Source organism: Ammospiza caudacuta, chromosome 10 (genome assembly GCF_027887145.1).
Source record: "Ammospiza caudacuta isolate bAmmCau1 chromosome 10, bAmmCau1.pri, whole genome shotgun sequence".
NCBI lineage: Eukaryota > Metazoa > Chordata > Aves > Passeriformes > Passerellidae > Ammospiza > Ammospiza caudacuta.
In genome coordinates this window covers 1,259,466-1,329,718 of record NC_080602.1, presented here as the reverse complement: position 1 = coordinate 1,329,718, position 70,253 = coordinate 1,259,466, and the positions used below count along the sequence as shown (strand labels likewise).

Below are 70,253 nucleotides of genomic sequence, written 5' to 3'. Positions count from 1 at the left end.
AAGAAGGACATGGACTCTGAGGTGCATGAGGGTGCTCGGGTCCTTCTCCAGATGGTGTCCATCTCCCCAGAATTTGTTCAGAAAGCAACCAGTCAGACCCTGGGGATCCTGGTGGAGAATGTGACTCCTGCACGAGCAATGACTGCTCTCATGGACATGGGAGTCAAGTAGGTTCTTCTTCTTTTAGTGATATTCTTCACCTTTGTGTGTGTGGCAGGGAGAAGGGATGAGACAGAGAATGGGAATGGTTGGAGGGAAGGGTCCTGTATCCTGCATCTTCTATGAACTCAGTGACTTGATTCTCCAACCAACCTCACTTCTGTCCTCTCGTCACCTATTTCTGCCCTCCTGCAGCCCATCAGTTCTCAGAATCACAGAAGTGTAGAATATGGGGAGCTGGAAGGGGCCCATCAGGACCATGGAGTCCAGCTCCTGGCCTTGCCCAGAACAGCCCAAGGGTCACACCAAGTGCCTGAGATTGCTGTCCAAATGCTCCTTCAGCCCTGTCAGGCTTGGTGCTGTGACCACTGCCCTGGGGAGCCTGTTCCAGTGCCCAACCACCCTCTGGGTGAAAAACCCTTTTTCCTGATATCCAAACTAAAGCTCCTCTGACTCAGCTTCCTGCTGCTTCCTGCAGTTCTCCCAGTCTGTCAGATTTTCCTAGATGTGGTGACTGATGGGGAAGGGAAAGTGCCTGCAAAGGCCAAGGATAGAGCCTTGTGCTTTTGTGGGCAGAGGGGCAATTGCAATTGCAGCTGTGAGCAGTGTTTGGTATTTCACAGCAGGTGCAGCTCCTGCCAAAGGAGTCTTGTATGACTGTCCTGGCCTTAGAACTCTACTTTCTATGCAAACTGATGTTTCATGTTAGCCTTGAGAAGATGAATCACTTTACAGGCACCTCCACAGGCTGACAGCCATGGGACAGTTGAAGCAAATGCTGCCTTGAATGTTGGTGCTGGGCCTGATAGTTCCCAAGAGACACTCTCTAGAACAGGACAGCCTGGCTAAACTGCCTGCCACCCTTTCCTCAGCTTTGCAATAGGGTAAAACATTCAGATGGATCCATTGCCAAGCCCCACAGCAGAAACAGGCTGCATTGCTGGATATTCTGCAACTTCACAGCCCACACCGCATTTTCCCTGCATTTGTTGTTTTCCAGAGGTCTGCAGATTTGGGGATAAATGGGTGGAAAGAGCTTCAGTCCTGCTGTAGCTCTGTGTACTGGGTGCCCTCTGATGGGTCAGCATCAATTGTCCTTAATTGCTAAATTATTCATATGTCATCTATTACTTTAATCTTTCTCCGAGTAAATACTGTGAAAGAAACTGAGTATCAGACAGTGCAGGGAGACTGAATTCCTCCCTCTTCCGTGCAGGCAGGCCTAGTGTGCAATGCTACCTTTGTGTTTAGCTGAGGACAGAGCCTTGTGCAGGTGTCTGAAGGCGCAGGGAGAGCCCAGGCTCCTTCCCCCAGCAAGGGCAGGGAGCAGCTCTGGCCAAGGCCGGCGCTGCCGCTGCTCCTTGTCCCTGTGCCCAGGGTTTGCTCTCTCCTCCCCAGCAGCCGCCCCGCCCCGGTGCGCGAGTGTGCGGCCCAACTCCTCCTGTCCCTGGTGGAGAGAATTGGAGTCACCCAGCTCGCAGGCACCCCCAGGGCTGAGAGGCTGCCACACGTGGCAGGGAAGCTTGCTCAGGACTGCCACAAGGACACAAGTAATGATCTTCATTTCACCTCCCAAAACAGGAAAACCGTTTTCTGTCTGGCTGTAAAGGTGAAACCACGCAAGAGTGGAAACTAAAGGGAACATGAAGTTACCTCACGGTGTGAATAAGGGTCATAGAATCATGGAATATGCTGAGTTGGAAGGGCCCATCAGGGTCATCGAGTCCATCTCCTGGCCATGCGCAGTGACCCCAAGAGTCACTCCATGTGCTTGAGAGCATTGTCCAAACTCTTCTTGAGCTCTGTCAGCCTTGGCCCTGTGACCACTGCTCTGGGCTGCCTGGGCAAATGGCTGTACAGGGAAACCTTGGGTTGGCCAGCAAAAAGGAGCATTGCCACCTTTTTGCTGTGGCTTGAAGGATTCTTTACTGAGATCAAAAGAGCTCAGATCAGCCAGTCCAACACTTTTGTTTGGCCTCAGGTGCACAACACAAAGCCAAAGTGTTGGCTAATGTTCATCACTGAAGGATACCAACATCCATTTTTCATTAACTTCAGACTTTCTAGAAATATTTCAGGGGTCTTTAGCCAAAAAATTCAGTCTTTCTAAACCTGTTCTGCAGATTTCTAGAATGCTGTTATCTGTGGCTCAGTGAGTTCCAAACTTCTTCTTGAAGAAAACTGTGGTTTCCTACTGGCAAAATCGAAAAGGAATCTTGCGATTTCAATGGGGACCAATAGAGGAATCTTTGGTGCATATCCCTGCCCTTGATGGCATGCTATGCCATTTGATGGCTTTGACTGTGGGAAAGATTTTTTTTCTTTTTTTGGTTGCTTTCTGAAGTGTCCATGCCATGTCCCTCATATCTTGCCCCCTAAGTTGTGTCTTCCTCCTTGACTTTTTCCCCTGCTTTTGCAACATCTGTGAGCTTAGTTTTGGCATGTTTTGGTCTTTTGCAATGCATCTGATTTCCTCACAGCCTATTTTTTGAAGACACTAAAATTCCCGTGTTTCTGCTTTTTGCAATTGCATTTCATTTGAACCTATCTCCTTTCCGGAGTGTTTGTTAGCCTTTCTTTTGGGATTCGCAAGATTCCGTATCCCTTCCCGAAAAGAAAAGGAAATTTCCTTACGGGAATGGAAAAGGAATCTTGCGATTTCAATGGGAACCAAGAGAGGAAATCTTTGGTGCATGTCGCTGCCCTTGATGGCATGCCATTCCATTTGATGGCTTTGACTTTGGGAAAGATTTTTTTCTGTTTTTTGGTTGTTTTCTGAATTGTCCGTGCCATGTCCCTCATATCTTGCCCCCTAAGTTGTGTTTTCCTCCTTGACTTGTTCCCCTGCTTTTGCAACATCTGTTAGCTTAGTTTTGGCATGTTTTGGTCCTTTGCAATGCACCCGACATAATCCCTGGCCATTTTCTTAGAGTCACTAGATTTCCCAAGTTTTCTTTTTTTCTCCTCCCATTGCAATTCCTTTGATGGTGTCTCCATTCCAGCGTGTTTTAAGTCGTTCTTTTCTGTTTTGGCCTTCAGTGGGGATCAATTTTGGCAAGCTTTGCTGCATGTGCCTGCACTTGCTGATGTATGGCTTGCCTGCATTTTGGAGGGTTTGACTTTGGGAATGATTTTTTTTTGGTTTTTTTTGTTTTAATTATTCATGCCATGTCCCTCATATATTCCCCTCCAAGTTATGTCTTCCTACTTGACCTTTTCCCCTGCTTTTGCGACCTCTGTGAGCTTTGTTTTGGCATGTTTTGGTCCTTTGCAATGCACCTGATATAATCCCGGGCCATTTTCTTAGAGTCACTAAATTTCCCAAATTTTCTTTTTCTCTCCTCCAATTGCAATTTCTTTTGATGGTGTCTCCATTCCAGCGTGTTTGTAGGTCCTTCTTTTCTGTTTTGGCCTTCAGTGGGGATCAATTTTGGCAAGCTTTGCTGCATGTGCCTGCACTTGCTGGCGTATGGCCTGCCTGCATTTTGATGGCTTTGACTATGGGAAAGATTTTTTTCTTTTTTTGGTTGTTTTCTGAAGTGTCCATGCCATGTCCCTCATATCTTGCCCCCTAAGTTTTGTCTTCCTTCTTGACTTTTTCCCCTGCTTTTGCAACATCTGTGAGCTTAGTTTTGTCATGTCGGCCCCTGCCAGGCGTCTGAGCAGGGACGAGGAGGCAATGAGGCCCCAGGCCTGCAAGGGTCACTTGTCCCATCGTGGCCTCAGGCCCAGGCCCAGCAGCCATGGCCAAAGTGCTGCCCATGTTGGCTCTGGCAGGGCTGTCTCGCAGCTGCTGCCCATCCCTGTGCCCTGTGCAGCCCCGGCTGTCCCACGGTGTCCCTGCCCTGCGCCTCTGTCCCTGCAGGCTGTCGGCATCCCCCGGCTGCCCCACCTGGCTGGGCCCTTCCTTTGCTGACAGCTCTGCCTCCTGCCTGCCCCTGCCTGCCCACACAGAGCCTTGGGCTGCTCCAGGCTCCTGCTGGGGACGTGCTGCACCACAGCCCTGCCCTGCCAGGGAAATTCCTTTCTGCTGCTGCCCGGGCTGGGCCTCCCCAGCTGCCCTTGTGCGGGGTGCGGAGGTTCAGGGATATCACACCACAACCAATATGATCCAGTGAGGCCAAATTTATTATCCCTAAAAAGACTATATTTATAATAAATCTCTACTGTCCACGTGTCTCTAGCTAATACATGATTGGTTAATCCTAGCTGTTTACACATCTAAAAGAGAATGCTGATTGGATCACCTAATTTTTCATGCGTCTTGCTGTCGTCTTCTGGCCCACTCATGGTTCAATTTTTTCCTTCTTTCCCAAGCTTGCTGTCAAACTTGCTGAGTCCTGATGACTCTTCTTGTATTTTTCTCAAGGATATACCAACCCCATTTCTGAATATGTCCATTATCCATTGTTTGTGAATGTGTCCATTGTCCATTAGTACAAGCAGGTTGGATTGTGCATCGGCTGAATATGGCCCTTGTCTAGCAAGAACTCCTCAATGTGCAAAAAACTCTCAACAGTTCCCCAGTTTTGTTTTTGCACAAGCCAGACTGATTTAAAAGCACGCTCAATTATTTTCTTCACAGCAAGGCACTACAAGCAGAATTGAAAATGAAGACAAAGTATCATTATGCCAAAGGGTACTAAATCCTTGAGCCAGCCTGTTATTCCCTAGGATTTTAGCCACTCATTAAAAGAATTCTCAACCACTGTGAGCTTTTTCATATTCTCCTTAAGCAATGACAATTTCTTGTCAATAGATCCAGAGTGGTCAGAGAGATTCATGCAACACATCCCTTCAAAATCTTCACGCTCATCTCCTTGTGCTAGCAACAAAAAATTTATAGCAGTCCTATCCTGTAACACAGCGTGGTGTATGCTACCTACATCAGTGGTAAGCTCATTCCGGATTGCAGATGTAATGTTAATTTGTTTTCCTGTCCAACAAGCCAATCGTTTGAATGATGTAAGGGCCTGTGATGAAGCTAATCCTGGTGTAAAAAGTGATGCCAGGATAACCGAAGGCCAATTCCACAATTCTACATTATCCTTGCAGTCTGAGCCTAATAGATGCTCACTACATTTTGGACGTTGGAATTTGTGCCTGATGTCAAGCATCTGTTGAATGCTAGGGGCAAACAGTGTCAATTTCCCAAATTAGCATGGTCCTCCTAATACTTTCTGAGGAATTGCAGGCCAAGTTTTATCTCCACCAAAGAGAAACAAAAGTAGAAAAAAGTTATTGCAGAAGCTATTGTAGAAGGGACTCTTCTCTCCAATGATGTAGAAGCTTTGCTTGTAGTAACTAATGCTGCAAGTAGAGTTTGAGAACCTTTTGATTGGAAGATTTTAGAAAAGATGAGAGCTGCATTTTCACAATTTGGTTGAAAATGCCAACTTGCACAGTCACTTCTGCAGTATATTTTTCCATCTAACGCATTAATTCCAGCTGATGTGCATACCCTAATAAGACTTAGAATGCCACCCTATCAGCAGGTGATGTTTCATAAAAGCTGGGAGGAAAAGTGTGCTCAAGAAGCTGCAAGAGCTAGAGTGCAGGGTGATCCTCTGTATGGTTTAACAGCACAACAGTTACTTGGCAAAGGGCCCGGGGCTACTGCCACTGCCCAGGCTAGGAGCATTGATCAAGTCTTACAGATGAGCCAACAACTAGCATGTAATGCATTTCTTGCACTTCCAGATAAGTTACACACTATGTCTTTTACACAGATTTGTCAAAGAAAGAATGAAGACTTTGATAAATTTGTAGACAAATTGCATGAAGCTATCTATAATCATTCTGATTTCAATTCAGACACAAAGATACAATTGGATGGACTTTGGGATCATTTCTCCATTCCAAATGGCTTTCCCTTCAGTCACAAGAGCCTTCCATCTCTTCCAAAAATTGCCTGCTGAAACTCTTCTGCTCCCATCCAAATCAGTTCACTACTCCAGCATAACCCTTGAAGCACGGACAGATGACTCTTCAACTAATTATAGTAGAAAAGAAGGGTATTTATTGCAGCCCTGGTCACATGTGAACTAGTTTCCAGAGACATGTGCAAGGAGTTGCAGACTCCTGCTCTCTATTTCTACAGAAAAGGATTTACATTAGGTTTCTAAGGACCCAAAATACATAATTATTACCTGCCTGCTTCGCATTTTTATCAGCTGAATATCTATTACAGCTGCGCAATTGTATTCCCTTAAGTGGATTGGTGGGATTTTGAAATGAGGGAGTGGTTGTATGGGAGGAAGAAAGCAGTCTTCCTCATGGTGAACTCTCCTCCCATGGCCAGTTGGCAAGACCTTTTGACCTGCTGCTCATGGTCCAAGCCTCTCCTAACTGTTCAATTATTCTTAAGGCAAGGTCTTTCTATGGTCTCAGCTTCTTCACAATTGCTTCCTCTATCCCTGTCACTCCTAGCTTTATGTTCCTAATATATTTGGTACTCTTTAACTAAGGCACATGATTTCTGCTACCTGTATTACTAACTTAGCTTCTTACCTCATTTTAAAATCTTAACTAAAATATGCAATCTTCTACTATCCCAATTCTCTTCCCAGCTGGGCCCTCGACCCATCTGCACTTTTCAATTTTCCTCATTACATTTTCAGCTAAGCCCTTGACTCACCTCAGGCACATCCCCGACTGCCTCTCTCCCAGCAGCTCAGAGCTGCATTGCACAGCGCTTGCTGTGTACCACAGAGCACAAAGCAGGCTGGCCTGCTGGGCCTGAATATTTCTGCCAAACACTCTGCATCTCACACCTTTGCTCTGGCTCAGTGCAGAACTGCAGGGCTGCAGGCGCTTCCTCCCAGAGCTGCGTGAGGCGCTGGCTCCTGCAGATGGGCCCTGCCAAGCTGTCCCTGCCTCACGCTGGCCTCGCTTCCCTGGCACAAGTGCCGGGCCTGAAGGAGCTGCCCTGTGCTCCAGCCTGCCGAGCAGCCCGGCTCCCTGCCCCGGTGCCCAGAGTGCTGCACACACTGCTGGCCTTTGCCAGGAGTCGCAGGGCAGCCGGCAGAAGAGGAGGAATCCTCAGGCAGCCCAGCGGCCCGCGGCTGCCCTTGGCCTTTCTCTGCTCCTGGGCACGCTCCAGACGGCCATGGCCCCCAGGCCGGGCTGTGCCCAGCACGGCTGCGCTTCCCCTCGGCAGCAGCCAGCTGCCGCCTGGGCTCTGAGAGCGGAGGATTCGCCCGCTCCCAGCAAGAGGCACCCAGGGCCCGGCTGCTGCCTCTTGCAGCTCCAAGGGCCTCCTTCCAGCCTGCCTCTGCCGGGGCTCAGGCTGCTCCGGCCTCTGCCGGGGCTCTGCTGGGGCTCCAGCCCGGGCAAGGCCGGGCCCGCTCTCACCTCACAGGCGCTGACAGCTCTGCGCCACAGGAGACCTTCCCGAGCACCCTCTCTGATCTTTCTGCTTTCTCACTTGAGCAAGGCTCTCCTCCAGCCAAAGAGATTATTGCATTTAGGGATACAAATCCAAGTGGCAGGAACCCCATTGCTCTCCAGTCACAGCTGAAGGCCTGCATCTGCACAAGATGTTTGGGCTGCCTCATTCTTCCTTTGGTTTTGCCTTCAAATGCCATTGCCCTTTCTGCCTCAACTAGAAATACCACAGCTGTGCCATAACCAGCCAGTGGGTCATATTCCAAAGGCAGTGCGGTCTGGAGAGGATGAATGAAGAAGAGCCCTCCTCACTTATGAAACCATACAAAAAAAGCCATATGTGTGACTTAGTACCAATAAAAAACAATTGGTAATTCAGAAGGAAATGTTGAATTTTCGTAGGGGTCAGAAGGAGGAGAATCTTCCAAGTGAGTTGATGTTTCAGAAACTTTATTAATTACAACTCTAATCTATAATTCTATGCTACAAATCTCTTTAGCAACCCTACTCTACAATCCTACTCTAAATTGGTAACAGAGATAACATCTTGACATAATTGCTATGTTCTCGTCTCCTAGGGTTAGGGTTAGGTTTAGGCTTAGGCTTAGTCTTAGTCTTAGGCTTAGGCTTAGACTTAGGTTAAGGTTTGGGTTTAGGTTTAGGCTTTGGCTTAGGCTTAGGTTTGGGGATAGGGAAAGGGTAAGGGAAAGGGTAAGGGATAGAGATAGGGATAGGGTTAGGGTTTGGGTTTAGAGTTTAGGGTTAGGGTTATTCGTCTTCTTCACTGAGTTGATGACTTGTGCCAGGATGAATGGTGGCTTGGCTGAAGTTACAAATGGATGCTGTCCACCGGAAAAAAAAAAACAAACAAAAAACCAAAGAACAGTGAACCACTACTTTCCAAGCTCATTGCTTCAGGGACTCAATCAGGATACATCAAGTTCCTGGAAAGACCCAGAAAGAGGAGCAATGGGACCATCTGCTCCCCAGTCATCCCCAATGTTCAAGACCTTGCCATCACAGGCAAACCTGGCCCAGAATCCCACTCATCTGTTTATTGTGATGTCTTCATCATGCTGGGATTTTTGCCCTGCCAGCGCTCTAGAAATGGCGCTTTCTGTCCCTGGGTTTTCTTCCTTTCAGGAAACTCCAATGACTCACATAGGTCCGTGCCTTTGAAAGACAGGCACTGTGCTGATTCCCACAGGGACAGAAAGCAGTGTCTGCCTTTCCATGCCCTGCCCCTCGTGTGCTGGATGGCACCTTCCTTCCCAGCAGGGCCAGCCCAGTGGCACTGGGCCCTGCAGTTCCCTCTCTGCCACACAACCTGGCAGTAACCCTGGCACAGTTCCCGTCTGCTTGAGCGTGCCAGGCAGCAGATGGGGCTGGGACAAGTCCCTCCCAGCTGTCCCTGTTTGCGTGGCAGAAACCTCTGAGGGTGGGCTGGGGGGCACCAACCAGGGCCCCTCAGAGGCTCACAGTGAGCCCCCCACAGCCCCTCCTGCCCACAGCCAAATCTCTGACCCCTAGGCTGGGACTGGCTTCCTTGGGTTCCTCCACCACCATTTCATGTCTCTGTACCCTGCATTGCTCTACTTCAATTCTTTTGCCATTAGATAAAGCTGAACACTCCACCAAATCACAAAAGAGGGCAACAGACACAGTCAGAGGACAGAGCACCTCTCCTCACAGGAAATGCAGAGGGAGCTGGAGTTATACAGTTTTGTGAAGGACAGGCCCCGGGGAGACTTTATTGCCACTTTCCAAGACTTCAGAGTGGCTTTGAAGAAAGTGGGGGACATCTTTTTTAACAGGGCCAGTTACAATAGGATATGGACAAATATTTTTAAACACTAAGGGCATCTAATCAGAGTAGGTCTAAGGAAGAACTTGTGTACTCGGAGCATGGTGCCACACTGGCACAGCTTGCCCCAAGAGCTTGTAGGTGCCCCATTCCTGCAACCATTCCGGCTCCGGTGGCAACGGGCTCTGAGCAACCTGATCTCTTTAAAGATGTCCCTGCTCATTGCAGGACACTTGCACCAGAGGACATTTACAGGGCCCTGCCAGCCCAGCCCAGTCTAGGATTCCTCACCATTTTCATTTGAAGAGCAGCAAGAGTGGAGGTGAGGAGGAAGGGGGCTCATCTGCTGCCTTGGGCTTGAGTGGAGGAGGAGCCCATCCCTCAGAGCCTGTTTCACCTGCAGCCCCTTCACATTTTACCTGCAGGAGCTCCTTGGCAGACCAGCGCTGCTCCTCGTCTGTCTGCAGGCAGCAGCTCAGGAAGTCACGCAGCAAAGCTGAGAGGAGCTTGGGCTGCCGCAGCTGTGGAGTCCCTACTGTGGCTATCAGGTATGTAGCCTGGAGAGAAAGGAGACACCAGGCTCCACCTCCCGCTTTCACATCTCTAAGGCTCTCCCAGATCCCTTTGTTTAACCTCTGTTCTTCAGTGGCAGTTTCTGCCCTGGCACAGACCCAGAGATGACTTTCCTTTACCAACCAAAAACCCAAACCCCGATGCAGCCACAGCTTTTCCACCATCCTGCAGATCTTGCCTTGGCAGCTGATTTCATTGCCTGACCTAGTTAGTGGGAACTACATCAGCAAAAGGACATTTGCTTCTCTGAGGATTCATGCCAGCTTGAGATGGTTTTTGGAAGAGGGACTTTGCTACACTAACTAATTTCAAGGGTTAGTACATGAAAGGCATCTCTGCAGTGCTTGTTGGTCTTTTAAGCGCACGTGCCCTAGAACAAAACTCATCAAGCTTTTTGTGCTGTTCTTGAAAACAATGGGAATTGGAAGAAAAGAAAGGAAATCCATCAGTTAATACCCAGGTAGGGAAACAAACATTTACAATCTCCTCTTCAACACAGACACATTAAGATGCCTGCACAAACGTATTGGAATGAAAATGCCTGCTTGGGCACACAGGAGCCACTTGCAGCTCTGTCTCTCAGCAGTCTGAAAATTTCAGCTTCCCATTTTTGCAGCCAAAGAAAAATTGTCTAGGTCAGAAGAAGGAGAGGTTCCATCCCTATGGACACCCTCTAGTCATTTGGCTGCTCAAGTCAATGCATTAATGGTAGGCCCATGCCAGAAAGTGCCAGGAAACAAACAGGAGGTTTTGGCAGGCTCTCCACATCACCAGGCTCTGGCTTGGTGATGTGCAGAATGTTGCTTGGGCTAGGAGAGAAACACGGTCACTGAGTGTTTCAGCAGCACTGCACAAGAAGCAGAAGAGACTCTGTGCATTACACCCTCATGCCCATGTTTTCCAGTGAGAAGAAACTGCACACAGGGTTAGGTTCCTCTCTAAAGACCACGGTTTTAGAAACTTTGTTGGGTTTGGGTTTCCTTCCTTCATTTCTGGAAAGATAACAACACTTTTAAGATGCTTTTCCCCTGTTATTAAGGCCATCTACACAGACAAAAGAACTGGAACCACTAACCCAAAGGAAAGTGTTGAGTGAGAATGGAGTTTGTTTGGAGTTTGTTTGCATGTGGTAAGGCTTGAGTTCCCCCACTGATGCAAGCAAAAGTACAGCAGATGCTGATGTGTTGCAGGGACATTTGTAGGAGGGGACCTTGGTGGAAGTAGTTGCAGCAGATGGCAATGGGATTTTGTCCAGTGGCACACAGGACATGGGACAGGTGAGAAAGACAGTGGGATCAGTGAGTATTTGCTCCTTACCGTGCCAGAACTTTCGCCCAAGTAAGGAGGTTCTTGTTCTATCATTTCAATTCCCACAATTCCAAAAGACCATATGTCCACTTTGGGGCCATATGGTTGACCTGTCACCACTTCAGGCGCCATCCACCAAGGAGTCCCGGTTACCGAGCACCGTCTGCTCTGCTCAGGGCTGAGCTGAGTAGCGAGGCCAAAATCAGCTGAGGAGAAAACAAAATACTGGTTTTATCTGAATTCTGTGCAATTAGGAAAGCAAGCAAAAGAATTCCCCAGTAGAAGTTTGAAATTGCTCTGTTGAATCTCCTGGCATTGGCGACTTTAAAAATCCCCCCATGTTTTACACTGTCTCTAGCAGTGGCTTTTGTTCTTTGGAAACTTTAGACTCGTAACTCCCTCCCTCTGGAAGGGACCCACACAGAGCAAGGCCACTCTTGACTGCTTGTGGCTCCTTCTACCTCTGTGCACGTTGCAACTGTGCCCTCAGCTCGCAGCAGGGGTCCCTGCACTGCCACCAGCACCATTTTTGGGGAGCTGGCAGTCACGCCAAGCAGCCCCACAGCCACATCCCTGGAACGCTGCACCTGACCAAGAATATACTGACCCAGTTTGACAGAACCGTCCGTTCTGAGAAGGATGTTGTCACTCTTCACGTCTCGATGGATCACATCGTTTGCATGAAGAAAATCCAGTCCTTGCAGGCACTGAGCGAGAAAACAGAAACAGAAGGGCAAAAATGAGTGGTGTGATTTCATCACACAAGAAAGGAAACAAAGAATCTAAAAGATTCCCTCTCCAGGGGAATGGGGAGTAATGGCACAACAGTCATGGCCACTGAGAGGAAGAGCTTGCTGCTCCAACACTTGCAGAGCAGGACCTTTCTGAGGAAAGGCACGTCAGCTTTTGAAAGAGCAACAGCACCTGCTGTTGTAGGCTGTCCCCTGCCAACCAGCCAGGATGACTCCTGCTGCAGCGCATGTGCTCAGAAGCAAAGAGCATTCTGGCTGCACTCCTATCCTTTTTAGCTGAGCACTGAGAGAAACGAGTCTCTCTCTTCTTTCTTTGCTCTTTGTTTCAAATCCTGCCACCAGCACCTTTGCTTTTACAGGCAAGGAATGCAGTGAAGACAGACTCCAGGCAAACATTTAGAGAGGCAAGGAGGAGAACAGCAACTACAAATACAAGAGACAGAGCGAGAATACAACAGCAGGAGATAAGAGTACTGGCACTGAGTACAGGGAGTGCAGGGGCACTGGCAGGCCTTTCACTTGAGATGCTTTTACTTGCCCATAGCATAGCAGCAACACAGAAACAAAGCTCGGCACAGGAAACCTCTCCTGTTCTGAGCCCCTGTTTCCCAGACAATCCTGCCCAAGCCCTTGGAAACACAGATGGCATTGCTGACCTCCCGACTGATGGCTGCCATCTCATCTTCAGACAGGCAGGTCTGGCTGACGATGTCGCTCAGGACACCTCCATCCATGTACTCTATAACCAGCAAGAGTTCCTCGCCCAGAAGGTAGCTGAAAGAAGGAAACAAGGGGGTAGAGATGAACATGCATGGCTACGTTGATTTTTTGCTTCCAGGTTTCTTATTTCCAGATGCCTTTGTGACAAGGACAGAATCAAAGGAATAGACATTCCCTCTTGGCTGTGCATTATTTGCAATCTGTGCAGTCTCATAGAGAAAGACACATCTGTGAAAAAGAAGATGTCTTAGATGGGCAGCAAATGAAAAGTGCAGTTTAGAAACAGCCCAGATAAAAAACATGCCAGGCATGGTGTTTCTGGAAATAAGCACCTAGCCTTCCTGGCATGCATAGCAATGGCAAAGAGGGGCAACAATCCAAGGGAAATCCACTTTAGGATGGTTCATCTGCACTTAAGAAACTTTAAAAAATCAATCCCAAATAAATGTGGAGGCAGTGAACTTTGAGGCTATTGAGTTAGGAAGATACAGCTGATCCAGGTTTTGAATAATTGTGGAGTAATTATCAAACTAGGTGTGCCAGGGAAGACTCATGCAGACAAGATGCACTCTCTTCTCATCCATTGGAGATGAGTAGAGAAATATGAATAAATAAAAATTAACAGCTTTACTTGCTGCCACTGACCAAAGTGTGTTTTTAACCTCTCATGTTTGCTTTATGTAAACACACATCCATGGGATAAGACCATGACCTCTCACCTGTCTAAATAATTCACAACATTGGGACTCCTATACGTCTTCATGATCGTTATTTCATTAAAGGTTAGCTCCTTCCTCCTCACTCCTTGAAGATTTATTTTTTTTATTGCCACCTAAAATGACATTGAAAATCAGGAACTTGAGGGGTTGGTGGCACGAGACCACAAGGCACGTGGAGCGAGTGATTTTGCAATGACACAGCTGAGCTGTGCCAAACTGCCTTGTGATTAGGCACTGCAGTAATCAGGAACTGACATTCCAACAGCCCATTTCTCTGCTCCCTTGGGAGCCAGTTACAGGACACGTGGGGCCACTGACATTTTGCCTTGACCACTTGGTAACAACGGTGTCTCAGTTATCACCCACAAACCTCTGACCGCACTCTCTGCTGCTTTGTTTGGGACTCAGAAGAAGGAATCCATGCCTTAATACTCTGTGGATACATCTTGGGATATGGGCAGGGCTTAGGGCTTTCAAGGACGCCTTGCAGATCTCTCCCTACGTGCAGTTCCCTAGTGCAGCACTGCAGGTGGCTAAGGAACTGCCAGGAACTTTCAGATGGATTTGCTGGCAGCCAGAAATGAGAATTCAGGACTCTGAAGCTGTAGCCCCAAAGAGCAGTGAGGTGCTCGCAGGCACCACCTTTGTTTTAGCAATGGAGAGCGAGTGAGCGCGTCCTTCTCTGAAAGGAACCGCTGCCCTCCGTGCCTTCCTTCCGGCAGCTGAGGAGGACAGAGTCCCAAATGTGTTCTGTGGGCTGGCACCAGTCTGTGCTTCTTGTGCCTTTTCAGCACAGCTCTGCCCAAAGCTCCAGCCACAGCTCACACCAGAGGGGAAAGCCCTCGAGTGCAGCAGAGCCTGCAGGGGTTGTTGACATTTACCTCTCCTCCTGTGGCACTGTCGAGTGCTCTGTAAACATGCCCAAAAGTCCTAGAAAAAAAACAGAAGCAGAGAAAGGAGAAGCTGTTTAGATCTTGCAGTGAAAGCCAGCCCACACAGGAGATCTCTGCTGCAAGTGTCAAAACCTGCAGGATGCAGGAGGGCTCTGCCAGAAGGGAGATGATGCATTTTCCTCTCAAGTGCATGGGCACTGGGCCTGTTCCTGAAGCACTGCGGTCCAATTTCTAAAGGGAGTTTAGTCTTTCCTCTTGGGTTTCACTGTCTAAACAGTGTGGTTCCTATCCTGACCACAGAGTGTTTCCCTCTTCAAACCAGGGGAAAGAATTGTTCCTGGGAACTGTGGGAACTGTTATCTCACAGCTTTGATAGGGCATAAGTTGCTTTTTCAGGCAAGCAAGTTACTTCTCTTTTCATTAGTGTGCCAGTATGATTTTGAGACACACAAAAAATGCTAAAGAAATTAACACAGAGCTGTCTCACACTTGAGAGACAAGGAGACCTTCCAGGTCCTGTTGCTTGATGCAGGCAAGACCTCGGTAGCAAGGCATCTCTGACAATGCCTTCTGAGCGCACTCACAAATTCTGAGCAGCATTGAGAGATGGGACGATCTATCCCCAGTGTGTGATCATCTTTACAGCTGTCCTGACTTCACGCTGGATAGACATTCCACCCCAAACACACCTGGCCCACGGTTGTGCAGGAGTAACTGCTGTTGGACTCACCCGCTGCCAATATAATTCAGATGTGTGTATTTCATCAGGGGATTTTCAGTGGTGTTCACCATTCTCCCTGAGGGAAACAAAATGCAAGATGCTGACTTTAAAGCAGAGATCCCAGCTTCCAGGAGATACAAAAGGCAGCCCCAGCGCCTGGAGCTCTGAGCCCTTTGTGGTCGGCTGGGTAACAACAACCACAACCAGGCAGACAGCCCTGCAGCACAGGTGGCCAGCACAGAGACTGATTTGTACAGTCTTTTGAAGAGTTCTCTTGACAGGAAACAAAGCACAGGGACATACAATCCCAGGAGAGGAGGACATCTACCCCACCTTTCAGCAGTTTGCCAAAGGAATGCCTTCCCATTTGTAAACCAGAGCAGCTCCAGCTGTAACCGATCCTGACGGGGCTTTCAGCATCAGGACCCTGACCTGTTTGTGAGCAGGCTGAGCTCAAAGATGCCCCTCTCCCAGCTAAGGAAGGCTCCAGCCTCTGCAGTCCCTCCAGCCCTCAGGGACAGGGCAGCGACCACAACAAGGCTGGCAAAGCCCCAGCATGAGCACTGACAGGCACTGATGGGAAGAAGCCAGAGTGAGCCTGAGCCCCAGACAAGCTGTTGCCCCCATTCAGGACACAACAGGATGGGCTTTGAGATCAGCCACACCGAGGCACACATCAGTGCCCTTTTTGTCCCAACAGGTGATGGCAGACACAGAATCCACTGGGCTCTGGTCTCAGCCCCACCAGGTCTCTTATCTGAGAGCACAGCACTGGCAGCTGTTACGGGCAAGAAGCAGATTCATTGGGTTGTGCTGCAGAATCACAAAGGGCTTGATGTGTTTTCCTAGAGACTGATCTGAGCAGGGCCTGGGCCAATGGGTAGGATTCTAACAGTCATGGGAAAGAGTGGGAATCAGGTATGGAAAAGTGCCATGCATCTGAGGGATATACCATGGCTGGGCTGGAGGCTCTCTCCTGAGAAATGCCTGCAGTACAGTTTTATCTGATCACGCCACTTGGATGTGTCTCCTGGACACATCTTGATAAGCATAAAACTAGAAGATTAAATAAAGTTTGTTATCAAAGTCTCTGTTTTTCCTATGGCGGCACATGGAAAATACCTTGTGCTCTCTATTTGTCCTGTAACCTGATGTTCTTTCAAAGTAGTTCTTATTGACAAAAAGATAGCATTCTCATGAAAATAAACTGCAGGTGTAGTAGTGGTAACAGTAACAGTCATAAAATGACATCATTAAAACGTGGGGTAGAAGGCCTCCTTCGGGATGGAGAAAAACACAACAAAAAAGCCCCACCAAAAATGAACAACAGAAAAGCAATCCCACCCCACCCCCCCCCCCCCCCCTCAAAAAATGCCCAACCAAAAAGACAAAACTCCAAAGTCAGTCCATTTCTGTGAAGTTTTTTTGCTGTGATGACTGGTTGCAAGTCAGGAGTCAAAGGAGAATTTAGGAAGCTAAAAATTCTGTTCAGTTTGGCCACTAGCACACAGGACTTGCCTAGATCATTTGCTAGGTCACAGCCTTCTGCTGATCCAAGAACAATCCCTGCTTCAGCCTTTAGCAGAGAGGGAAGCTCAGGCAAACCCAAGCCAGTCCCAGGTGCCCTCAGAGGCAGCAGGAACACCCAGAGCTCTCTCGCTGCCTCGGAGCACAGCACTGCCTCTGGGGAGTCCTAAATGGCCCTGTGACACCGAGCTCAGGAGGAGCATTTGGTACAGCTCTGCTGACACCTGCACACAACACACTGTCCCTCAGATAAGAAACACCCCAGACGTACCCAGCAGCTGCAGGTACTCCTCCTCAATCTCCTGTTCCCAGGATGTGCCCCAGCCTGAGTTCCCAGGTTTCACAGAAGGGCTTCCTCGAGGTGATGCTGCTGCAGCAGCAGGTTCAGAGCCCATGATGTGCTGGACCTGGAGCATTTCTGGTGGGCACTGTTCCTGTGCCTCACTCCAAACTTGGGGTTCTTCATTGCCACACATTCCCTGCAAGTCTTCGCAGGCTGCCCGGTGAGATGTCAACACTTGCACCTCAAGTCAAACAGAACAAAGCAGTCAGACACTACAGCTTGTCCCTGTCAGCCAAGAGTCATCGACTGTGAGGAAAGGCAAAGAACAGACTGACAGGGGATACAACAGCTTGTTTCAATCCTCCATCTGGGTCACCAAGTTCCACTGTAAAAACACCTCAAGAAAAAAGGAGAGCAGGAACAGGCCAGCAGGAATCAATTTGGATGACTGCTGACCAAAAGGCCAAAGGACAAGTTTCACTGTCCAGGGCAGATGTTGAGATTCAGCACACCGGGAAATGTCCTTCAGAGTGACTGTGATACACACACTACAGCAGCATGGCACTCAGAGGCATAGCACCACTCCCTGCTGCTCTGCACTGGAAAGGCAAGAAGGGCAGAAACCACCAGATTGGTGACTGCAGTGGCTGCATGCCTCTTTCACTCACTTGGTTTTGCAGAGACTGACGGAAGCGATTAAGTTTCTCTCTGATGATTTTCATTTCTTCCTCCAGCTGCCTATGCCTTGCCTTGATCATACTGTGAGCTGTCTGAAGCTCTGCATCCAGCTGTTCCTTCATGTTCTCTAATAAACAAAAGAGAGGACATTTCATGAGTGGAGTGGCTGCCACTCTTTCACTCACCTGGTTTTGATGATCGCCCCTCTGCTGATGGAGATTCTCCTCTTGAATTCTTCCCATGTCTTCCTTGTTCTTTCTCTTCACTGCCATGATGTCACTCTGAGCTTCGGGCAGCTCTGCTTGTGGCTCTGCCTTGATGTTCTGTACACACAAAAGCAGAGCAAGGGACTGAGAGCTGCCATCAGGCTCAGCTTTTTTCCTCTTGCAGCCTCAAAATCACATTTATTCAGCCCCTTCTTTCTGCTTCCCTCCCCACATCTGCCTCCATTGCAAACCTCCTGTCCCAGGGCTGATCACTGCAGATTGCAAGGCTCTGTGCCTCCATTGCCTGTGGGACTCCTGGCCTCCTCAGTCTCAAGAGCTCTGGTTTATGCCCCTCTCCCTGCCCTTCCCTCTGTGGCCTGGCCAGTCAGGCTTACCTGGCCATTCTCCTGTGGCTCTTCCACCTGCTGCCTGAGCTGCTCTTCCTGCCCTCGGGCTGGGAACAGCTCTCCCTGAGTCTGGCATGGCAGCTCAGATGAGGCAGTGTGCTCCTGCTCTTTCTCTAGAAGCACCTGCACGGAAAGCAAGAGAAGATGGGTTTCAACTTCCCATACGCCCTTTGTGGGCCAAGACTCACAGACTGCTGGGCTCACACGTTCCCAAAGCACTGTGCTGCTGCTCTCCTGGGTCGTTCTCTGCCCGAGGGGAGGCACAGATTCCAAAGTGGCCCTGGCCCTACAATCAGGGGCCATCTGGGACTGAAGCTCCAGCAGCCTCTCAGGCAGCTGACAGGGAAGGGGTGGCATTTCTCAAGGGTCTGGTGAGGGCCTCCCTCTGCTTCCGCCGTGTCCTGTTTGTCTTTCAGTAGTGACTGACTCCCCGCCCTGTCCCACAGCTCCATCCTGGCTCTGCAGGGACTTCCTGGGTGAGCTCACTCCTTGTGAGAGACACTTCTGGAGTTCACCTTCTCTTCAGGCCTGCACCAGCATTCCTCCTTCCTGACATCCACACTCTTGTTAGAAAACCGGGTCATTCAGGAGATAAGGATGCATGCAAAGATCTCTGATGGAAGTCAGAGAACCTCTATGGCCACCTCAGTATATGGAGGAGGACCAAGGTGTTTCTTCTCCCTCTTTTGTCAACGGAGAATTCTGACCAGCAGTAACAGAGTTTCTCATAAGGCCCCATTAACGAATGCACTTACACAGCCCTGGGGATGCCAGTGAAGGAAACCATGTGCCATGTATGGCATGGCATGTATGACCAGAGTCACCAGACCCCAGCTACAGCATGGGATAGTTCCATTCCCTTAAGACATGCAAAAATTTAAAGGACAAATGAAGGCTTCAGGTCAGAAAAGGCTGGAGTAGGAAAACATGAGGGGAAAAAACAACCATCTCTGGAGGGGGAAACATCTCTGCCTGCTCAGGATCAGTCAATGGAACTTGTCTCTAATTCTCTCCTGAATAGATGCCTTTGCATCTTCCACTGCTTTGGAGCAGAGCCAGGAAGATTAAAATCGATAGATAGACAGATCTCACTTTTATCATCTCTCTTTACTGTGCTGTAGTATTTACATTCTTTGAATGGAGAGAGATATAATTCTCTCTCCTAGGTTTTTTTAAGGGAAGGTAGTGAGAAACTCATAGAAGGAGAGAAAACAATTATTATCCCTACTTGCTGTTCTTGTTTTTGAGTACATGAAGAATGTGTTATAGTGATTGTTTACTGAAAGTGATTTGTTAATTGGATTTTAGTGATAGTTGTTTAGACTGATTAGATAATTAGATAAAAGGCTGTGTGGAGACAGTCACGAGTTTTTCTTTCGTATGTTTTTAGTATAATATCTCTTTAGTATAGTTTTAATATAGTACTAGTGTAATATAACATAGCTTAATAAAGCATTTGTTTAAACTTCTAAATCATAGAGTGAAAGCACATTTTTCGCCACGTGGGGGTCACCCTGAATCAATCCTGTCCTTTCTGTCGCTACACACATCAGCACTCGGCAGCAGTGCCCCAACCAGCAGCCATCCTGAACTTGCTCTCCTGTTGCTTCAGTAACCCACACTCTTGGGGAATCTGGAGCATGTAGGTCCTTAAGGAATGCAATCAGACCCAGAGCATTGCACTGGGAACGGCTCTCTTTGTGCATCTGTGCTCGGGCAAGTTCTTCGCTTGGACTCGCCCACACTGATGGTGCTGAAGTGGCTGGAATCAGAAATGCAGCCCAGCCCCTCCCAGCTCCTCTAATCTCTGAGCACCAGCTGGAATGCAAGGGCATTGATTTCCTACTCAGTTCCCAAACACAACACACACTGATTCCCTGGGCAGCCAAAAGACACGGGAGCCGTTTACGTGAAAAGGATGGGCAAGCCCTACTGGCTGGTCTGGCACCAGAACAGCTCGTTCTGCACCAACATCCCTGCCCCAAACGATGTGTTCTTGTGCAAAAATACTGCATTGTCCAGAACTGCCCCCTTGAAAACTGAAATTCTAGCAGAATTTCTGCCAGTGCTGTAAAAGGGTAGGAAAGACTGAGAAAAAAGCTCCCTTGCTCCCTGGAGAAGGAGAAATTGCACAAGGCTTCTCCTTCTAGCAAACAAACAAATCAACAAAATATGAAAGCGTTACCCACACCAGTGTCTAAAGCACTTGGATGCAGTGAAGGGATGTTTGGCAGGCAAACAGCCCTCGTGCTGAGCATTGGCTCTATGGATCCAAGGCAGGGATCAATGGCAGTCTGCCTGAAGGTCCCTCATGAGCCCCCATTGTCCAGGCTAAAGCTCCCTCAGCACCTCCTCCCTGGCCTTGTGCTGCACCCCTTGCCCAGCTCCCCTGTCCCTCTGTGCCCACGCTGCAGCCCCTCCATGACTTTCTGCTTCCCAGGGCCCACAGCTGCACACAGCACTCCAGCTGTGGCCGCAGCGCTGCCCAGCACAGGGCCACGCTCCCTGCCCTGCTCCTGCTGCCCCACTGCTGCTGGCACAGCCACCGTGCCCTTGGCCTTCTGGGCCCCCTGGCCCCACGCTGCCTCATCTCCAGCTGCTCACGGCCGCCAGCCCTGCGTCCTTTGGGCCCACGCAGCTCCCCAGCCACAAAGGTGCCCATTGCACTTCAGATACAGCAGGCACCGTTGCAAGATGGCCTTCCTGTTCTACCACCTCATGTTCCAAGTAGATATCATCAAGTTTGATAGGAATAGCATTCTAAGTCCCTCTCTTTAAATTAAAATGATCTAATTCAACTGTACAGGAAATTGCTCTTCATTAAATTTTCCCTATCTGCTGTCGGCAAGCATCGTTCTCTTTTCAAAACTAGGTTTTTAGTTCTTCAAACTCTGAGAAGGAAATTTAAAAATATCTATCTCTGCCTTTATTATTTTTGTTACAGGCATGAATATGGTTTTTCTTTCGGCCTTCCTAGCTGGCCCTCTACAGTCTACTGCTACTGGCCAAGCTCTCAGCTTGCTCTACAAGTCTTAAACACCAGGAACATGAAATGTTCCTTTCTCACTCACCTCAGGATCTTCAGCGCTGCTGAATACACGCTTCAGGTGTCCTGTAGTGGGAAGGGAAAATGAACCAGATGCTGTCAGAAAACTGCCTGGGCTGCTGAATCCCACAGAACAAGTCAGCCCAAACAGAGATGATTTCCCATTTCACAACATCCCTCCAGGAGACACATCTCATTCACACCAGCCAGCAAGAGACCCGGACAATATTCTTGGTTGTGCCTACACTGCAGCCAGTTTAGCCAGGAAATGAATACAAATATGATCAAGCAAATGCAAAGTGTTTTTAGCACTCAATGCTCCTGTTCTACCAAACACATAAGACAGCTTCTGAAATCTTCTCCTTCAGGTACTCTTTTTTTTTCACTCAGTGTCATGCACTGATTCTGATTAACTTGCAGGAAACCGTTGCCCAGAAAAGCTTCCCCAAAATCCCCCAGAGGTGGCGCAGTTCTATTGTGGAAAAGCACAGCAGCACTTCCTTTCAAAGGGAACAACTATTTTAGCATTTAGTAAAAGGTCAAGTTAGTCAAATCCTTTCATGACAAAATTTAAAAAGAAAGAAGCTTTCTCGGAATTCTGGGAACAACTGCAGAGTTTTTGGAAAGCCTTAAAGAAGGTCTGCCAGTCTACATTTTCAAAGGTGTCTTGCTTCTCCCAGCAACCTGAGGAAATGACAGACTCTGCTGCCACAGACTCTCCCGTGCAGGGAACGGAAGCCCTGCAGGTTCCCCTGCAAATGCTGCCCCTGTGGCTACAGACACCCCCTTTTTAGCTGAACCTCTGGACAGGAGCTTTACCAAAGCAGAGGCATCCTAATGCTCTTTCTGTTTCAAAATCAGAAACTCAGCCCCCAAGAAAGAGCAGGAAGACATACAAAAGCCAGGTTAGGTTACACCCTAAGCTAAGCAGAAGGGAAGCCTCTACTTACGTGCAAAATTTGTGAAATAATAAATGGAATAAGTAATGCCATATGCAGCAAAAGCTGCAGTGGCCAGATGGTTAATTATTGGCATATCTGCAATTTTTCTAAACGCTAAAAAACAAGCCTCGTGTCAGTGGGCAGCTGCCTACTGACAGCTGCTTTGACCAGGAAGGTTCTCCTGATCTGAGCAAGGCCTAGGGCTGCTCTGACACTCAGGCCTTCCGTGCACCAAGGCAACCTTCTGATGCCACTATGACGACGGCACAACCATGCCCTGACATCACAAAGGGACAGCTCTGTGTTGGTCTTTATGCAAAGCAATAACCAACCTTCCCTACAGAAAACACAAAAGAGCCTGGGAAATTCTCATCTGTCACAAAGCACCGAAAATTCCCCTCATGGGCCAAACCCTGTTGTTCAGGGGATCCAAGAGGAACTCCAGGAGTGCCCCAAGCACCTACAGCCTGTACCCCAACTGAGCACTCAGATGGGACACAAGCAAAGGAAACCAGACCAAGATAATGGCCCACAGCTTTGCACGTGTGAGAAATGACTCTCACTTTTAAAATTTTAAAGGTTTAGTAAACCTTAACAAAGGACTGAATAAGGAAAAGTCGCATCATTGGGAGTCTCTGTGACTAGCAGCCATGTGCTCATCTGCAAAAAGGATGCTCTGCCTTTTATACCCTCAGCCCCTCCAAAAGTTTTGCCAGTCAACTCTTTCTCTGCTGCCCATGGGTGGAGATTACTTTCCTGCATGCCGACTGGAGGTCAGGCGTTGTTACACCCTGCCTGCTGGTCACAAGCCAGCCCTCCCCAAATGCCCTGACTGCCCAGGCTGTTACAAGGGGGACGGGAAAGAGGACTATGGGAGGATATATTACAATATAATCACTACTCATGTGAACATCCACATAACATCTGCTTCTTAATTGTCAGACCCAACCATTGCATTACTTGTCCAGAACACACAGAACCAGGAGAGAAGCCACTGTTGGCATCACAGCTGAAATGCTTCCTAACAAATCTCCCCACATATTTGCACCTTTATTGGACATGCCCAGGGCTCCGGTGCGTGTACATCTCTGCCTCTCTTCCCCTTTGGCAGCAGTGGAACTGGCAGCATCTGCCCGCCAGCAGCAGCTGCTCCCAGCTGGGAATGCCGCTGGCGGTGCTGATTTCCAGAGGCTTCTGTGTGCCAGGGGAAGCCAAGGCAGGAGCGGGCTGAACGGTGCTGGCGCTGCTGCTGCTCTGTGCCAGAGAGCCCCGGCTGGGCAGGGCACGGTGCCCACTGCGCTGCGGGCTCCTTCTCCTGCCACAGCTGGGCACACCTGGCAACAAGGCATGACAACCTGTGGGCAAGCCAAGGGGTTTCTGGGGCTGCACTGCTCTGCACACACCCAGCACACCTGCAGCACACAATTTTAACCCTCAAACAGGTAAACCAAAGGGAAACAACTGGAAAAGATTTCATTTTGACCATTCTTACCTGCTCAACAGAAGTCTTCAAAATGAACGTTACCAAGCAAGGCCCAATTCCTGCTGCCAGCTCAGGGTTAGAAGAGAGGCAATCCTTGATCTCAGCACTGGGTGTGTGGGGAATCACTTCCCTAACACGTGCACACCCAGCAATCTCACTTACTAGTTTGTATCCATGGATCTAAGACATATTCAATACTTTGCTGAAACTCACAGGCTAAATATTCCCCCAAATGATTTCATTTATTGATTGATACTTATTGACTTCTTGATACTTAAATCACTTCTCCGAATTTACTGACAAGAGAACAGGAGTGTCCTGTAGGTCCCTACTGGTCATTGCCCCAGGTTCAGGAGGAGGCCCATGCAGAAAATAAGCCAGGACAAAACTGGGCTTGCAAAGCAAATTCTTTCTATTTGTTGCAGTAGCAAATAATACATACCAAGCCCTGGATTCCTAAAAATCTGCTGAGCAGGAGAAGGAGGTGGAGCGTGGTGCTCGGCAGCAGGGGCAGGTGGGCAGTGCACTTTCAGGACATCCCCTGGAGCAAAACCACGTGCATCTCATCCTTCTCACCCTTCCAGCTCAGAACCAGGCCTGGGATCTCCTGCTCAGGAGTGGAATTTCCCAGTTACAGCATCGGCTCACCCATGGCTGGTGTGTGAGATGAGGCCATGAATCCAGGATTTAAAAGAACTGGAAGATTTAAAATTTTAGCAAGATTTAGTTAGGGGGAAAGAGTATAGCAAGAAGAGTAGAAATAAGAAGGGATAATTAATTTTTATCAGATAAGGTAGTTAAGGCTAGGGTAATATGTCACTTGCCTGTCTTTACTATGTTTAAAGAAGCGGGATGGGATGCGGATTTCTTTGTGACAAAGAAGAGGACCGTAGCCTGCACCTGGGCCCCGAAACTACAACTATAGCCAAGGGGTGTGAAAGCCTGCCAACACATCATAAGGAAAGAGGTCAAATTGAGGAAGACGTCTTGGCCTTCATCAGAAGGAGACCATTCCCCACTTTAAAACCCACCAACCCATTTGAAGTGAAAGACTGCAGAAATGTGAAGGAACTTTGGACTCAATTATAATACATTTTAATTCAAAGGAGGGTAGGCAGTGTTATCTAATGAATATGTGTTAGGTTTTTTGGGATTTATATGAATGTGTAAGATATTTTAGATGAGTAGAGATGAGAGAGAGAGCCAGTGGTTCTTCACACATGTCTTTAGGAGACAACTCCTCGTGTGCCTGGCTGTAATTAACACACCACCTCCTACCTTTAACTGTGGGGTGTTCTATTCCACACCTCATTTGCTGACCGCGGCAGGAACGCTTCCCTGCTCCAGCAAGAACATCCGGGCTCTGGATGTCTCTGGGTGCTGCCAGGACATTCCTTTCCTGGAGGCACCTCCGCTCTCGGCTGCTCCTCGTGGGGGACAGACAAGACTGCTGGCACTGTGGAGAAAGGAACCTTTAACTCTGTATAAAGTAACCCGTAAGGCGTATGCAGGGGAAGGGCTGTTCACAAGTCACACAGAGATGTCCTGTGCACGACGTACGCCTGTGCAGTTTGGGCTTGGGTCTGGCTGATGGCAGAAAGGATTTGCTGTGTCAATAAGGACCTGCTAGGAATTCTGGGGGTGAATTGAGCAAATCCTGTTTTATTGCTGCTGTTTTTCCTTTGTGTTGTAGTTGTGGTTGTATTTTCAGTGTGTGAATGTTTGAGGAAGATGATGTGGGTGGATGCCGATGTGGTGTATGGTGTGTGTTGTGTTGAGAAGAGTGAGCTCTCTGTCCCCTCATAAAGAGATATTCCCTTCCCGGTGAGCCTGTGTGTGTGGACTTTCTAGTTGCAGGGATTGGTACTCCCTGTGACACCTGGTGCTTGGGTATACAGGGGGGTTGAGTGGTTTTTCTCCCACACTGTGGTCATTTGGGACTGCACGGTTGTGTTTGGGGAGATTTCAGGATTTTGTTTTCAACAAGTGCAGCAATTTATGCAGAAAACTACAGTGTGGTGATTTATTATGCTGAACTATGGCAGTTCCTTTCTACTGCCCCCCTCTCCGAGCATTTACAGTCTCCTGCCACGAGGAGGACACTCTCTTGCCTCCCCTGGACATCCTCTTTCCTTTCCTGGACACTCCCTTTCTCTCCTGGAGCTGTTCTCCATTAAAGCTGTGGGACTTTGGTCCCGGGAAGAGAGAGCGCCTCTCGTCTTTTGCTTTTGTCCTTGTCAGTGTCACTGGGCCCAGAGCTCGCCAAACTGATCCCCCACCAGATGAAAACTGACAAATGGTCCCATATACACAGCTCAAAAATTGGCCACATTTTTGATGGACTTCAGCGTTCGCCACATTTTGGAATTCCCTATTCCTACACAGGTCAGGCAATTGTTGAAAGGACGCACCACACTCTAAAACCATTCTACAACAAGAAAATGGGGAGTGGCCCAAGCAAAACCCCAGATGAGGTTGAGCAAAGCTTTATATGTCTTTATGTTTTTAATAGCTCATTTGCAGGAACTAATCCTCCAATTTTTAGGCACTTTTCAAACAGCACACAGGAAAAATTGAAAGAAAATCCTTCAGTTTTGATCAGAAACCTTGAGTTAGGACAAACTGAAGGACCATTTCCACTAATCACTTGGGGCAAAGGGTATGCTTGTATTTGCACAGGTGCCGGACCTAAGTGGGTCCTGGTGAAGGATGTGAAACCGTCTCATACACAAGAGCACACCGACAATTCCACCAGCAGGGAAATGAGCACGCAGATGTGAGCCGCACGAGAAGCTACGGTGCATGCCAGACGTTCCCCGTTCAACCTGTGAAAGCTACAATTCTGGAGTTTGATGTTGATTTTTGGACTGGGAAAATGGTTTGTATCATAGAGCTCTTTCAGCAAAAGCGTGGTGTCCATTGTGTTCCAAAGAATTCTAAGATATCCAAATTTGTAAAAATTGAAGGTTAGAGGGACAGTTTAGTGCCCTATAGTTGGCCAGTCCCTGAACAAGCGCTAAAAGATTTGCTTGAGAACTGAAATAGATGGGGAAGCTTTTGCCAAAAAACAGCTGAACAGGAACATGGAGCTTGATCATATGATATACTGGAACTTGTTGGTTTTGCTTGCTTGCTTTTGCATGCATACATGCCTGTAGATCAACCAAAAACGAAGGTTTGCCTTGCTTTAGCCAAGTCAGCAGGCTCAGACACCGTGTGTTTGACCCATTTCAGCCCAGACAAATCCTTTGCAACCCGTCTGGTCGGTGTGCCTGTGCCAGCCAAGGAGCAGCCAATACCCAATCATGACAAATATTGGTGTGAGGCTGCCAACGAGACCAATCCCATAACCAGCTGACATCACTGGGCCCCTGATCTTCTTAAAGCACTTTCTGAACCTCAAGAATTGGAATTCTTGGTTCATTGGTGATGGAATTTTGTTCTGAGTTTCAGTACCAGGGAGATCCACAGTTGAATGTTACTCCCCATCATCCTGAGGACAGATACTCCAGTTTGTGGTGCAATTGCAGTACCCCAGTGCCCCCTAAGGGTGAAACTGCTGACGAGTAGATGACCTAGATGAGTCCCCACATCAATTAGCAACAGAATATTGGCTCATTTGTGGAGACAGAGCCTGGCAGGACATTCCCTCAAAAATTAAAGGTGGCCCATGTAGCATCAGACAACTCACTGTGATAGCACCTAACGTTAAAAAAGCCATCAAGAGAAAACACAGAGAAAAAAGATTTGCCCATCATTATAAAGAAAACTGTAATAGCAATTTCAGACCCTAGGGCCCTGCAAAATGAGGTACATTGAATTTATTTCTACATCAACTTGCCTTGGGTGAGGCATTGAAACCATGACACCGATTGGGGTGTTGGCTGAAGAAAGAAGACAGTGCTACTTCCATTGCAATTAGTGACATGAGGACTGATGTTAGTGCTGTCAGACATGCAACCTTACAGAACAGAGCAGCAATTGATTTCCTTAGCAGCCATTCCATGTGTTCAGTGTCACCCCCATGTTCAACACTGTCACTGTCAGCTTTGACAGCTTTTGGACTGTGTTTGAGAAGTCAATTTTTTCTGACTGTTGAAGGGCTTTGGGGCCCAGAGTTCTTGTTAGGAACAAGGGATTAAGTGTGTGAGCCATGGAGTTGTTGGACCAGGTGTTTTGTCTAAGTGGTGAGAAGGGTTTCTTCCTTTCTGTTTCTCTTTCAAGGGGAATATTAATGTTGCCCCTGAGTCCTCAGGAGGGGAGCCTGTGGACAGAGCTGCAGCAGAGGGAGCTTTGCCTGGCACCGAGAGCTGTGGGAACAATCCCCAGGAGCCCGAGGAGCCTGGTAAGGACAGAGCCCCCACTGGTTTAGAGAGGGGTGAGATGGCTGCTCTGAGCCTGCCTCTGGCAGGGAGGGAGATGAGAAGGCTTGAGTTCCTGTCTGCAGCCTTGGTGCTTCCTGGTGCCTTGAGTTCAAATCCTGCACTGGCACAGCCTGCCTGAGCCCTGCCCTCCACGCTTCTCCAGAGGCTCTGACACTGAGTCCTCTGAGGGAATCCACAAAATTAGAGAGTTTTGGGAAAGCTGCAAAAGGCAGGTCTCAGATACAGCAGAACTGTGATTAGAGCCAAGCAGCAGCCGTCAGATAGGTCAGCAGAAAAATTATTTAAACTGCAGAAAAGCAAGGACAAATAGAACAATGGTCTGTGTATTAACGCTGGTCTAGAATAAATCTCCAAGCTACAGAAAAGGATATCTAGCAAGATATTGGGAAGGTTGAAGCTTAATAATGCAGCTCACTGCATTGTGTTTTAAGGCTTACTGGTAGGTATTGTCTTCAAAATAAACAAGCACTGTTTTAACCAAAGGTACCTGTGCTTATAGTGATTGGATCCAACTACTGTCAATATGCTTTTGCTTTGTGTGATTGGTCAAAAAACTTTTAAAGTAAGTTTTAACATTAAGTTCCTGGTCTGCTGCCTGGGATGTGAGCTGCTGGCATCTTCCCATTGTCATAACCACGTAATGAGAGTGATGCTGGAAAACAAACAGCTCGAGGCGCGTTCCTCAGCAGCCCCGGCCCGCTCGGGATTTCTACATAGCCCCTGCCAGCGCCAAATGGCACGGCTTGATTTGCAGGGCAGACAGTCTTAAACATCTGCAATATCCTATCAGAGTCCTAGTTTGGCTTCATTCAAAGAAAGGGGAGAGTGCACCTAACACTGACCACTTGTTAGGCAATATCTTCCACCTTGCCCTTGTACCCCTACAGAGAGGCTGTCTGCAAAAGGCCCAGAACACCCTCCAAATCTGCAGCAAGGCCAGGAAAAGCAGGCAGAGAATCTTTCTGTTCTCAAGGTCCCCCTTCCTAGGCGACTTGACCCTTTCTACCTGATTCTCACTTGAGATCTACCCATGATAGAGCATTGCAGGAAAACACTTTAAAGGGTCATTAACCAGAACCTGCTTGGAAAGCAAGGGTAGAAACTCTTTCCCTCCCTGATGGGATGCGGGCTGGCAACTGCTGCTCTGAAGATGTGCAGCTGCTCCTGTCTGGAGAGGCCATGGAAGGGCTGTGATGGTCTACGGGAACCAGAGGAATGATGAGCTCAGGTTGGCATTTGAGCTTCATGGGAACAAGCAGAATGAAGAGCTCACAGTGGAGATGAAATTTGCCTGTGCCTGGCTCCTCCAGTGAAACCCCAAGAAGTCCAGATGAAGCAAACACCTTCTCCCAAGAAGCTAGGAAACCTCAGAGTCCTGAGCACCTGCACTTAGCCTGGAAAGGCCGGGAGGCAGCTCTAAATCCTCAGGTGAGGCAGCACTGAGGTCCTGGTATGAGAGCGCTGTGTAGCAGTGCTGTCCAGAGCCACTGCCAGGAAGTTCTGGGAGCTCCAGTCTATGAGATTCAGTTCTACAATTTGAAAGAGCAATGCAGGTCACACCATGCTTGGCTAGAGAGCCCTGCCCTTCACCCGTGCTGCTGCAGCAGGTGTGGGTGCACATGTGCACACACACACGTGCAGGTGAGGGGCAGCCTTCTGAGTGTCACTATGCCCAGCTGCTGGGGCCAGGTACCCTGCTCCAAGGCATCTACACTGTGCCCTAGACCACTGTCCCGCTAAGGCCACACAGGGACACTCCAGAAGGGGTCTGTGCTAGCCTGGGCACACCAAATAATACAGATAGCCCAGTTACACTGTCCTAGGAACAGCAATCCAGTGCAGAATGTTCTGGATGCCCAGCACTCAACCCTGTAGCCGACTTACAGTAGTCGTTGAACATCTCTGGTGCATCCAAGACCCGTTCTGGCTTTGAGGGAATATTTCTGCTATTCTTCCTGCTGGATCCAGGTGCCATTTTCTGACTGTAGAGCACTTTCAGCTTATTCTGACAGCCTGTGTGCAGGGGAACAGATTTGTTAACCTGAGTTAGTTTCCTCCCAGCTGCTCACCCAACTAGGAATCCCTTGGAGTGAAAATGAAGTCCTAAGAGAAACACTCACAAGCCTGCAGTGCACTAAAATCACTGGCAGTATGAACTGCTGAACAGGGGTGAGCTACAATTTCCTCATTCATGGAAACAAATTTGACAAACACTTGGGTTTTTGAATCCCAATATATTTAGTTGCAGTTTAAGCTAGAAAGTGCACAGAAGAGGGTTTGATGCTCTTACAGACTTCATGAAGGTTTGGAACCTGCAGTATAGGTGAACGTTCACTGACATCTTTTCATAAAAATCCTTTCTTTAGGATTTTTCCCCTTCTGAGAAGCTGTGGCCTCAGCAACAAAAGGTAAACAATGGTTATCTGCTGCTGGGGAATGCAACAGGTGGATGTGTGATTGGTCTCGGGTGGATGTTTGGATTTACTGACCACTCAAGGCAGAGCTAGGTCTCGCTCTCTGCTGAGACACAGCCCTTTGTTTATTCATTCTTTCTCTATTCTTAGCTTAGCTAGCTTCTGAGAACTTTCCTTCTATTTCTTTTAGTATAGTAATAATGTAATATATATCATAAAATTATAAATCCAGCCTTCTGAACATGAGGTCAAGATTCTCGTCTCTCTCGCCACCCTGAAGACCCTTGCAAGCCCTGTAACAGGTGACCAACTGGCAGTCATAGCAACTCTCCTAAATAAATTCACTGTAACTGGTATGCCCTCCCTCGACCTCAGGAACCTTGAGAAAGGAGACTCCAGCCTGTACAGCTCTCAGAAACCAGTTGATTTCTCCTGTGACCACACACAGAGCCTCTGTGTTGCTGTTCCCCAGACCTGATCTCCCCTGCTGATTCAGCTCACACAGAGCCTGTATCACACCTTCTGGAGCATTCTGTGGTTTTCCTCTGAGGTGGAGGATTTTTGCCTCTTCTACATCAAAACCATTCAGATTCACTGCCCAGGCTTTCTGTTGCTCCTACAGAGACAAATCACCCTCAGTGCAATGCATTTAAAACAATTCCCACACTGCAATTTAAACAGACACCTAAGTCCCCTTCTCTTAGAATCTGAAGATGTTTGCCTGTGCTGCAAGGGTCAGTCACACAGAGGCAGGTCAAAGCATTTTTCCTCAGACTGTCATACATCGTCCTGGCTCACATTTTCACACAATGGCAAATTCAGTGTCATTGCCAGTGGGAAAAGCCACAGCCACAAAGCGACCAAATGCTTCACAAACAGATTTCAGAAGACAGTGTAAAACATTCCAGAAGTGTTCCCTGTGGAGACATTGTCCTAGAATAGCTACCACCAGCAGTTTCACTTTACATAGGCTCACAGCTTTGTGTTTGTGTTGCCTGCTACATTTTAAAGCCTCATTAGTCAAAAGCCAAATTTTGCTACCAGAAGCAGCATAGGCTTCGAGTGCATGGCAGTCTCTACAGCTTCAGTCTCATCCTAGGCTCCTGAAGCCCAGAGCTGCAAGTAGTGATGGCTGGGACTTGTCAGTCCCATCTGCCCACTTGATAGAACCTCTTGTTCACTGCTCTGTAAAGGGGCAGGAAGGAGTAGCGGTTGTTGAAGCAATTGTAACTTAGCAACATGCTCACCTTCTTGGTAGGGGAATCATCAGCAGGGTCATTCTCTTTGGTTAGGAGGAAATTTGCCATCTCCATCTGCATGGTGCTGCGTTTGGGAATGTAGCGATCCCCCCTGGCCTTTGTGGGGTAGCTTTGAATTTTGGCTCCAGATTTACCTGCATTCACATATGAAAAGATTGTCTTACAGCTATTTAAAAGCCTGCATTAGAGCTTTCACGGGAGCAAACCCAACACTCTTCCACATCACACCCACCAGACAAGTAGGACTCTGAGGTCTCATGCCACACAGTCACAACTAACTTATATTTTCCTCCCTGCCACCAAGTTGGTTAGGGACAGTGTGGTGCAACTCCTTGGGTCTAGTGCAACAATTCCAGAGTCCAGAGATAAGGGGAAGATACAAAAGCGCTCACAGGATGTAAAGCTGTCAGCTGACAGTCCCGCCCACACTCGTCCTAGCATACAGCTGTGCCAGCAAGGCTCAGCTGGGCAAACAGCAGCTCGCCAGCCCCAGTGCTCAGAGCTCTGCCCCTCATGCTGGCAAGGAGGTGGGTGGCTGTCAGGAGCACAGCCCACCTCCTCCTGCCAGAGCAGCAGCCGGTAGGGCAGCGTGGCAGGGAGCCCAGAGCCCCATGGCTACGGACAAGCAGCCTGGGCGAGGCTCCCGCACTCAACCTCTGCCGCCGGTGGCCGGCGCTCACCGGCTGTCGTGGACGGCGTCTTGCTGGAGCTGTGGGAGCGACTGGCCGGCTTCACGGGCCACACGCCGACGGGGCTGGGCCCGGGGCCGCTCTCCTTGGCCTTGCGCTGCCATGGCGCAGGCGGCGCGGTCGGGATCAGCGTGTCCAGCTTCAGCAGCCCGTGCAGGTCCGCCTCCAACAGGAACTGCGCCGTGGTCCTGCGGGCGGGCGGGGTTAGCCGTGCCCAGCGGCCGGGCTGAGCCTGCTCCGACAGCCCCGCCGGCCTCCCCCCACCGGACCGTGCAAGCGCTGCGGCCGCTCCTGCCCGCCAACGCACACCCCCACTCTCCCCAGCCGCTCCTCGGGACACTCCGTCAGCCGATACGCCCTCCCTCCCTCCGCTCCTCGGGGCTCCTTGATCAGCCGGCACCTCTTCCAGCCGCTCTTTGGGGCTCCCTCCGATAAGCGACATTCTCCCTTCCCCTGCCCGCCTCACCACAGCCTCCCCGCTCGGGACTGCGCCTGCAGGCCGCCTCTCCGGCCCTGTGACACGCTCACCTCCGCGGCGCCGCCGCCGCTCGCCCGCCCCGCAGCATTTCAAACGGCGGGCGGACGGGGCCCCGCTGGGCCGCTTCACACCCACCGGCCGCGCACTGCCCGGCGACGGCCGCGCGACGCAACGCGATTGGCTGAGCCGCGGGACGGGGCGGAGCGCTCCGCGCATGAAGTGAGGGGGCGGGACCGGAGGCGGGACCAGGTCTTGCTAAGGCGGGGCGATCCGCGCCGGGGGCGCGGCGCCGCAGGAGGGACCAGGCGGGGGCTCGGGGGGAGCAGGAGTTTATGGCGGGGTGGGGGCGGTCGTGGCTGCCCGCGGCTCCCAGCCGCCCATGAGCAGGTAGGACTGGTTGGCCATGTCGGTGCTGGACAGGCGGCCCCCAGAGTGCTCCGGCGGCGGGCCGGGCAGCACCTCCAGCAGGCAGGGCAGGACGGTCTCCTCCGGCGGCTGCTTTTCGAAGGCATGGCCTGGGGCGACATGGAGTGGACGGGGTAGGGGCTGCCCTTCGAGCTGCCCCTGGGAGCAGCTGAGTCGCCCTGCCCACCCACTGGCCTGGCCGTGCTTGCTGCTTTCCTGGAGGAAGCTGCCCAGAGCACGGTGCAGCTCAGGAACGGGCGGCCGGAGTTTCGGCTTCATGTTGCTGGGTACGCAGGAAGGGGCATCGAATTTACCCTCAGACTTGAGGTGCCCTAATGCCCCATGCAAGGTGCCCAGGCTTGGTGCTGGACCCCCCCGCCTGCCCCCGGCACAGCCCTTACCTGTAGAGGGAGGGGAAGGTGCAACACAGCCCCAGGAGCGCTGCTGAGAAGAGCAGCGGCACCACCGTAACACTGGGGCTGAGCCAGCCTGCATCGGCGGAGGAATGCCGGAACTGTAGCCTTTCTCAGAGCCACCATCTCTGAGCCCCTCGCAGCCCCCTGCCCCGTGCCCCCCTCCCCATTTCCAGCACTGTCTGCCTCTTGCCCTCAGCCGTGAGGCTTCTGCGGCCGCAGCCTCCAGCCCTGCCCCTTACCCGCATCGGCCACGGCATCAACCACAACGGGTTTGGTCCCGGCGCTCCAGCTGCCCCGGTACCACGGCCCGCTGGGCTGGGCCCGCACCTGCGCGGGGTAGCGGGAGCCTGGCCGCAGGTCCAGGACCTCTTTCCTCGCTGCTCGCGGAACCTGCAGGACCTGCGGGGCAGAGCCGAGCTGGAGGCAGGGCTGCTGTGGGCTGGCACCAAGGGGCGGGTCCCGCTTGGCCCGACCCCGCGCCTGCCGTGTGTCAGCAGCGGAGGAGGGCAGCGCTGCTCGGGCTTCCCTGGGCAGGCCTTGCCTTCCAGTCATGGCTTTTCTCCATGGCATAGCGGACCTGGTAGTCCAGCTGCTCTGCAGGCAGCTCCAGGGGCGGCAGCCACTGCAGGCTCAGCCGGCCCTGCGACACTGTTGCCTGCACAAGCTGTGGGGCATCTGTGAGCATTGCTGGTGTTGGGGATAGGCATTCGTCGCTCCTGTGAAACGGGACATGGGACACTGTGTCCCCTGTGAGCCAAGCAGGGGCTGCGGTGGCACTGGGACTCACCAGCCTGGTGCAGTCAAAAGGGCTCCTTGAAGTAGCTGAGTGTGGGCAGCATGTGGGTCCTGATGACATTCACCAGGACAGAGATGGCACTGCCAGCCTTGGGCTGGAAAGTGCAGGCATAGGTGCCCTGTGCCCCCCTGCTTACCTCCTCGCACTGTTGCCATGCATCTTCCCTGTGGGAGGAGTGGGGAGCCAGTCAGTCTCACCAAAGCAAACCCACAGCCAGCATTCCTCCTGCTCTTCCCCAGGAAAGCTACTGCTGCTTGTAGTTGGAGGTGCAATGTGGTGAGGGGGTATGAGATTGGTGGTGGAAGGGCAGGACAGAGCAGGGCATGGGCAAGGGGCCCAGTGTGGGATATTGGGACACAGCAGGACCAGTGGTCTCTGGGATGTGCCTGCATGGGTGCCACCTGCCTGCCATGCCCCTTACCTTGTGCCAGCCCCGCTCGGAGGTGGCCGGTAGAGGAGCTGGTGGGAGCTGTGGGGCTCTGCAGGGTCCCAGCTCCACTCGCAGCGCTCGTGCCGCAGGTAAGGGGTTCTGCAGCACAGCCCAATGTCTCCTGGGCAGGGAGAGCCAGGACAGGGAGGGGGCTGCTTCCCCTTGGCCCCCCAAAACTTGGGAGTTACACCTTGCTACAACAGGACCCCCACCCCAGCAGCCCCAGGCGTGGGTGCCTCCCTGCTGTTGCTGCCAGCACCCTGCAGAGGGGATGGCTGCTCACCGGAGGAGTGGGGGGTCTCTGCAGCCAGAGCCTGTGACCAAGGCCCCCAGACGCCGTCCATGGAGGTACCGTCGGGCTTGCTGCACAGCTGGATGTGGTGCCTCACCCCTGGCTCCAGGCCCCAGAGCACCACCCAAGTGTTGGCCTGGACCAGCCTCTGCAGGAGAGGGGCCAAGCTGAGGAGCAACCGCAGGCTCCAAAGGCCCCTGCCCATCCCTGACACCTCCAAGGACCTGTCCCAGTGCTGCTCATTTCAGAGGGTGCTGCCTTGGGGGAGAGAAAAATCAATCTTCTGCCTTTCAGGGAGCTGAACGAGAAGGGACTCTTCACCATCCAACACCTGGCTGGGTCCCATTCAGAGGTCCTGCTTTGAAGCCTCCGTCAGGTTTGCTTGGCAGTTACCAGCGAGGTGAGAACATTGTTCTGAATTGTCCCCTATACTTCATACACGGTGTGTAGAGTAGGTATGTGCTTGTGCTGGAAAAGAAATGAAATTTAGCAAAATATTTAATTATAGTGAGTTGTGTGTGAACTGGTTTGTTAAAAAGTAGTTTTGTAGCTGTTGAAAAGTGTGTTGAGTTTTGTGTGTGTAACCTAGCAGGTAGTCTTAGGGATTTAATAAATAATTAAACTAGTGCAGGAAAGTAAGAATGCTAACGTGTCTGGAGGCAGCATACAATGCTCTTAGAATAAGATAAGCAGAGGATTAATGATCTTGTTTGTGAACCATGGAATGTATCACAAGGGGTCTCTGACCAGGCAAAGGGAACGGGGAAACTGTTTCATGGAGACTTTGTTATGAACCGCATGTATAAGAGGGAAGCACCCACACGTGAATTTGGGGGCTCGGATTTTGGGACGTGAGTCCCCCAGTTCCCCGGGCCCTTAATAAAGCACCCACAAAACTTATCCGAGTTTTGTGTCATCTATCAATCGGGCAACAGTTTTCTGGCGACCGCGGCAGGACTCCAAGGGCTGCTGGGGCGGTTTGCGTCCCGATCCACTCCAAGCCGGCACCGAGCACTTCTCGGGGAGTAATCGGTCGTACTCGACACCCCGTGCCTGTTGGACAATTGCCAAGGTGAGCCCGAAGGTGCTTTATATTGGAAAAAGGTGATAATTGGATTTGGATTTGGTGGTTGGTAAAAAAGCCTAGGCTCCGGCCATAAGACGTCTAAGGACGCAGGGCCGGAACTCACCTCCTGTTTGTTTTAGGGAAGGACGGCGAGAAGGTATATTGGTTTAAGGTATATTGGTTTATTGGGATTAATAGTGGAATTAAAGGTTGTCATATGATGTCTTTTAAAACTTTTAAAACCTTAGTGCAAGCCAATGGTAAAATACCTGGAAATACACCATTAGGTTGTATATTGAAACGGTGGAAAAGTGAGGGGTATTATCAAGAATTGGATAAAAGCAAAATGATAGATTATTGTAATCATTGGTGGCCTGAATATGAGATTGGGGAAGTGGGATGGCCGGTGAATGGTACACTGGAATTGGGGATAATGGAATCTTTGATGCAATTTTTAAGGAGAAATGAGAAATGGGATGAAATACCATATTTGGATTTGTTTTTCGTTTTATATCGGAAAGAGGAATGGCAAAAGGAATGCGGTATTTTTGTTTTAGAAGTGAATGATGAAAGGGAGTGTGTGGGATGTAAAGAAAGAAAGGAGCGTAATTTGTATCCTTCAGTCAAGGAAGATTTGTCTTATTGTATAGCACCTCCGAGGGTTCCGGTTGCTCCTAATGTGCCCCCTGCTCCCTCTGCGGATATAGCTATAAAAACGGGATCTAGTGAGAGTGATAGTGATGGTGGTGATTTAGAAAAGAATGAGAGTGTTAAAGGAACTCCGTTAGCAGGGCGGACTCACAAGGGAAGGAAGGGGCAGAAGGGGCCACAGTTAATTGCGCCGTTAAGGGAAGCTGTGGGACCACAGGGAGAAAGGATACTTATAAAGGTGCCTTTCTCCCCCGGGGATTTGGTAATATGGAAGCAATCAGCGGGGAGTTATCGGGAGGATCCTGAAAGGGTGGCAAGGGTGGTTAAAATGGTAATAAAGACTCAGAATCCGGAGTGGAATGATTTACAGGTATTATTAGATACTATAATGGATTCCACGGAAAAGGAAATGGTTATTAGAGCCACTAGAGAAAAGGCTCGTGAGGAGATTCGGTTGAGACAACTAAATGAGACAGTTGATGAATTGGTACCAAGTGAGGAACCTAAGTGGGACCCAAACTCTACGGGAGGAATAAGGGCTGTAAAACGATATCAGGAATTGTTGGTGGAAGGAATTAGGACAGGAATACCTAAGACTATGAACTGGTCTAAGTTGTATTCGGTCAAGCAGGACAAGAATGAGTCTCCGTCTGCCTTTTTAGAACGATTAAAAGACATGGCTCGGAAGTTTACTAATTTAGATGTAGAGGATCAATCAGGAAAACTTCAATTGGCCTTGTTGTTTATGGGGGCAATCACAAGAGGATATTAGGAAAAAGTTACTAAAGCTGGAAGGAGAGGATACTAGAAGTTTGGATAAAATGCTGGAGGTAGCGTGGAAGGTATACAACAACAGGGAAAAAGAAACTGCAAAAAGACAACAAGCTAGTATTCTGGCTGTAATGCAACAGACAGGGGCAGGAGGAAGACCCATTAGGGGTCGAGGTCGGGGAGGAACTAATCGTGGACAGAGGGGGGTTGCCAAGAGGTCGGGGAGGATTTGGGTTTGCACCTAACATGGGGAGGTTGGATCCAAACCAGTGTGCGTTTTGCCGACAATTGGGACACTGGAAAAATGAATGCCCGGTTAGAGGAGGTATGGGCATGGGAAACATGGGATTAAGGACAGGTCCAATGGGGAATGCTCCTGTGGGAGGATTCACAGGAGGACCAGCAGAAGTCGCTCAAGCACTAGTTTTGGGAAACTATCAGAATCAAAGCTGACTAGAAAAGGATTTAAGGGTAGTTTTAGAAATAGATGGAAAGGATCAAGAATTTATGGTAGACACTGGAGCTACTTATTCTGTACTCAATAGACAATTGGGACCTTTGAGTGACACAACGGTACAGGTGGTGGGGGCAACAGGGAAGCTAGAGGAACAACCATTTTTACAACCTTTAAATCTTAGGTTTGGGGGGAAGGAATTAGATCACCAATTTTTGTATATGCCAAACTGCCCCACACCCCTTCTTGGCAGAGACCTGTTGTCCCGACTTAATGCGAAAATAATATTTGAAGGGGGAAGGGTGAAATTGGAAATACCTGAGGAACAAATAGCAGGCATTTTTGTAATCAAGGAAGTGGATGCCTCTCCTATTCCAGAAGAAATTGAGCAGGCTGTAGTACCCTGGGTATGGGAGTCAGGGGTCCCCGGAAAATCTAAAGCTGCGCAGCCAGTAAAGGTGGAGCTAAAGGAAGGGGCCCGACCAGTGAGGATAAAGCAATACCCCTTGAAGCTTGAGGCAAGGAGGGGAGTAGCCCCGTTAATTAAACAATTTTTGGCTCAAGGAATATTACAGGAATGTGAATCGGAGTATAATACTCCAATTTTTCCAGTAAAGAAACCTAATGGTAAGTACCGTTTGGTACAGGACTTAAGGGCTATTAATGAAATAGTGAAAGACATACATCCAGTTGTTGCTAGTCCTTATACCTTGTTAACATCTGTATTGGAGGAGTTTAAATGGTTCTCAGTGATTGACCTTAAAGATGCCTTCTTCTGCATCCCACTGGCAGTAGAGAGTAGGAAATATTTTGCCTTTGAGTGGGAGAGTCCTGATTTTGGGAGAAAGAAGCAGCTTATGTGGACGAGACTCCCACAGGGATTTAAATGCTCCCCTACTATTTTTGGAAACCAACTGGCCAAGGAGCTGGAGGAATGGAAGATAACCCAGGTAACAATATCCCCATCCTTGTATGTAGTCCTGCAGTACGTGGACGACATTTTTCTGGCTACTAAGGAAAGGGAAATGTGCGTGGAATTAACAATTAAATTACTCAACATGCTTGGCCAAGCAGGGTATCAGGTTTCTAAGGAAAAAGCTCAATTGGTCAAAAATAGCGTTATTTACCTCGGTTGTGAGATCACACAAGGGCAGAGACATTTGGGAGTAAACCGAATAGAGGCAATATGTGCTATTCCTTTGCCTCGTAACCATCAGGAATTGAGATCTTGTCTAGGAATGGTGGGATGGTGTCGACTGTGGATCATGAATTTCGGTCTCCTAGCCAAGCCACTATATGAGGCCTTGAAGCAGCATCGGTTGGAGTGGACGACACAGCAAAAGAAGGCCTTCCAGGAATTGAAGCAGGCACTAAAGGAGGCCCCAGCCCTAGGACTCCCTGACCTGACCAAGGAATTCCAGTTGTACGTGAATGAGAGGCAAAAACTGGCATTGGGGGTCCTCACCCAGAAGGTGGGATCCTGGAAGAGGCCAGTGGGATACTTCTCTAAACAACTGGATTCGCAGACCCGACCTAAAGGATGAACCATTGGAAGAACCTGAATGGGAACTATACACTGATGGATCCAGTTTTGTCGAGAATGGGACTCGCTATGCCGGGTATGCAGTGGTAACATTGGATCAGGTAATAGAGGCAAGGGCTTTGTTACCTGGAACTTCGGCCCAGAAGGCAGAGGTGATTGGACTCACCAGAGCCCTGTATTTGAGCAAGGACAAAAGGGTTAATATCTGGACAGGTTCTAAATATGCCTTTGGTGTGGCTCATGTACATGGAGCGTTATGGAAAGAAAGGGGGCTTTTGAATTCACAGGGAACCAACATCAAGCACCGGGAAGAAGTGCTACAGCTACTGGATGCGATACACAGTCCCAAAGCAGTTGCAATAATGCATGTTAGAGGACATCAGACTGCGGAAGGAGACGTTTACAGAGGAAATCGATTTGCTGATGTTACAGCACACAAGTGACACGGGAAGTATGGACTCAAATGGCATTGGTACCGGTAAGAACAAATCCGGCTACCCCATACCTGAATCAGGAGCCCAAATATTCAATAGAAGATGGAAAACTAATAAACTTGCTAGGGGCACAGAAGAATCAACTTGGGTGGTACATTACACCAATGGGACAAATAGTGGTACCTACCCGCATAATGAAATTTATTTTGGAATCAGAACATAACAAATGTCATTGGGGGGCAGAGGTATTGGTAAAATTTTTGAAGAATGAGATAATCTCTAATCAGATGTTAACAATGGCAAAAAGAGTTAATGCAATGTGCCCGGTATGTTTGAAAAATAATCCAGTAGTTAGGAGACAAATACAAATGGGAAAGTTGCAAGTTGGGCCACAACCAGGAGATTACTGGCAAGTTGATTTTTCTGAATTGCCTAGGGCACAGGGATACAGATACTTGTTAGTGTACGTATGTACATTCTCAGGGTGGCCGGAAGCTTTTCCATGTAGAACTAATCAGGCTAAGGAGGTGGTAAAAACCTTGTTAAAAGAAATAATACCAAGATTTGGAGTACCTTTAGGATTGTCATCAGATAGGGGTCCGCATTTTATAGCCGGGGTAGTGCAGGAATTAGCACGAATGTTAGATATAACCTGGAATTTGCATACCCCCTGGAGACCTCAGTCTAGTGGGCAGGTGGAAAGGATGAATCAAACCCTGAAAGGACAAATCAAAAAGATTTGCCAGGAAGCTAAACTGCACTGGCCTCAAGCTTTGCCTTTGGCCCTACTCAGGATTCGAATTAAACCAAGGGAAAAGGTAGGCGTAAGTCCATATGAGATATTATATGGCAAACCATATCATGCAACTGTATTAAAAGGGGAGGTACATGTGAGTGGGGACCAGGCGATTGCAGAGTATGTTATGTCACTTAATAGAATTCTTTAAGAAATACGTTACAGTGAAATAGACCGCTCACGCTGGAGAATTCTGTCCACGACATCCAGCCTGGGGACCAGGTGTACGTCAAGAAGTGGATCACGGATTCGCTACGGGAATCATGGAGCGGACCCCACCAGGTGATGATGACGACCTACACGGCGGTGAAGGTCCAGGGGATGGATGCTTGGATCCATTACACCAGGGTAAAGAAGGCACCGTTCCAGTGGGAAACCCAGATAGTGTCTCCAACCCGGATGATCTTCCGCGCAAAGCCGCCTTCTTAATTATATTACTGCTAGTGATCATGAGACTATTACCCGTTCAAGGGTCTACTCTAGTACAGGTTGAAGAAACAAAGGTTACAGTCATGGAAGGGATGGATGTTCAATTAACTTGTGTTATCTTTGACAGCCAGAAAGTTGAGGCCGGTGAAGTTATTGCAATATGGCAACGGGGGGCTGAAAGAAGCCGAGGCAAGATAGGAGTCGGTTGGGATCAGGATAAACAACAAGGAAACACGGTACTGAATCTTACCAAGGTAACCACAAACGATACGGGAGAATATACATGCTTGGTCAAAATACGGGATAGTTTTGATTACAAAAGAGTGAGTATGAGGGTTTTGCCATGGACAGGGGATCGTGCTGAAAACATAAAGGTTAATCCAGTATCAATGGCAGTGGACATGTGAGATGGGCCACCTCTCAGAATAAATTGTTCCTTCCTAGTAAGATCAAGATATCAAAGGAACCTTTGGGTCAAATGGTAGAAGCAAAATAGGGAACTGACCTGGGACAGAATAGAGGACGGGACCAGTTGGTGGGAGAAGGAAGGCAAAGGTTGTGGGTGGTCGAGTGTCACTAATCCTAGAATAGGAAATGCATGGTGGAGGCATGACAGAATGATGTTATCCTTACAGAGACACGGTAGAAGGAGTAGACGAGAGGTTAATGATACAATAGAACGCAATACTGAGCAGGAAAACTTAGTGGTAGGATTAATCAGAGATTTTGGGATCATGCAGAATGTGACTAAAATAACAGCTTGCCTGCCCTTACCACAGGCTGCAGGTGAACCAATTCCCTGGGGAATAATACCAGTAACCAAAATGCCTGAAACATTCAAGAATGTTTCATGGTCCTGCCAGTCAGTTCCCAAACCAGTAGATGTATGGAGAGATTTGTGTATGACCATTCGGGCTATGACTAGAGAGGAATGTGAAAAGAATTCCAATCATTATGGTTGGATTCAAAATACCAGGAGGTGTTTAATTGCAACCCCAATAGATGAGCCATGCAATACAGTACGAATAAGAACGAAATCCCAACGAAATGAGATGAGTTGTCAGAATGTCACACAGAATTTTGACACCTGGAATAGTTGGAAGACATTATGGGGACCTAGTGTTTTGGAACACTATAATTACCTTGGGGAAGTACAATGGTGCATCCAATGGTCAGGAGTAAAGAATCAGTCACGTCATAGGGCCCTTCTCACGTCTACATCTTCCCCAGAGTTCAGACCGCAGAAAGAGGATTGGAATTGTACTGAGGTTTTTACATGTGATACACCGGAAGACCGAATTGGATTGGTACCGGTGAAAATGGCATTAAAGTGGGGATGCGAGTGTAGGGGGTATGATCACACGGTTAGCAGAGAGTCCATGGATGGACCTATAGATTGCAGATCTACTACTGTGCATAGCCCTGGAAATTTAGTCTGGGTGTTGGGACACGGACAGTGGACCACACATTTACCTCTAGATGGATCAGTAACACAAATCACCCTAGGGCTTCCCACATTGTGTCCATACTGGAAACAGAATAGATTGATCCAAAGGAAAGGACTCAGAAAGAGGGAAGAATCCCTAGAGGAGCAGTGGCATGAACCTGGCTCAGGAGTGCAATTTGGATGGATATTGGAGTCATTATTCCCTCCGGTAGCGACATATCGAAACAGGGAAATGCTCAACAATTTGTTAGGACAGACAGAAAGTTTGGCAGCAGCTACTAAGAAGGGATTTAAAGATCTAAATTTGCAATTGCAAGCTACATCAAGAATGACCCTACAAAACAGAATGGCATTGGATTTGCTACTGTTAAAAGAGCATGGAGTTTGTGGTTACCTGAGTAGGAGAATAGATCATTGCTGTGTACACATTCCAAATGTTACACTTGAAGTTGAGAAAGATATTTCTCAACTGGCAGAACTGGAAACAAAACCCAAGGAAATTGAAAAGGAAGCACAGCATAATTGGATAGGAGCAGTATTTGATTCTTTGGGGCTTCACCTGTCTGGCTGGATTACGTCTGCTATACAATATGTACTAATGTTTTTAGTATTTCTAGTGACTATATGGATTGTATATAGATGCCTCTTAGGTGTGATCGAAAAGGAAAAGAGGCGATCTCTCCGGTTGCTGAAGGCGATGACCCGCGGGCGGCAGAATGAGGAACACTCCCCACCTCGTTATGAAGATGTTACTGTTGATTGAGCATCCTTGCAGCAGGACTGAAGGATGCTCAAAAGGGGGGAAATGTTGGAAAAGAAATGAAATTTAGCAAAATATTTAATTATAGTGAGTTGTGTGTGAACTGGTTTGTTAAAAAGTAGTTTTGTAGCCGTTGAAAAGTGTGTTGAGTTTTGTGTGTGTAACCTAGCAGGTAGTCTTAGGGATTAAACTAGTGCAGGAAAGTAAGAATGCTAACCTGTCTGGAGGCAGCATACAATGCTCTTAGAATAAGATAAGCAGAGGATTAATGATCTTGTTTGTGAACCAAAGAATGTATCACAAGGGGTCTGTGACCAGGCAAGGGGAACGGAGAAACTGTTTCTTGGAGACTTTGTTATGAATCGCATGTATAAGAGGGAAGCACCCACACGTGAATTTGGGGGCTCGGATTTTGGGACGTGAGACCCCAGATCCCCGGGCCCTTATTAAAGCACCCACAAAACTTATCCGAGTTTTGTGTCATCTATAAATCGGGCAACACTTTTTCATCTCCATGTGTGCTCAGGGTCTGCCTTCATTTCTGGTTTTAGACCTGAGATTTCTAATTTCTGTCAGCTATCTGTAGGATCTGTGGGCACATGCAGCTGTATTTACTGCCAGGTCGGGTATCTGACACTCATCTTTGAGTGCAAATGCAGAAACTGAAACGCTAATGATGTTATTTCCCAGAGTCCCAGTCTCTGCCCAAGCTGTAATTCAACACTGCAAATTATTCTGTAGACCTGAGCCTGTGTTTTCTGTTTCCTGGCTGAGTGCTTCAACTGCTGGTGTTGCTTTTTGGAACAGGAGCACCTGACTCTTTTATCTTTATGACTTGTGCCTTGATGATTTGAAAGCAGCCCTTGCTTTAATTTTCTAGTAAAAGGGCCTAAAATGAAAGCTGTGGACATTTTAGAAGTGTTAAGTAGAACACTGAGTGGAATTTTTATTTTAGGCCCACAGTGAGCAGGTCTGAGGCCAGAAATTGGTGCCAGAGTAAGTGCCTTTCTGTGCTTGTGCTCTCCAGCTCTTCCTGTACTTGTATGTTCCCCTGGACACAGTGGGATGTGTTGTCATTTCCTGGGACTTCTCCTGAAGGCAACTGGTTTTCTTTCCAAGGTGATTCTTATGTTTCCCCTCATGGCTTCCCCAGGTGACCAACCTCCGTTCCAAGGTGTCCTGCTCTGCCATTGTCACTCTGGGAGAGCTCTCTGTGACCTTGAAGAAGGACATGGACTCTGAGGTGCATGAGGGTGCTCGGGTCCTTCTCCAGATGGTGTCCATCTCCCCAGAATTTGTTCAGAAAGCAACCAGTCAGACCCTGGGGATCCTGGTGGAGAATGTGACTCCTGCACGAGCAATGACTGCTCTCATGGACATGGGAGTCAAGTAGGTTCTTCTTCTTTTAGTGATATTCTTCACCTTTGTGTGTGTGGCAGGGAGAAGGGATGAGACAGAGAATGGGAATGGTTGGAGGGAAGGGTCCTGTATCCTGCATCTTCTATGAACTCAGTGACTTGATTCTCCAACCAACCTCACTTCTGTCCTCTCGTCACCTATTTCTGCCCTCCTGCAGCCCATCAGTTCTCAGAATCACAGAAGTGTAGAATATGGGGAGCTGGAAGGGGCCCATCAGGACCATGGAGTCCAGCTCCTGGCCTTGCCCAGAACAGCCCAAGGGTCACACCAAGTGCCTGAGATTGCTGTCCAAATGCTCCTTCAGCCCTGTCAGGCTTGGTGCTGTGACCACTGCCCTGGGGAGCCTGTTCCAGTGCCCAACCACCCTCTGGGTGAAAAACCCTTTTTCCTGATATCCAAACTAAAGCTCCTCTGACTCAGCTTCCTGCTGCTTCCTGCAGTTCTCCCAGTCTGTCAGATTTTCCTAGATGTGGTGACTGATGGGGAAGGGAAAGTGCCTGCAAAGGCCAAGGATAGAGCCTTGTGCTTTTGTGGGCAGAGGGGCAATTGCAATTGCAGCTGTGAGCAGTGTTTGGTATTTCACAGCAGGTGCAGCTCCTGCCAAAGGAGTCTTGTATGACTGTCCTGGCCTTAGAACTCTACTTTCTATGCAAACTGATGTTTCATGTTAGCCTTGAGAAGATGAATCACTTTACAGGCACCTCCACAGGCTGACAGCCATGGCACAGTTGAAGCAAATGCTGCCTTGAATGTTGGTGCTGGGCCTGATAGTTCCCAAGAGACACTCTCTAGAACAGGACAGCCTGGCTAAACTGCCTGCCACCCTTTCCTCAGCTTTGCAATAGGGTAAAACATTCAGATGGATCCATTGCCAAGCCCCACAGAAGAAACAGGCTGCATTGCTGGATATTCTGCAACTTCACAGCCCACCACGTGTTTTCCCTGCATTTGTTATTTTCCAAAGGTCTGCAGATTTGGGGATAAATGGGTGGAAAGAGCTTCAGTCCTGCTGTAGCTCTGTGTACTGGGTGCCCTCTGATGGGTCAGCTTCAATTGTCCTTAATTGCTAAATTATTCATATGTCATCTATTTCTTTAATCTTTCTCCGAGTAAATACTGTGAAAGAAACTGAGTATCAGACAGTGCAGGGAGACTGAATTCCTCCCTCTTCCGTGCAGGCAGGCCTAGTGTGCAATGCTACCTTTGTGTTTAGCTGAGGACAGAGCCTTGTGCAGGTGTCTGAAGGCGCAGGGAGAGCCCAGGCTCCTTCCCCCAGCAAGGGCAGGGAGCAGCTCTGGCCAAGGCCGGCGCTGCCGCTGCTCCTTGTCCCTGTGCCCAGGGTTTGCTCTCTCCTCCCCAGCAGCCGCCCCGCCCCGGTGCGCGAGTGTGCGGCCCAACTCCTCCTGTCCCTGGTGGAGAGAATTGGAGTCACCCAGCTCGCAGGCACCCCCAGGGCTGAGAGGCTGCCACACGTGGCAGGGAAGCTTGCTCAGGACTGCCACAAGGACACAAGTAATGATCTTCATTTCACCTCCCAAAACAGGAAAACCGTTTTGTGTCTGGCTGTAAAGGTGAAACCACACAAGAGTGGAAACTAAAGGGAATATGAAGTTACCTCACGGTGTGAATAAGGGTCATAGAATCATGGAATATGCTGAGTTGGAAGGGCCCATCAGGGTCATCGAGTCCATCTCCTGGCCATGTGCAGTGACCCCAAGAGTCACTCCATGTGCTTGAGAGCATTGTCCAAACTCTTCTTGAGCTCTGTCAGCCTTGGCACTGTGACCACTGCTCTGGGCTGCCTGGGCAAATGGCTGTACAGGGAAACCTTGGGTTGGCCAGCAAAAAGGAGCATTGCCACCTTTTTCCTGTGGCTTGAAGGATTCTTTACTGAGATCAAAAGAGCTCAGATCAGCCAGTCCAACACTTTTGTTTGGCCTCAGGTGCACAACACAAAGCCAAAGTGTTGGCTAATGTTCATCACTGAAGGATACCAACATCCATTTTTCATTAATTTCAGACTTTCTAGAAATATTTCAGGGGTCTTTAGCCAAAATATTCAGTCTTTCTAAACCTGTTCTGCAGATTTCTAGAATGCTGTTATCTGTGGCTCAGTGAGTTCCAAACTTCTTCTTGAAGAAAACTGTGGTTTCCTACTGGCAAAATCGAAAAGGAATCTTACGATTTCAATGGGGACCAATAGAGGAATCTTTGGTGCATATCCCTGCCCTTGATGGCATGCCATGCCATTTGATGGCTTTGACTGTGGGAAAGATTTTTTTTCTTTTTTTGGTTGCTTTCTGAAGTGTCCATGCCATGTCCCTCATATCTTGCCCCCTAAGTTGTGTCTTCCTCCTTGACTTTTTCCCCTGCTTTTGCAACATCTGTGAGCTTAGTTTTGGCATGTTTTGGTCCTTTGCAATGCATCTGATTTCCTCACAGCCTATTTTTTGAAGACACTAAATTTCCCGTGTTTCTGCTTTTTGCAATTGCATTTCATTTGAACCTATCTCCTTTCTGGAGTGTTTGTTAGCCTTTCTTTTGGGATTCGCAAGATTCCGTTTCCCTTCCCGAAAGGAAATGAAATTTCCTTACGGGAATGGAAAAGGAATCTTGCGATTTCAATGGGAACCAATAGAGGAAATCTTTGGTGCATGTCCCTGCCCTTGATGGCATGCCATTCCATTTGATGGCTTTGACTTTGGGAAAGATTTTTTTCTGTTTTTTGGTTGTTTTCTGAAGTGTCCATGCCATGTCCCTCATATCTTGCCCCCTAAGTTGTGTCTTCCTCCTTGACTTGTTCCCCTGCTTTTGCAACATCGGTTAGCTTAGTTTTGGCATGTTTTGGTCCTTTGCAATGCACCTGACATAATCCCTGGCCATTTTCTTAGAGTCACTAGATTTCCCAAGTTTTCTTTTTTTCTCCTCCCATTGCAATTCCTTTGATGGTGTCTCCATTCCAGCGTGTTTTAAGTCGTTCTTTTCTGTTTTGGCCTTCAGTGGGGATCAATTTTGGCAAGCTTTGCTGCATGTGCCTGCACTTGCTGACATATGGCTTGCCTGCATTTTGGAGGCTTTGACTTTGGGAACGATTTTTTTTTTGTTTTTTTTTTGTTTTAATTATTCATGCCATGTCCCTCATATATTCCCCTCCAAGTTATGTCTTCCTCCTTGACCTTTTCCCCTGCTTTTGCGACCTCTGTGAGCTTTGTTTTGGCATGTTTTGGTCCTTTGCAATGCACCTGATATAATCCCAGGCCATTTTCTTAGAGTCACTAAATTTCCCAAATTTTCTTTTTCTCTCCTCCAATTGCAATTTCTTTTGATGGTGTCTCCATTCCAGCGTGTTTGTAGGTCCTTCTTTTCTGTTTTGGCCTTCAGTGGGGACCAATTTTGGCAAGATTTGCTGCATGTGCCTGCACTTGCTGGCGTATGGCCTGCCTGCATTTTGATGGTTTTGACTATGGGAAAGATTTTTTTCTTTTTTTGGTTGTTTTCTGAAGTGTCCATGCCATGTCCCTCATATCTTGCCCCCAAAGTTGTGTCTTCCTCCTTGACTTTTTCCCCTGCTTTTGCAACATCTGTGAGCTTAGTTTTGTCATGTCGGCCCCTGCCAGGCGTCTGAGCAGGGACGAGGAGGCAATGAGGCCCCAGGCCTGCAAGGGTCACTTGTCCCATCGTGGCCTCAGGCCCAGGCCCAGCAGCCATGGCCAAAGTGCTGCCCATGTTGGCTCTGGCAGGGCTGTCTCGCAGCTGCTGCCCATCCCTGTGCCCTGTGCAGCCCAGGCTGTCCCACGGTGTCCCTGCCCTGCGCCTCTGTCCCTGCAGGCTGTCGGCATCCCCCGGCTGCCCCACCTGGCTGGGCCCTTCCTTTGCTGACAGCTCTGCCTCCTGCCTGCCCCTGCCTGCCCACACAGAGCCTTGGGCTGCTCCAGGCTCCTGCTGGGGACGTGCTGCACCACAGCCCTGCCCTGCCAGGGAAATTCCTTTCTGCTGCTGCCCGGGCTGGGCCTCCCCAGCTGCCCTTGTGCGGGGTGCGGAGGTTCAGGGATATCACACCACAACCAATATGATCCAGTGAAGCCAAATTTATTATCCCTAAAAAGACTATATTATAATCTCTACTGCCCACGTGTCTCTAGCTAATACATGATTATAATCCTAGCTGTTTACACATCTAAAATAGAATGCTGATTGGATCACCTAATTTTTCACGCGTCTTGCTGTTGTCTTCTGGCCCACTCATGGTTCAATTTTTTCCTTCTTTCCCAAGCTTGCTGTCAAACTTGCTGAGTCCTGATGACTCTTCTTGTATTTTTCTCAAGGATATACCAACCCCATTTCTGAATATGTCCATTATCCATTGTTTGTGAATGTGTCCATTGTCCATTAGTACAAGCAGGTCTGATTGTGCATCGGCTGAATATGGCCCTTGTCTTGCCAGAACTCCTCAATCTGCAAAAAACTCTCAACAGTTCCCTGGTTTTGTTTTTGCACAAGCCAGACTGATTTAAAAGCACGCTCAATTATTTTCTTCACAGCAAGGCACTACAAGCAGAATTGAAAAAAGAAGACAAAGTATCATTATTGCAAAGGGTACTAAATCCTTGAGCCAGCCTGTTATTCCCCAGGACTTTAGCCACTCATCAAAAGAATTCTCAACCACCGTGAGCTTTTTCATATTCTCCTTAAGCAATGACAATTTCTTGTCAATAGATCCAGAGTGGTCAGAGAGATTCATGCAACACATCCCTTCAAAATCTTCACGCTCATCTCCTTGTGCTAGCAACAAAAAATTTATAGCAGTCCTATCCTGTAACACAGCGTGGTGTATGCTACCTACATCAGTGGTAAGCTCGTTCCGGATTGCAGATGTAATGTTAATTTGTTTTCCTGTCCAACAAGCCAATCGTTTGAATGATGTAAGGGCCTGTGATGAAGCTAATCCTGGTGTAAAAAGTGATGCCAGGATAACCGAAGGCCAATTCCACAATTCTACATTATCCTTGCAGTCTGAGCCTAATAGATGCTCACTACATTTTGGACGTTGGAATTTGTGCCTGATGTCAAGCATCTGTTGAATGCTAGGGGCAGTGTCAATTTCCCAAATTAGCATGGTCCTCCTAATACTTTCTGAGGAATTGCAGGCCAAGTTTTATCTCCACCAAAGAGAAACAAAAGTAGAAAAAAGTTATTGCAGAAGCTATTGTAGAAGGGACTCTTCTCTCCAATGATGTAGAAGCTTTGCTTGTAGTAACTAATGCTGCAAGTAGAGTTTGAGAACCTTTTGATTGGAAGATTTTAGAAAAGATGAGAGCTGCATTTTCACAATTTGGTTGAAAATGCCAACTTGCACAGTCACTTCTGCAGTATATTTTTCCATCTAACGCATTAATTCCAGCTGATGTGCATACCCTAATAAGACTTAGAATGCCACCCTATCAGCAGGTGATGTTTCATAAAAGCTGGGAGGAAAAGTGTGCTCAAGAAGCTGCAAGAGCTAGAGTGCAGGGTGATCCTCTGTATGGTTTAACAGCACAACAGTTACTTGGCAAAGGGCCCGGGGCTACTGCCACTGCCCAGGCTAGGAGCATTGATCAAGTCTTACAGATGAGCCAACAACTAGCATGTAATGCATTTCTTGCACTTCCAGATAAGTTACACACTATGTCTTTTACACAGATTTGTCAAAGAAAGAATGAAGACTTTGATAAATTTGTAGACAAATTACATGAAGCTATCTATAATCATTCTGATTTCAATTCAGACACAAAGATACAATTGGATGGACTTTGGGATCATTTCTCCATTCCAAATGGCTTTACCCTCTTTCCCAGTCAAAAGAGCCTTCCATCTCTTCCAAAAATTGCCTGCTGAAACTCTTCTGCTCCCATCCAAATCAGTTCACTACTCCAGCATAACCCTTGAAGCCCGGACAGATGACTCTTCAACTAATTATAGTAGAAAAGAAGGGTATTTATTGCAGCTGTGGTCACATGTGAACTAGTTTCCAAAGACACGTGCAAGGAGTTGCAGACTCCTGCTCTCTATTTCTACAGAAAAGGATTTACATTAGGTTTCTAAGGACCCAAAATACATAATTATTACCTGCCTGCTTCGCATTTTTATCAGCTGAATATCTATTACAGCTGCGCAATTGTATTCCCTTAAGTGGATTGGTGGGATTTTGAAATGAGGGAGTGGTTGTATGGGAGGAAGAAAGCAGTCTTCCTCATGGTGAACTCTCCTCCCATGGCCAGTTGGCAAGACCTTTTGACCTGCTGCTCATGGTCCAAGCCTCTCCTAACTGTTCAATTATTCTTAAGGCAAGGTCTTTCTATGGTCTCAGCTTCTTCACAATTGCTTCCTCTATCCCTGTCATTCCTAGCTTTATGTTCCTAATATATTTGGTACTCTTTAACTAAGGCACATGATTTCTGCTACCTGTATTACTAACTTAGCTTCTTACCTCATTTTAAAATCTTAACTAAAATATGCAATCTTCTACTATCCCAATTCTCTTCCCAGCTGGGCCCTCGACCCATCTGCACTTTTCAATTTTCCTCATTACATTTTCAGCTAAGCCCTTGACTCACCTCAGGCACATCCCCGACTGCCTCTCTCCCAGCAGCTCAGAGCTGCATTGCACAGCGCTTGCTGTGTACCACAGAGCACAAAGCAGGCTGGCCTGCTGGGCCTGAATATTTCTGCCAAACACTCTGCATCTCACACCTTTGCTCTGGCTCAGTGCAGAACTGCAGGGTTGCAGGCGCTTCCTCCCAGAGCTGCGTGAGGCGCTGGCTCCTGCAGATGGGCCCTGCCAAGCTGTCCCTGCCTCACGCTGGCCTCGCTTGCCTGGCACAAGTGCCGGGCCTGAAGGAGCTGCCCTGTGCTCCAGCCTGCCGAGCAGCCCGGCTCCCTGCCCCGGTGCCCAGAGTGCTGCACACACTGCTGGCCTTTGCCAGGAGTTGCAGGGCAGCCGGCAGAAGAGGAGGAATCCTCAGGCAGCCCAGCGGCCCGCGGCTGCCCTTGGCCTTTCTCTGCTCCTGGGCACACTCCAGACGGCCATGGCCCCCAGGCCGGGCTGTGCCCAGCACGGCTGCGCTTCCCCTCGGCAGCAGCCAGCTGCCACCTGGGCTCTGAGAGCGGAGGATTCGCCCGCTCCCAGCAAGAGGCACCCAGGGCCCGGCTGCTGCCTCTTGCAGCTCCAAGGGCCTCCTTCCAGCCTGCCTCTGCCGGGGCTCTGCTGGGGCTCCAGCCCGGGCAAGGCCGGGCCCGCTCTCACCTCACAGGCGCTGACAGCTCTGCGCCACAGGAGACCTTCCCGAGCACCCTCTCTGATCTTTCTGCTTTCTCACTTGAGCAAGGCTCTCCTCCAGCCAAAGAGATTATTGCATTTAGGGATACAAATCCAAGTGGCAGGAACCCCATTGCTCTCCAGTCACAGCTGAAGGCCTGCATCTGCACAAGATGTTTGGGCTGCCTCATTCTTCCTTTGGTTTTGCCTTCAAATGCCATTGCCCTTTCTGCCTCAACTAGAAATACCACAGCTGTGCCATAACCAGCCAGTGGGTCATATTCCAAAGGCAGTGCGGTCTGGAGAGGATGAATGAAGAAGAGCCCTCCTCACTTATGAAACCATACAAAAAAAGCCATATGTGTGACTTAGTACCAATAAAAAACAATTGGTAATTCAGAAGGAAATGTTGAATTTTCTGTAGGGGTCAGAAGGAGGAGAATCTTCCAAGTGAGTTGATGTTTCAGAAACTTTATTAATTACAACTCTAATCTATAATTCTATGCTACAAGTCTCTTTAGCAACCCTACTCTACAATCCTACTCTAAATTGGTAACAGAGATAACATCTTGACATAATTGCTATGTTCTCGTCTCCTAGGGTTAGGGTTAGGTTTAGCCTTAGGCTTAGTCTTAGTCTTAGGCTTAGGCTTAGACTTAGGTTAAGGTTTGGGTTTAGGTTTAGGCTTTGGCTTAGGCTTAGGTTTGGGGATAGGGAAAGGGTAAGGGAAAGGGTAAGGGATAGAGATAGGGATAGGGTTAGGGTTTGGGTTAGCATTTAAGGTTAGGGTTAGGTTTTAGGTTTAGAGTTTAGGGTTAGGGTTATTCGTCTTCTTCACTGAGTTGATGACTTGTGCCAGGATGAATGGTGGCTTGGCTGAAGTTACAAATGGATGCTGTCCACCGGAAAAAAAAAAACAAAAAAAAAACCAAAGAACAGTGAACCACTACTTTCCAAGCTCATTGCTTCAGGGACTCAATCAGGATACATCAAGTTCCTGGAAAGACCCAGAAAGAGGAGCAATGGGACCATCTGCTCCCCAGTCATCCCCAATGTGCAAGACCTTGCCATCACAGGCAAACCTGGCCCAGAATCCCACTCATCTGTTTATTGTGATGTCTTCATCATGCTGGGATTTTTGCCCTGCCAGCGCTCTAGAAATGGCGCTTTCTGTCCCTGGGTTTTCTTCCTTTCAGGAAACTCCAATGACTCACATAGGTCCGTGCCTTTGAAAGACAGGCACTGTGCTGATTCCCACAGGGACAGAAAGCAGTGTCTGCCTTTCCATGCCCTGCCCCTCGTGTGCTGGATGGCACCTTCCTTCCCAGCAGGGCCAGCCCAGTGGCACTGGGCCCTGCAGTTCCCTCTCTGCCACACAACCTGCCAGTAACCCTGGCACAGTTCCCGTCTGCTTGAGCGTGCCAGGCAGCAGATGGGGCTGGGACAAGACCCTCCCAGCTGTCCCTGTTTGCATGGCAGAAACCTCTGAGGGTGGGCTGGGGGGCACCAACCAGGGCCCCTCAGAGGCTCACAGGGAGCCCCCCACAGCCCCTCCTGCCCACAGCCAAATCTCTGACCCCTAGGCTGGGACTGGCTTCCTTGGGTTCCTCCACCACCATTTCATGTCTCTGTACGCTGCATTGCTCTACTTCAATTCTTTTGCCCTTAGATAAAGCTGAACACTCCACAAAATCACAAAAGAGGGCAACAGACACAGTCAGAGGACAGAGCACCTCTCCTCACAGGAAATGCAGAGGGAGCTGGAGTTATTCAGTTTTGTGAAGGACAGGCCCCGGGGAGACTTTATTGCCACTTTCCAAGACTTCAGAGTGGCTTTGAAGAAAGTGGGGGACATCTTTTTTAACAGGGCCAGTTACAATAGGATATGGACAAATATTTTTAAACACTAAGGGCATCTAATCAGAGTAGGTCTAAGGAAGAACTTGTGTACTCGGAGCATGGTGCCACACTGGCACAGCTTGCCCCAAGAGGTTGTAGGTGCCCCATTCCTGCAACCATTCCGGCTCCGGTGGCAACGGGCTCTGAGCAACCTGATCTCTTTAAAGATGTCCCTGCTCATTGCAGGACACTTGCACCAGAGGACATTTACAGGGCCCTGCCAGCCCAGCCCAGTCTAGGATTCCTCACCATTTTCATTTGAAGAGCAGCAAGAGTGGAGGTGAGGAGGAAGGGGGCTCATCTGCTGCCTTGGGCTTGAGTGGAGGAGGAGCCCATCCCTCAGAGCCTGTTTCACCTGCAGCCCCTTCACATTTTACCTGCAGGAGCTCCTTGGCAGACCAGCGCTGCTCCTCGTCTGTCTGCAGGCAGCAGCTCAGGAAGTCACGCAGCAAAGCTGAGAGGAGCTTGGGCTGCCGCAGCTGTGGAGTCCCTACTGTGGCTATCAGGTATGTAGCCTGGAGAGAAAGGAGACACCAGGCTCCACCTCCCGCTTTCACATCTCTAAGGCTCTCCCAGATCCCTTTGTTTAACCTCTGTTCTTCAGTGGCAGTTTCTGCCCTGGCACAGACCCAGAGATGACTTTCCTTTACCAACCAAAAACCCAAACCCCGATGCAGCCACAGCTTTTCCACCATCCTGCAGATCTTGCCTTGGCAGCTGATTTCATTGCCTGACCTAGTTAGTGGGAACTACATCAGCAAAAGGACATTTGCTTCTCTGAGGATTCATGCCAGCTTGAGATGGTTTTTGGAAGAGGGACTTTGCTACACTAACTAATTTCAAGGGTTAGTACATGAAAGGCATCTCTGCAGTGCTTGTTGGTCCTTTAAGCGCACGTGCCCTAGAACAAAACTCATCAAGCTTTTTGTGCTGTTCTTGAAAACAATGGGAATTGGAAGAAAAGAAAGGAAATCCATCAGTTAATACCCAGGTAGGGAAACAAACATTTACAATCTCCTCTTCAACACAGACACATTAAGATGCCTGCACAAACGTATTGGGATGAAAATGCCTGCTTGGGCACACAGGAGCCACTTGCAGCTCTGTCTCTCAGCAGTCTGAAAATTTCAGCTTCCCATTTTTGCAGCCAAAGAAAAATTGTCTAGGTCAGAAGAAGGAGAGGTTCCATCCCTATGGACACCCTCTAGTCATTTGGCTGCTCAAGTCAATGCATTAATGGTAGGCCCATGCCAGAAAGTGCCAGGAAACAAACAGGAGGTTTTGGCAGGCTCTCCACATCACCAGGCTCTGGCTTGGTGACGTGCAGAATGTTGCTTGGGCTAGGAGAGAAACACGGTCACTGAGTGTTTCAGCAGCACTGCACAAGAAGCAAAAGAGACTCTGTGCATTACACCCTCATGCCCATGTTTTCCAGTGAGAAGAAACTGCACACAGGGTTAGGTTCCTCTCTAAAGACCACGGTTTTAGAAACTTTGTTGGGTTTGGGTTTCCTTCCTTCATTTCTGGAAAGATAACAACACTTTTAAGATGCTTTTCCCCTGTTATTAAGGCCATCTACACAGACAAAAGAACTGGAACCACTAACCCAAAGGAAAGTGTTGAGTGAGAATGGAGTTTGTTTGGAGTTTGTTTGCATGTGGTAAGGCTTGAGTTCCCCCACTGATGCAAGCAAAAGTACAGCAGATGCTGATGTGTTGCAGGGACATTTGTAGGAGGGGGCCTTGGTGGAAGTAGTTGCAGCAGATGGCAATGGGATTTTGTCCAGTGGCACACAGGACATGGGACAGGTGAGAAAGACAGTGGGATCAGTGAGTATTTGCTCCTTACCGTGCCAGAACTTTCGCCCAAGTAAGGAGGTTCTTGTTCTATCATTTCAATTCCCACAATTCCAAAAGACCATATGTCCACTTTGGGGCCATATGGTTGACCTGTCACCACTTCAGGCGCCATCCACCAAGGAGTCCCGGTTACCGAGCACCGTCTGCTCTGCTCAGGGCTGAGCTGAGTAGCGAGGCCAAAATCAGCTGAGGAGAAAACAAAATACTGGTTTTATCTGAATTCTGTGCAATTAGGAAAGCAAGCAAAAGAATTCCCCAGTAGAAGTTTGAAATTGCTCTGTTGAATCTCCTGGCATTGGCGACTTTAAAAATCCCCCCATGTTTTACACTGTCTCTAGCAGTGGCTTTTGTTCTTTGGAAACTTTAGACTCGTAACTCCCTCCCTCTGGAAGGGACCCACACAGAGCAAGGCCACTCTTGACTGCTTGTGGCTCCTTCTACCTCTGTGCACGTTGCAACTGTGCCCTCAGCTCGCAGCAGGGGTCCCTGCACTGCCACCAGCACCATTTTTGGGGAGCTGGCAGTCACGCCAAGCAGCCCCACAGCCACATCCCTGGAACGCTGCACCTGACCAAGAATATACTGACCCAGTTTGACAGAACCGTCCGTTCTGAGAAGGATGTTGTCACTCTTCACGTCTCGATGGATCACATCGTTTGCATGAAGAAAATCCAGTCCTTGCAGGCACTGAGCGAGAAAACAGAAACAGAAGGGCAAAAATGAGTGGTGTGATTTCATCACACAAGAAAGGAAACAAAGAATCTAAAAGATTCCCTCTCCAGGGGAATGGGGAGTAATGGCACAACAGTCATGGCCACTGAGAGGAAGAGCTTGCTGCTCCAACACTTGCAGAGCAGGACCTTTCTGAGGAAAGGCACGTCAGCTTTTGAAAGAGCAACAGCACCTGCTGTTGTAGGCTGTCCCCTGCCAACCAGCCAGGATGACTCCTGCTGCAGCGCATGTGCTCAGAAGCAAAGAGCATTCTGGCTGCACTCCTATCCTTTTTAGCTGAGCACTGAGAGAAACGAGTCTCTCTCTTCTTTCTTTGCTCTTTGTTTCAAATCCTGCCACCAGCACCTTTGCTTTTACAGGCAAGGAATGCAGTGAAGACAGACTCCAGGCAAACATTTAGAGAGGCAAGGAGGAGAACAGCAACTACAAATACAAGAGACAGAGCGAGAATACAACAGCAGGAGATAAGAGTACTGGCACTGAGTACAGGGAGTGCAGGGGCACTGGCAGGCCTTTCACTTGAGATGCTTTTACTTGCCCATAGCATAGCAGCGACACAGAAACAAAGCTCGGCACAGGAAACCTCTCCTGTTCTGAGCCCCTGTTTCCCAGACAATCCTGCCCAAGCCCTTGGAAACACAGATGGCATTGCTGACCTCCCGACTGATGGCTGCCATCTCATCTTCAGACAGGCAGGTCTGGCTGACGATGTCGCTCAGGACACCTCCATCCATGTACTCTAAAACCAGCAAGAGTTCCTCGCCCAGAAGGTAGCTGAAAGAAGGAAACAAGGGGGTAGAGATGAACATGCATGGCTACGTTGATTTTTTGCTTCCAGGTTTCTTATTTCCAGATGCCTTTGTGACAAGGACAGAATCAAAGGAATAGACATTCCCTCTTGGCTGTGCATTATTTGCAATCTGTGCAGTCTCATAGAGAAAGACACATCTGTGAAAAAGGAGATGTCTTAGATGGGCAGCAAATGAAAAGTGCAGTTTAGAAGCAGCCCAGATATAAAACATGCCAGGCATGGTGTTTCTGGAAATAAGCACCTAGTCTTCCTGGCATGCATAGCAATGGCAAAGAGGGGCAACAATCCAAGGGAAATCCACTTTAGGATCGTTCATCTGCACTTAAGAAACTTTAAAAAATCAATCCCAAATAAATGTGGAGGCAGTGAACTTTGAGGCTATTGAGTTAGGAAGATACAGCTGATCCAGGTTTTGAATAATTTTGGAGTAATTATCAAACTAGGTGTGCCAGGGAAGACTCATGCAGACAAGATGCACTCTCTTCTCATCCATTGGAGATGAGTAGAGAAATATGAATAAATAAAAATTAACAGCTTTACTTGCTGCCACTGACCAAAGTGTGTTTTTAACCTCTCATGTTTGCTTTATGTAAACACACATCCATGGGATAAGACCATGACCTCTCACCTGTCTAAATAATTCACAACATTGGGACTCCTATACGTCTTCATGATCGTTATTTCATTAAAGGTTAGCTCCTTCCTCCTCACTCCTTGAAGATTTATTTTTTTTATTGCCACCTAAAATGACATTGAAAATCAGGAACTTGAGGGGTTGGTGGCACGAGACCACAAGGCACGTGGAGCGAGTGATTTTGCAATGACACAGCTGAGCTGTGCCAAACTGCCTTGTGATTAGGCACTGCAGTAATCAGGAACTGACATTCCAACAGCCCATTTCTCTGCTCCCTTGGGAGCCAGTTACAGGACACGTGGGGCCACTGACATTTTGCCTTGACCACTTGGTAACAACGGTGTCTCAGTTATCACCCACAAACCTCTGACCGCACTCTCTGCTGCTTTGTTTGGGACTAAGAAGAAGGAATCCATGCCTTAATACTCTGTGGATACATCTTGTGATATGGGCAGGGCTTAGGGCTTTCAAGGATGCCTTGCAGATCTCTCCCTACGTGCAGTTCCCTAGTGCAGCACTGCAGGTGGCTAAGGAACTGCCAGGAACTTTCAGATGGATTTGCTGGCAGCCAGAAATGAGAATTCAGGACTCTGAAGCTGTAGCCCCAAAGAGCAGTGAGGTGCTCGCAGGCACCACCTTTGTTTTAGCAATGGAGAGCGAGTGAGCGCGTCCTTCTCTGAAAGGAACCGCTGCCCTCCGTGCCTTCCTTCCGGCAGCTGAGGAGGACAAAGTCCCAAATGTGTTCTGTGGGCTGGCACCAGTCTGTGCTTCTTGTGCCTTTTCAGCACAGCTCTGCCCAAAGCTCCAGCCACAGCTCACACCAGAGGGGAAAGCCCTCGAGTGCAGCAGAGCCTGCAGGGGCTGTTGACATTTACCTCTCCTCCTGTGGCACTGTCGAGTGCTCTGTAAACATGCCCAAAAGTCCTAGAAAAAAAACAGAAGCAGAGAAAGGAGAAGCTGTTTAGATCTTGCAGTGAAAGCCAGCCCACACAGGAGATCTCTGCTGGAAGTGTCAAAACCTGCAGGATGCAGGAGGGCTCTGCCAGAAGGGAGATGATGCATTTTCCTCTCAAGTGCATGGGCACTGGGCCTGTTCCTGAAGCACTGGGGTCCAATTTCTAAAGGGAGTTTAGTCTTTCCTCTTGGGTTTCACTGTCTAAACAGTGTGGTTCCTATCCTGACCACAGAGTGTTTCCCTCTTCAAACCAGGGGAAAGAATTGTTCCTGGGAACTGTGGGAACTGTTATCTCACAGCTTTGATAGGGCATAAGTTGCTTTTTCAGGCAAGCAAGTTACTTCTCTTTTCATTAGTGTGCCAGTATGATTTTGAGACACACAAAAAATGCTAAAGAAATTAACACAGAGCTGTCCCACACTTGAGAGACAAGGAGACCTTCCAGGTGCTGTTGCTTGATGCAGGCAAGACCTCGGTAGCAAGGCATCTCTGACAATGCCTTCTGAGCGCACTCACAAATTCTGAGCAGCATTGAGAGATGGGACGATCTATCCCCAGTGTGTGATCATCTTTGCAGCTGTCCTGACTTCACGCTGGATAGACATTCCACCCCAAACACACCTGGCCCACGGTTGTGCAGGAGTAACTGCTGTTGGACTCACCCGCTGCCAATATAATTCAGATGTGTGTATTTCATCAGGGGATTTTCAGTGGTGTTCACCATTCTCCCTGAGGGAAACAAAATGCAAGATGCTGACTTTAAAGCAGAGATCCCAGCTTCCAGGAGATACAAAAGGCAGCCCCAGCGCCTGGAGCTCTGAGCCCTTTGTGGTCGGCTGGGTAACAACAAGCACAACCAGGCAGACAGCCCTGCAGCACAGGTGGCCAGCACAGAGACTGATTTGTACAGTCCTTTGAAGAGTTCTCTTGACAGGAAACAAAGCACAGGGACATACAATCCCAGGAGAGGAGGACATCTTCCCCACCTTTCAGCAGTTTTCCAAAGGAATGCCTTCCCATTTGTAAACCAGAGCAGCTCCAGCTGTAACCGATCCTGACGGGGCTTTCAGCATCAGGACCCTGACCTGTTTGTGAGCAGGCTGAGCTCAAAGATGCCCCTCTCCCAGCTAAGGAAGGCTCCAGCCTCTGCAGTCCCTCCAGCCCTCAGGGACAGGGCAGCGACCACAACAAGGCTGGCAAAGCCCCAGCATGAGCACTGACAGGCACTGATGGGAAGAAGCCAGAGTGAGCCTGAGCCCCGGACAAGCTGTTGCCCCCATTCAGGACACAACAGGATGGGCTTTGAGATCAGCCACACCGAGGCACACATCAGTGCCCTTTTTGTCCCAACAGGTGATGGCAGACACAGAATCCACTGGGCTCTGGTCTCAGCCCCACCAGGTCTCTTATCTGAGAGCACAGCACTGGCAGCTGTTACGGGCAAGAAGCAGATTCATTGGGTTGTGCTGCAGAATCACAAAGGGCTTGATGTGTTTTCCTAGAGACTGATCTGAGCAGGGCCTGGGCCAATGGGTAGGATTCTAACAGTCATGGGAAAGAGTGGGAATCAGATATGGAAAAGTGCCATGCATCTGAGGGATATACCATGGCTGGGCTGGAGGCTCTCTCCTGAGAAATGCCTGCAGTACAGTTTATCTGGTCACGCCACTTGGATGTGTCTCCTGGACACATCTTGATAAGCATAAAACTAGAAGATTAAATAAAGTTTGTTATCAAAGTCTCTGTTTTTTCTATGGCGGCACATGGAAAATACCTTGTGCTCTCTATTTGTCCTGTAACCTGATGTTCTTTCAAAGTAGTTCTTATTGACAAAAAGATAGCATTCTCTTCTTGACAAAAATATAGCATTCTCATGAAAATAAACTGCAGATGTAGTAGTGGTAACAGTAACAGTCATAAAAATGACATCAGTAAAACTGAGGGTAGAAGGGCTCCTTCGGGATGGAGAAAAACACAACAAAAAACCCCCACCAAAAATGAACAACAGAAAAGCAATCCCACCCCACCCCCCAAAAAAAAAATGCCCAACCAAAAAGACAAAACTCCAAAGTCAGTCCATTTCTGTGAAGTATTTTTGCTTTGATGACTGGTTGCAAGTCAGGAGTCTAAGGAGAATTTAGGAAGCTAAAAATTCTGTTCAGTTTGGCCACTAGCACACAGGACTTGCCTAGATCATTTGCTAGGTCACAGCCTTCTGCTGATCCAAGAACAATCCCTGCTTCAGCCTTTAGCAGAGAGGGAAGCTCAGGCAAACCCAAGCCAGTCCCAGGTGCCCTCAGAGGCAGCAGGAACACCCAGAGCTCTCTCACTGCCTCGGAGCACAGCACTGCCTCTGGGGAGTCCTAAATGGCCCTGTGACACCGAGCTCAGGAGGAGCATTTGGTACAGCTCTGCTGACACCTGCACACAACACACTGTCCCTCAGATAAGAAACACCCCAGACGTACCCAGCAGCTCCAGGTACTCCTCCTCAATCTCCTGTTCCCAGGATGTGCCCCAGCCTGAGTTCCCAGGTTTCACAGAAGGGCTTCCTCGAGGTGATGCTGCTGCAGCAGCAGGTTCAGAGCCCATGATGTGCTGGACCTGGAGTATTTCTGGTGGGCACAGTTCCTGTGCCTCACTCCAAACTTGGGGTTCTTCATTGCCACACATTCCCTGCAAGTCTTCGCAGGCTGCCCGGTGAGATGTCAACACTTGCACCTCAAGTCAAACAGAACAAAGCAGTCAGACACTACAGCTTGTCTCTGTCAGCCAAGAGTCATCGACTGTGAGGAAAGGCAAAGAACAGATTGACAGGGGATACAACAGCTTGTTTCAATCCTCCATCTGGGTCACCAAGTTCCACTGTAAAAACACCTCAAGAAAAAAGGAGAGCAGGAACAGGCCAGCAGGAATCAATTTGGATGACTGCTGGCCAAAAGGCCAAAGGACAAGTTTCACTGTCCAGGGCAGATGTTGAGATTCAGCACACCGGGAAATGTCCTTCAGAGTGACTGTGATACATACACACTACAGCAGCATGGCACTCAGAGGCATGGCCCCACTCCCTGCTGCTCTGCACTGGAAAGGCAAGAAGGGCAGAAACCACCAGATTGGTGACTGCAGTGGCTGCATCCCTCTTTCACTCACTTGGTTTTGCAGAGACTGACGGAAGTGATTAAGTTTCTCTCTGATGATTTTCATTTCTTCCTCCAGCTGCCTATGCCTTGCCTTGATCATACTGTGAGCTGTCTGAAGCTCTGCATCCAGCTGTTCCTTCATGTTCTCTAATAAACAAAAGAGAGGACATTTCATGAGTGGAGTGGCTGCCACTCTTTCACTCACCTGGTTTTGATGATCGCCCCTCTGCTAATGGAGATTCTCCTCTTGAATTCTTCCCATGTCTTCCTTGTTCTTTCTCTTCACTGCCATGATGTCACTCTGAGCTTCGGGCAGCTCTGCTTGTGGCTCTGCCTTGATGTTCTGTACACACAAAAGCAGAGCAAGGGACTGAGAGCTGCCATCAGGCTCAGCTTTTTTCCTCTTGCAGCCTCAAAATCACATTTATTCAGCCCCTTCTTTCTGCTTCCCTCTCCACATCTGCCTCCATTACAAACCTCCTGTCCCAGGGCTGATCTCTGCAGATTGCAAGGCTCTGTGCCTCCATTGCCTGTGGGACTCCTGGCCTCCTCAGTCTCAAGAGCTCTGGTTTATGCCCCTCTCCCTGCCCTTCCCTCTGTGGCCTGGCCAGTCAGGCTTACCTGGCCATTCTCCTGTGGCTCTTCCACCTGCTGCCTGAGCTGCTCTTCCTGCCCTCGGGCTGGGAACAGCTCTCCCTGAGTCTGGCATGGCAGCTCAGATGAGGCAGTGTGCTCCTGCTCTTTCTCTAGAAGCACCTGCACGGAAAGCAAGAGAAGATGGGTTTCAACTTCCCATACGCCCTTTGTGGGCCAAGACTCACAGACTGCTGGGCTCACACGTTCCCAAAGCACTGTGCTGCTGCTCTCCTGGGTCGTTCTCTGCCCGAGGGGAGGCACAGATTCCAAAGTGACCCTGGCCCTACAATCAGGGGCCATCTGGGACTGAAGCTCCAGCAGCCTCTCAGGCAGCTGACAGGGAAGGGGTGGCATTTCTCAAGGGTCTGGTGAGGGCCTCCCTCTGCTTCCACCGTGTCCTGTTTGTCTTTCAGTAGTGACTGACTCCCCGCCCTGTGCCACAGCTCCATCCTGGCTCTGCAGGGACTTCCTGGGTGAGCTCACTCCTTGTGAGAGACACTTCTGGAGTTCACCTTCTCTTCAGGCCTGCACCAGCATTCCTCCTTCCTGACATCCACACTCTTGTTAGAAAACCGGGTCATTCAGGAGATAAGGATGCATGCAAAGATCTCTGATGGAAGTCAGAGAACCTCTATGGCCACCTCAGTATATGGAGGAGGACCAAGGTGTTTCTTCTCCCTCTTTTGTCAACGGAGAATTCTGACCAGCAGTAACAGAGTTTCTCATAAGGCCCCGTTAACGAATGCACTTACACAGCCCTGGGGATGCCAGTGAAGGAAACCATGTGCCATGTATGGCATGGCATGTATGACCAGAGTCACCAGACCCCAGCTACAGCATGGGATAGCTCTATTCCCTTAAGACATGCAAAAATTTAAAGGACAAATGAAGGCTTCAGGTGAGAAAAGGCTGGAGTAGGAAAACATGAGGGGAAAAAACAACCATCTCTGGAGGGGGAAACATCTCTGCCTGCTCAGGATCAGTCGTCAATGGAACTTGTCTCTACTTCTCTCCTGAAGGGATGCCTTTAGGTGAGCTTTGCATCTTCCACTGCTTTGGAGCAGAGCCAGGAAGATTAAAATAGATAGATAGACAGATCTCACTTTTATCATCTCTCTTTACTGTGCTGTAGTATTTACATTCTTTGAATGGAGAGAGATATAATTCTCTCTCCTAGGTTTTTTTTAAGGGAAGGTAGTGAGAAACTCATAGAAGGAGAGAAAACAATTATTATCCCTACTTGCTGTTCTTGTTTTTGAGTACATGAAGAATGTGTTATAGTGATTGTTTACTGAAAGTGATTTGTTAATTGGATTTTAGTGATAGTTGTTTAGACTGATTAGATAATTAGATAAAAGGCTGTGTGGAGACAGTCACGAGTTTTTCTTTCGTATGTTTTTAGTATAATATCTCTTTAGTATAGTTTTAATATAGTACTAGTGTAATATAACATAGCTTAATAAAGCATTTGTTTAAACTTCTAAATCATAGAGTGAAAGCACATTTTTCGCCACGTGGGGGTCACCCTGAATCAATCCTGTCCTTTCTGTCGCTACACACATCAGCACTCGGCAGCAGTGCCCCAACCAGCAGCCATCCTGAACTTGCTCTCCTGTTGCTTCAGTAACCCACACTCTTGGGGAATCTGGAGCATGTAGGTCCTTAAGGAATGCAATCAGACCCAGAGCATTGCACTGGGAACGGCTCTCTTTGTGCATCTGTGCTCAGGCAAGTTCTTTGCTTGGACTCGCCCACACTGATGGTGCTGAAGTGGCTGGAATCAGAAATGCAGCCCAGCCCCTCCCAGCTCCTCTAATCTCTGAGCACCAGCTGGAATGCAAGGGCATTGATTTCCTACTCAGTTCCCAAACACAACACACACTGATTCCCTGGGCAGCCAAAAGACACGGGAGCCGTTTACTTGAAAAGGATGGGCAAGCCCTACTGGCTGGTCTGGCACCAGAACAGCTCGTTCTGCACCAACATCCCTGCCCCAAACGATGTGTTCTTGTGCAAAAATACTGCATTGTCCAGAACTGCCCCCTTGAAAACTGAAATTCTAGCAGAATTTCTGCCAGTGCTGTAAAAGGGTAGGAAAGACTGAGGAAAAAGCTCCCTTGCTCCCTGGAGAAGGAGAAATTGCACAAGGCTTCTCCTTCTAGCAAACAAACAAATCAACAAAATATGAAAGCGTTACCCACACCAGTGTCTAAAGCACTTGGATGCAGTGAAGGGATGTTTGGCAGGCAAACAGCCCTCGTGCTGAGCATTGGCTCTATGGATCCAAGGCAGGGATCTATGGCAGTCTGCCTGAAGGTCCCTCATGAGCCCCCATTGTCCAGGCTAAAGCTCCCTCAGCACCTCCTCCCTGGCCTTGTGCTGCACCCCTTGCCCAGCTCCCCTGTCCCTTTGTGCCCACGCTGCAGCCCCTCCATGACTTTCTGCTTCCCAGGGCCCACAGCTGCACACAGCACTCCAGCTGTGGCCGCAGCGCTGCCCAGCACAGGGCCACGCTCCCTGCCCTGCTCCTGCTGCCCCACTGCTGCTGGCACAGCCACCGTGCCCTTGGCCTTCTGGGCCCCCTGGCCCCACGCTGCCTCATCTCCAGCTGCTCACGGCCGCCAGCCCTGCGTCCTTTGGGCCCACGCAGCTCCCCAGCCACAAAGGTGCCCATTGCACTTCAGATACAGAGGCACCATTGCAAGATGGCCTTCCTGTGCTACCACCTCATGTTCCAAGTAGATATCATCAAGTTTGATAGGAATAGCATTCTAAGTCCCTCTCTTTAAATTAAAATGATCTAATTCAACTGTACAGGAAATTGCTCTTCATTAAATTTTCCCTATCTGCTGTCGGCAAGCATCGTTCTCTTTTCAAAACTAGGTTTTTAGTTCTTCAAACTCTGAGAAGGAAATTTAAAAATATCTATCTCTGCCTTTATTATTTTTGTTACAGGCATGAATATGGTTTTTCTTTCGGCCTTCCTAGCTGGCCCTCTACAGTCTACTGCTACTGGCCAAGCTCTCAGCTTGCTCTACAAGTCTTAAACACCAGGAACATGAAATGTTCCTTTCTCACTCACCTCAGGATCTTCAGCGCTGCTGAATACACGCTTCAGGTGTCCTGTAGTGGGAAGGGAAAATGAACCAGATGCTGTCAGAAAACTGCCTGGGCTGCTGAATCCCACAGAACAAGTCAGCCCAAACAGAGATGATTTCCCATTTCACAACATCCCTCCAGGAGACACATCTCATTCACACAGCCAGCAAGAGATCAGGACAATATTCATGGTTGTGCCAACACTTTGGCCTGTTTAGCTAGTAAATGAACACAAATATGATCAAGAAAATGCAAATTGTTCTTCAACACTCAATGCTCCTGTTCTACCAAACACATAAAACAGCTTCTGAAATCCTCTCCTTCCGGTAGTCTTTTTTTTCCCCAATCAGTTACATGCACTAATTCTCATTAACTTGTAGGAAATAATTGCCCAGAAAAGCTTCCCAAAATTCCCCTCAGCTGTGACAGTTCTATTGTGGAAGAGCACAGCAGCACCTCTAGGGTTCAGGAGTAGACACTCACTGCTTTAGAGTTTGCATTTTCTTTCATAGGTAATAACTATTTTAGCACACAGTAAAATGTTATTAAATTAGACAGCCAAATCTTTTCATGACAAAATTTAAAAAGAAAATAAGTTTTCTCTGAATCCTGGGAACAACTGAAGAGTTTTTAGAAGGCCTTCCAAGAAGCTCTGCCAGTCTACATTTTCAAAGGTGTCCTGCTTGTCCCAAAAACCTGAGGAAATGACAGACTCTGCTGCCACAGACTCTCCCGTGCAGGGAACGCAAGCCCTGCAGGTTCCCCTGCAAATGCTGCCCCTGTGGCTACAGACACCCTCCTTTTAGCTAGACCTCTTGACAGGGGCTTTAGCAAACCACTGGCATTCTAATGCTCTTTCTGTTTCAAAATCAGAAACTCAGCCCCCAAGAAAGAGCAGGAAGACATACAAAAGCCAGGTTAGGATACATCCTAATCTAAGTAGAATGGAAACCTCTACTTACGTGCAAAATGTGTAATGTAATACACAGAAAAAGAAATGCCATAGGCAGCAAATGCTGCTTTAGCCAGATGATGAAACATTGTAGCAGTGTTGTATGAGTTTTTCCTAAACTAGGAAAAACAAGGCTCGTGTCAGTGGGCAGCTGCCTACTGACAGATGCTTTGACCAGGAAGGTTCTCCTGATGTGAGCAAGGCCTAGGGCTGCTCTGACACTCAGGCCTTCCGTGCACCAAGGCAACCTTCTGATGCCACTATGACGACGGGGCAACCATGCCCTGACATCACAAAGCAAACGCTCCATGTTGGTCTGTGAATTTATGCAAAGCAATAACCAACCTTCCCTACAGAAAACACAAAAGAGCCTGGGAAGTTCTTCTCTGTCACAAAGCAGCACAAATTGCCTTCATGGGCCAAACCCTGTTGTTCAGGGATCCAAGAGGAACTCCAAGGGTGCCCCAAGCACCTACAGCCTGTACCCCAACTGAGCACTCAGATGGGACCCAAGCAAAGGAAACCAGGCCAAGAAAATGGCCCACAGCTTTGCACGTGTGAGAAATGACTCTCACTTTTAAAATTGTAAACGTTTAGTAAACCTTAACAAAGTACTGAATAAGGAAAAGTCGCATCATTGGGAGTCTCTGTGACTAGCAGCCATGTGCTCATCTGCAAAAAGGATGCTCTGCCTTTTATACCCTCAGCCCCTCCAAAAGTTTTGCCAGTCAACTCTTTCTCTGCTGCCCATGGGTGGAGATTACTTTCCTGCATGCCGACTGGAGGTCAGGCGTTGTTACACCCTGCCTGCTGGTCACAAGCCAGCCCTCCCCAAATGCCCTGACTGCCCAGGCTGTTACAAGCGGGACGGGAAAGAGGACTATGGGAGGATATATTACAATATAATCACTACTCATTTGAACATCCACATAACATCTGCTTCTTAATTGTCAGACCCAACCATTGCATTCCTCATCCAGAACACACAGAACCAGGAGAGAAGCCACTGTTGGCATCACAGCTGAAATGCTTCCTAACAAATCTCCCCACATATTTGCACCTTTATTGGACATGCCCAGGGCTCCGGTGCGTGTACATCTCTGCCTCTCTTCCCCTTTGGCAGCAGTGGAACTGGCAGCATCTGCCCGCCAGCAGCAGCTGCTCCCAGCTGGGAACGCCACTGGCGGCGCTGATTTCCAGAGGCTTCTGTGTGCCAGGGGAAGCCAAGGCAGGAGCGGGTTGAACGGTGCTGGCGCTGCTGCTGCTCTGTGCCAGAGAGCCCCGGCTGGGCAGGGCACGGTGCCCACTGCGCTGCGGGCTCCTTCTCCTGCCACAGCTGGGCACACCTGGCAACAAGGCATGACAACCTGTGGGCAAGCCAAGGGGTTTCTGGGGCTGCACTGCTCTGCACACACCCAGCACACCTGCAGCACACAATTTTAACCCTCAAACAGGTAAACCAAAGGAAAACAACTGGAAAAGATTACATTTTCACCATTCTTACCTGCTCAACAGAAGTCTTCAAAATGAACGTTACCAAGCAGGGCCCAATTCCTGCTGCCAGCTCAGGGTTAGAAGAGAGGCAATCCTTGATCTCAGCACTGGGTGTGTGGGGAATCACTTCCCTAACACGTGCACACCCAGCAATCTCACTTACTAGTTTGTATCCATGGATCTAAGACATATTCAATACTTTGCTGAAACTCACAGGCTAAATATTCCCCCAAATGATTTCATTTATTGATTGATACTTATTGACTTCTTGATACTTAAATCACTTCTCCGAATTTACTGACAAGAGAACTGGAGTGTCCTGTAGGTCCCTACTGGTCATTGCCCCAGGTTCAGGAGGAGGCCCATGCAGAAAATAAGCCAGGACAAAACTGGGCTTGCAAAGCAAATTCTTTCTATTTGTTGCAGTAGCAAATAATACATACCAAGCCCTGGATTCCTAAAAATCTGCTGAGCAGGAGAAGGAGGTGGAGCGTGGTGCTCGGCAGCAGGGGCAGGTGGGCAGTGCACTTTCAGGACATCCCCTGGAGCAAAACCACGTGCATCTCATCCTTCTCACCCTTCCAGCTCAGAACCAGGCCTGGGATCTCCTGCTCAGGAGTGGAATTTCCCAGTTACAGCATCGGCTCACCCATGGCTGGTGTGTGAGATGAGGCCATGAATCCAGGATTTAAAAGAACTGGAAGATTTAAAATTTTAGCAAGATTTAGTTAGGGGGAAAGAGTATAGCAAGAAGAGTAGAAATAAGAAGGGATAATTAATTTTTATCAGATAAGGTAGTTAAGGCTAGGGTAATATGTCACTTGCCTGTCTTTACTATGTTTAAAGAAGCGGGATGGGATGCGGATTTCTTTGTGACAAAGAAGAGGACCGTAGCCTGCACCTGGGCCCCGAAACTACAGCTATAGCCAAGGGGTGTGAAAGCCTGCCAACAGATCATAAAGAAAGAGGTCAAATTGAGGAAGACGTCTTGGCCTTCATCAGAAGGAGACCATTCCCTACTTTAAAACCCACCAACCCATTTGAAGTGAAAGACTGCAGAAATGTGAAGGAACTTTGGACTCAATTATAATACATTTTAATTCAAAGGAGGGTAGGCAGTGTTATCTAATGAATATGTGTTAGGCTTTTGGGATTTATATGAATGTGTAAGATATTTTAGATGAGTAGAGATGAGAGAGAGAGCCAGTGATTCTTCACTCATGTCTTTAGGAGACAACTCCTCGTGTGCCTGGCTGTAATAAACACACCACCTCCTACCTTTAACTGTGGGGAGTTCTATTCCACACCTCATTTGCTGACCGCGGCAGGAACGCTTCCCTGCTCCAGCAAGAACATCCGGGCTCTGGACGTCTCTGGGTGCTGCCAGGACATTCCTTTCCTGGAGGCACCTCCGCTCTCGGCTGCTCCTCGTGGGGGACAGACAAGACTGCTGGCACTGTGGAGAAAGGAACCTTTAACTCTGTATAAAGTAACCCGTAAGGCGTATGCAGGGGAAGGGCTGTTCACAAGTCACACAGAGATGTCCTGTGCACGACGTACGCCTGTGCAGTTTGGGCTTGGGTCTGGCTGATGGCAGAAAGGATTTGCTGTGTCAATAAGGACCTGCTAGGAATTCTGGGGGTGAATTGAGCAAATCCTGTTTTATTGCTGCTGTTTTTCCTTTGTGTTGTAGTTGTGGTTGTATTTTCAGTGTGTGAATGTTTGAGGAAGATGATGTGGGTGGATGCCGATGTGGTGTATGGTGTGTGTTGTGTTGAGAAGAGTGAGCTCTCTGTCCCCTCATA

The 70,253-nt window shown here is 48.8% G+C and overlaps 2 protein-coding genes and 1 pseudogene across 2 annotated transcripts; all 3 read right to left on the bottom strand.

The window, feature by feature from the left end:
• Positions 1–8,120: 8,120 nt before the first annotated feature.
• LOC131562186 (serine/threonine-protein kinase PAK 1-like) lies at positions 8,121–14,328 on the bottom strand. The gene is made up of 6 exons (XM_058811761.1): positions 14,303–14,328; positions 12,639–12,756; positions 11,838–11,937; positions 11,240–11,436; positions 9,769–9,906; positions 8,121–8,387 (listed from the first exon to the last, which is right to left on the bottom strand). Exons 2-6 carry the CDS (start codon positions 12,714–12,716, stop codon positions 8,295–8,297), a joined length of 606 nt encoding a protein of 201 aa, XP_058667744.1. The 5' UTR covers positions 12,717–12,756; positions 14,303–14,328; the 3' UTR covers positions 8,121–8,294.
• Positions 14,329–33,161: 18,833 nt separating this feature from the next.
• On the bottom strand, positions 33,162–35,375 carry LOC131562070 (thrombopoietin receptor-like; annotated as a pseudogene).
• A 17,545-nt stretch (positions 35,376–52,920) lies between these two features.
• On the bottom strand, positions 52,921–57,451 carry LOC131562191 (serine/threonine-protein kinase PAK 1-like). Its single transcript, XM_058811766.1, has 5 exons — positions 57,384–57,451; positions 56,583–56,682; positions 55,985–56,181; positions 54,514–54,651; positions 52,921–53,132 (listed from the first exon to the last, which is right to left on the bottom strand). The coding sequence occupies exons 1-5, from the start codon at positions 57,402–57,404 to the stop codon at positions 53,040–53,042; spliced, it is 549 nt and encodes a 182-aa protein (XP_058667749.1). The 5' UTR covers positions 57,405–57,451; the 3' UTR covers positions 52,921–53,039.
• Positions 57,452–70,253: the final 12,802 nt, after the last annotated feature.

What these genes read in the sequence shown, in the direction of transcription:
- LOC131562191 (XM_058811766.1), bottom strand. Translation starts at nt 57,404, where the DNA reads ATGGCAGCCATCAGTCGGGAG. An exon ending in TGGCAGCCATCAGTCGGGAG is followed by an intron (nt 56,683 to 57,383) that starts GTCAGCAATGCC and finishes TTTCTCGCTCAG; the next exon opens with TGCCTGCAAGGACTGGATTT. An exon ending in GGACGGTTCTGTCAAACTGG is followed by an intron (nt 56,182 to 56,582) that starts GTCAGTATATTC and finishes TTTTCTCCTCAG; the next exon opens with CTGATTTTGGCCTCGCTACT.
- LOC131562186 (XM_058811761.1), bottom strand. Translation starts at nt 12,716, where the DNA reads ATGGATGGAGGTGTCCTGAGCGACATCGTCAGCCAGACCTGCCTGTCT. An exon ending in TGGCAGCCATCAGTCGGGAG is followed by an intron (nt 11,938 to 12,638) that starts GTCAGCAATGCC and finishes TTTCTCGCTCAG; the next exon opens with TGCCTGCAAGGACTGGATTT. An exon ending in GGACGGTTCTGTCAAACTGG is followed by an intron (nt 11,437 to 11,837) that starts GTCAGTATATTC and finishes TTTTCTCCTCAG; the next exon opens with CTGATTTTGGCCTCGCTACT.